Here is a 72,089-nt window from a genome sequence, read left to right on the forward strand (position 1 = left end):
ACTTACATCCAAATACATGAAGATGTTTGAGACTGGGCTTCTTTTCTTCTAGCATTTGATAAGGAGTAACACCATGTATGTTTATCAGTGTGATATTCTGAGTATAACACGATGTGTTTACTGCTTCAGCCCGGAAGTAAGTGGGTATTTTTGCTTTTTCCAGCAGAGTCCTGCCAGCTTCAATCAAGGTTCTATTCTTCCTCTCAACAACACCATTTTGTTGAGGTGTACCAGGAGCTGAGAATTGTTGTTGTATGCCTTTGTACTTGCAGACTTCCTCTATTTTTGATTTCTTGAACTCAGTGCCATTATCACTTCTTAGAATTTTCACTTTGTGGGTGGATCCATTTTCAATTTGCCTTATGTGATCCAGAAGTATTTCTGGAGTTTCATCCTCCCTGTGTAGAAAATAAACTCAAATATATCTAGTGAAATCATTAAAAATTACAAGTGTGCACCTTTTCTTGTTGATGGACATTATGTTCACTGGTCCAAAGAGATCCAAGTGTAGCATGTGATATGGCTCAGTAATAGAGAATTATGTTTTACTTTTGAAAGATACTCTTCTTTGTTTGGACTTTTGGCAAGCATCACAAAGACCATCATATGAGTATAGCATATTTGGTAATCCTCTTACTAGCTCCTTCTTGGAAAGTTCATTGATTGATTTGAAGTTAAGATGTGAGAGCTTCTTGTGCCAGTTTCAGCTCTCATCTACTGATGCCTTTGAGATAAGGCAAGTAGCTTCTTTCTCAAGACTTTCATACAACCTTGCTTCATATATGTTTCCATTTCTGTATCCTATCAAGACAATATTATTTGACTTATTATGAACAACTTCACAGTGTGAGTCATAGAATACCATATGATAACCTTTGTCAGTGATTTGATTGATGCTGAGAAGATTGTACTTCAATCCTTCCACCAGAGCTATATTCTCTATTGCTACTTTTCCAATTTTCAAGTTGCCATATCCCAGAGTGAGCCCTACATTTTTATCTCCATAAGATACATCTGGGCCAGCCTTCTTCTCAAATTCTGACAGCAGGGATTTATTTGCAGTCATGTGTCCTGAACATCCATTATCCAAGACAAGAGTAGTTTTCTTATTACCCTGCAGTCAGAGGAATAATTAATTAGAAGGATTTTTAAGGACCCACACTTGGTGGGCCCTCTTTTTGGACAACTTAAGCCTTTGTGAGTCAGGAATACTTTTGACAGTTTTTCCTTTATCAGGATTTATCTTGTCAGAAGCATATTTAGTAGAACTAGAAGAATTGAGCACACAAGCAACTTTATTAAATTTAGGCAAAGATTCATATTAGTTGTGATATAGCTTATGATAGGAACTACAAGTATAAATCGAATGCCAACTACTACCACAATGAAAACAAGAATTTTGTGGTTTATAAAATACTGATCTACCCTTAACATCAGACTCAGGAATAGAAGTTTTCATTTTCTTACTCCTCCTGCAATCAATAGCAAGATGATTAGTATTACCACAGTTAAAAATAGTTTTTCTAGGAGCATTTGGAACAAACTTGTAATTAGAATCCTTAGAAATACCTTGTTTACCATTCTTATTCCTTTTAGGACCTTTTACTTGAGGTTTGTCAGTAACCTCAGATAATTTCATTTTTAATTGTCTTTTAGACAAAAGTCCTAAGTTCTTTTCTTTCTAAACGGTCTTAATGGTTTCCTTGTTTTCTTTTCTTTGAGGTTTATCACTTACTAATTTTTCTTGGGATGCTGATGATGAACCCTTTTCATAGATGGATTTGGGTTCATCAGCTACTGAAGAGATAAACTTAACAGGAGTCTTAAGGGTAGTCTTATTCTCAGCGTCAACATCCTTAATTTCATCTACATAACCATGAAATTCTTTCCAGTTTTTCTTAGAGATCATCTCATGAATCTTTTTTCCTGAAACAGTCCAGGCATTAAGAGTTTTCCTCTCATTTTCTAATTTATTTTCTAACATACTGTACTTAGCTTCTAGTACCTTTGCTGTATGTTTAGCTTTCTCACATTCTTTCTGAATTTCAATCTGATTTACTAAGTCAGACTCCAACTGATCATTCCTAAACTTTAAAATTTCATTTTCAGTTAACAATCTATTGTTCTCTAGAATCTTATTTTTAAAATTTCCATGGAGAGACTTAGAAATAGATTTCAGTTCAGATATATCTTTAGTATCAAAAGAGAAGAAGGAAGTTGATACCTTAGAATCAGAGGAAGCAGGATCATCAAAGCTAGCCATCAGTGCAGAGCATGTATCTTCATTTTCAGAATCAGAGGAGTCCATCCAATTCTTGCTTGATGTAATCAGGGCTTTGTTCTTCACTTTGTCATGCTTTGTCTTCTTGCACTCTGTAGAAAAGTGACCAGGTTCATCACAGTTGTAGCACTTGATTTTTGACCTGTCTACTTTTCCAGCTTTAGAGTCCTTTCCATCTCTTCTTCCAATTCACTTCTTTTCCCCTCCAGTGAACTTCTTCCCGAAGTTTCTATTCTTCTGAGACTTCCTGAATTGCATCCTCTTGAAGCCCTTAACCAGCAATGCATCCATTTGCATGACCTCAGAATCTGTCATGTTCTCATCAGTTTCAGAATCAGTATCATCATCAGGATTTAATGATGAATCATCAGTATCTGATTCTGGCAGATAGTTCTTTTTCCTTGCAACTTCAACAGACCTTTCTTTTGAAGCTTTAGCATTCACTTTCAAAGAAATTGATTTTCCTTTGCTACTTTTCCTCTCCTTCCTTTGCTGGACTTCCAAGTCATGAGTTCTCAGCATGCCATAGACTTCATCCAGAGTGATTATTTCCAAATCATACTGATGTCGGATGATTGAAGTCTGAGTCTCACATTCTTCATTCAAGGCTATCATAAATTTAGTGTTTGAATCCTCTCGATCATACACCTTTCCCACCAAAGACAAATTGTTGAGCAGGGTGAGAAATCTGTCATAGATGTTGGTGAGACTATCATCAGGCTTGGCCTCAAAGTGTTCATATTCTTAAATCAGAACAGCCCTTTTGTTCTTCTTGATGGCCATGGTTCCTTGACATTCAGTTTCAAGAGCACCCCAGATCTCCTTGGAAGTCTTGTACTCTATTAACCTGTTTGACATCACATAATCAAGACTGTTATGCAAAATGTTTCTTACCTTTGCATCTTTCAGCACGGCTACTTTCTCTTCTGGTGTCCACTCACTCTTCTCCTTCAATTGATAGTTTTCAGCAACAGTAGGAGTTGCAGGCACCAGTTTTGTTGGCATGTAGGGTTCATCATCAATTATATCGAGATAGTCTGGATTTGTAGCCTCCAGGTGCATGAGCATCTTCACCTTCCATGTAGGATATTCAGTCTTTTTCAGAATGGGGATTTTAATACTTCCATACTTGTTCAGAGATATGTTTTAGATCGCTTCTGATTATAAATTTATCAGTGAGCTCTAATACCAATTGTTGCCCAGTAAAGATACAATTATTTAAGGGGGGTTGGATACAATTGTATAAATGTTTCGAACAAGTATAAAAATATAATAGTTATTTATATTTATGATAAAAACTGTTACAAACTCTCTCAAGAAATACTGATGTTCTTGAGAGCTACTAGGTTGTACAATGCTCGAGTTGATCACTATGTGATGACCTAAACTATGTTTATATAATACACAGCTGCTAAAAATCAGTCTAGGATATGCATTATCAATTATTAATAGAAAATGATACATATCTCTAGCTGAATATACAAAGTCCTATCACTCAGAACGAACAGATATCCATCCCTCAAAATAAGAAACAGACTTAATCTTCAAAATAGACTGTCTTCAAATACTGATGTTTCTGCAGATACTGATGGGCATCAAATCCTGATGGCACATCAAATCCTGAAGACATCCAAAACAGCCAGATCCTGAGCTTCTCCTGATCATTGAGAATCATCACGTAACAGCATTGAGAAGCTCTCACCCTTGAACATCAACTCAAGGAACTCTTTTGTGAAAAGAGGTTAGTGAGAGGACTGCCTCAGCTGGAATTCAGAAGATGATAAAAGTGAGGCATGTCGAAAAGAGAAGTCAAAGACAACATCACATCAAAGTGAAGATATACCTTAGTGATGATTGATGACTACTCTTTAAACAAAGTTATTGTTCGTGTGTTCCCAAGACAAGACATCACATATGGTGATTGATCACATCAAAGAAGATCAAGCTGGAAGCAACTATAAAAGAAATGATCTTGTGATCAGATAATGGGACTGAATTCAAGAAGCAGTTCTGATTAATATCTGTAACATCAAGAATATTTTGAGACACATTTAGTACTGGGAACTCCGTGTCAGAATGGAGTAGTACAAAGGGAAGAACCGAAACTTGATTCAAGCAACAAGGACAATGTCAAGCTAATCAAGACTTTCTAAATACCAAAGGGTTGAAGCAGTCAATACAGTTTGCAACAAGTAAGATCAGGCCTTGATCGGGATGTATACATGAAGACCACTAATGAGTTAATGGCCAACAGAAGCAAACACTGGATTACCTGAAAGTGTTTAGAGAGAATGTTCAACGGAAGCAAACATGGAATGTTTTCAGTTGTTTGAAGATCTTGGCATTTGCAGCTAAGATTAGTTATGATATTTTCCATGGCTACTCAGTGGAGTATACAACCTATAGGGCATTTGTGGTTGATCAACAGAAGGTGATTGAAAGTCTAAGTGCACATTTCAACAACTCCATGTTCCAAGCTGTTACAGGTGAAATTAATGGTATTGATGATTCATATCTAAGCAGTGGATTGGAAATGTAAAAAATAACTCATTATTTCAATAAATCCAGATAGCAAGGGTAAGGATTTTCAAGAAATCCCAGCATCGGCTTAGGAGGAGCAAAAGAAGGATCAACTAGTCAGACACAACACCTCATTGGAAATCAGAGGACACTAAAGAACATATCTGCTGAGACAAAGGGTTTGATGTCAATGTTATTCCCAGAGTCTAGTTCTTAAGTGATCTAGATGGTGGAGTAATGATTAGCAGGGCTACTGAGTGTAGATGATTATTTCTCTAATTTTCTATCTGAAGAAGAAACTGAGAAAGTTACAAAATTTCTGATAGATGCGGATTGATTGGGAGATTGTAAAGCAAGATGAACTCAATCATTCAGCAAGCAGATTGAGGGAAGCTGGTATCCAAACCAAATGATAATTTTGTAATTGGTACAAGGATAACCAGAAGTCAAACTGAATGACAATGGCATTGTCACGAGGGACAAGGCCAAATTGGATGCTAGGGTATTATCAGGAAGCAATATCTAACAGAAAGCACCAGTAACGAGACTTGAGGATATTATGACATATCAGGCCCCTGTTGCATATTCTACCTGTAATTGGACTCTAGTAAATGTGTACAAGTGCACTCCTGGTTGGTGAGTCAAAGGAAGTAGTCAATGCACAACAGTTCATGGACTTTGCAGTTGCAGATTTATTAGACTATGCATATCTCTTCTTCACAAGCTCACTTCAGGTTGGTATGAACTAGTATACTACTCAAGAAACCGTCAAGAACATGGTATGTCACTCTAACTGAAGCTACAGTTTAATATGAACTAGTAGACTCGTCATATTAATAACTCTCTTATCACTAGGCACAAACATAGTGTTATATATGTGTAGTGATATAATATTCTCAAGATGCCAAAGTGCAAGGTTCCAAGTGGATCCTAGAGAATCCAATCTTATAGCTATTAACAAGATTATTAGATATCTTAAGGGACTATTAACTCTTGGAGTAAAGTACCCTAAAGATATTATGCTTAACATGTTTGGCTATATAGATATATATTACATAGGTTGTAAGAAAGACAGGAGAAGCATCTCTGAAGCTGTCAACTTAGGTGACAGGAGGGGAATCTCAGGAAGCTGTCAACTTCGTGGAAGAAGATTGATTTCTTTTACGATGAGAAACAACTTCAAATCCAACAACTCTGTGGAACACTCTATAACAAGGCACCTTCACACCAGGTATCATTACTTTAGAAAGCATGTCTTTTAGTCAAGGATTCGCTTGTAGAAACATTTATTAAATCACTTGTTAAAGTTAATTTTTCAAGACTGGTTTGTAAGTGTAGGATATCATTCATTGCTTATTAGCTGGAAAACCCATCTATAAGGAATTCTTAATATAAGTTCACAGGTATTAAATCTTCTATATTTAAAGAACTTGTGAATTTATCAGTAATCCAGTACCTCGTACTTAGTGCTACTATCTTGATTATCATGATTACAATGTCATATACATTTGTGGTAGTTAAGTATTATAGCATTAAGTTTGAATATTATTTTAATTGATTTAAATTATTATTGTAGACAATTACATTCCATATAAGTCTCATTATTTGAATTATATTAAAATAACATGCAGCATAGTTATTTGTATCTTGTACGAATAATTGTGATACTTTTAGTATTAGTGATATTATTTAGAATTTTTGTTCTAAGTAATCAATGCTTATTTCTAAAATCACTAATATTGAAAGTTAAAGTATTTTCTAAGTTATGTGTATCAATATTTTATATGCTTAGAAAGTATTTCTAAAATTACTAATTATCCAGAGAGTGATTTCCATGTGTATAACTCATATATTCTATTGGTGATTATTCAAGAATAATTATAAATATTTAAGTGCTAGTATCTAACTCATAGATATTTAGTATTTATTTTGGGTAGTTTGGATTATGGAAATTGAAGCAATTCATTGATTTTATTTGCTCCATAATCCAAACTAACTTAAAGTAAATAAGGAGCATGATTGATTATAACTAAATCTATCAACAGTTGATATCTAGTATATTGATTGTAACTTATGTGTTATAGAACAATTATGAGATTTTGGTTCTCATTAATTTAGCAATGCTTATATCTCAAGAATTTATTGTAATCATAATCATGATTGTAGCATGATTAGTTGTATACTAATTCTTGACTTATATCAGTTAATGATACTTAGTTAAGAGTTTAACTATGAACTAATTGTGAAGTATTAGTATTTGTGGCATTACTTAGAACTCCTCTAAGTTATCATTGCTTATTCTCAGTCACTTATACTAATATAAAAAGTGTAAAATATCTCTTAAAGTACAACTATGGTCAATGAGGATTCTGCTTTATTGGAAGTAACCATATGTTGTCCACTTAGAATAATTTTTATACTTATTTGCAAATTCCTTAACACTTTGATAATATATGTCATACTCAATAGATCAATGTATATGGAACTTATAATATCTTTCTAAGATTGCAAACAAGACAAGGTTGGTTAATGTTGCTTTATTTATCAAACCAATATTGTCTGAGATATTATAGTTGTTAGGAGTTAACAATTACATAGAATATGAAATTGAATGCTAATGTCTACTTGATAGATAATTGGTATTTAATTCATTGATATCTTATTATAATATGTTTGAATTATGATGTTAGACAATTCCATGTCAAATCAGTTTCATGATTTAAATTATATTAAAGTAGGGTGCAATATAATTATTAGTATCTAAATACTTAACAAGTATCAGACAATGATATATTATTAATATTTTGTTGCAGATAATTATAAGATTTTAAGTTCTAGTGAATTTATATGCTTTGCTATATCTGACAGATTCACTATAATTTAAAATTAGCAGCATATTCATTCTTATTAATATTATTTATCAACAAACAATGTTGTTGGTAATAATTTTATAAAGATAGATTATGGACAGTTTGATATGAATGAGAGACTTTACCCTAAGTGATCAATGCTTTTACAAAACCTCATTCATGTTAAAAGACAAATCTTTCTTTCTCTTATTAATAATGCTAGGTCATGAGTCTGTGTCTTTTTCATATTAAAAGACATGATTATTTATATTTTTATGCATAAAAGCAGACTTGTGCACTCAAACAGTTTTAAGAGAAAAATCAAACTTCTTTGTACTTTAGTGATTGCTTATTTCATTAAAATCTTTTTGAAATCACTATTGTACATCATTTCTCTCAAAAGATTAAATATAAAATTTGTATTTATTATAGATCTTAAGTGCATTTTATCTCTATATTTCCATATGCTCTGTGATGCAGGTTCAGCCTCCAATGGCATTCTTTCATTTGATAGTCATGAGGTTGAAAACCCACAACTTCTATCCCAGACTGTAAAGACAAACACATAAACAGATTCAACCAACACTCTCTTACCACTAAAATGAAGTATGAATGAGCGTGAGGGAGAAAGTGCCTTAGTGCACCATATAAGGAAGGTTCTGAAGTCAACCCAGCAGCTCGGTCTCCTACAAAGATGAGTAGTATTTAAACTGAGATAACTGCTAGCCCCCATACATCTTCTCAAAAAGATGTAATGGCAGAAAAGGCATTAAAAAGTTACTAGATTCATCCTCTCAACAGGGTGCGTCTATTGAAATTCGCATATCGGCTAGGGTATCCGATGTAGTGTCACCATCTCAAACATAAATAGTTTTTGATGCACAAGGATAGGTTACACACACAAAGGATGAGTTGACGGAAACAAGAGTTTCGACCATTTTACGGTCAGATTCGATTATTCAAGGTTCTTTAATGGACTAATTGTCTTTACAGATGTTAGGAGAGGATACTGATCCAATAGCCATATGTCAGTGGTCAGTGTCTACCTCCCCAGGCTTAAATGCCCTGGATGCATCCGCGGATAGTGGATTTGACATAGGTGCAGATCGGCAACTTGTTGACAATGATTTAGATTTACCTGATGAGTCACAAGGAAATGTCTTCACAGACGTTAGAAGGAAACTTTGATTTTTATGCTAAATTCTTTGGATCATTGTTTACCTTCCCAGAGTTCAAATCTGGAACCCTAAAAGGGAAACTAGCAACTTGTAGATTATGACTCAGATTCATCTGGCGAGTCTAACGAGGATGGGGATTTGCGAACTCCCATTGCGCCACCGGTGACCTCCTTAAGGATGGCTAAGGTGATTTTCTTTGCAGGTACAGCTGGATTTTGGAGCTATGAGAGGAGTGATACACTTGTGAGAATGAGTGTAAACACGAGTGGAGAGAAAAGTAAAAAACATGTGAGGTACACGAAATAGAATCACACACTCACAGTGAGGAAGAAAGAGAAACACCATATCCCATTCCATATCCCTAAATACTGGTTCTTGATACTTCGTGTCTCGAATCTGTTTATGATTGGAACCTAAATCTTAAGGGCCCAACATTTACATATTGGATTAGAATACTTCGAGACCTAACAAATTAGGAGCTAACAATTGGTAACAATTGGTGATCTCACAGTTGGGAGATATAATGAATTGGAAAGATCGGTGAACATGATGATCAACAATGAAGTCATTCTTGCAGCATTTAAAGGGACATGGTTTGATCAGACTATGACTTGTTATTTCTTTTCCAACCAAGAAAAATATGAGAACTCCTTCAGATAATAACATACATTCCTTCTCTAAAGGGGAGATAAAAGCTTATATAATAGTTTGGAGGATTCCTCAACTAAGGGGGAGAAATAGCAGGGAGGAGGAAAAAGGTAAAGCACATGTACATTACACCACACTAGTGTTGTTTGTAACTACCGTTCCTATTGTACGGGAGAGGTGGTAAACATAAGATGATTTCCTAGTAATCAGAAGAAGTGGTTTGGTTCATCACTATTCTTCATAAAGGGAGAAGTTGTTTTCCAAAAGGGGAGTACCATTGGTTTTTATCTGTGGACCTATTATACGGGAGAGGTGGTAAATGAAGGTGATCTCCTTTAAGCAGTTGATTCTCATAGGGGGAGAAGCAAGAGAGATATGCGCTTCTCAACAGAAAATATGGTTGTACAAAAGAAGCTGATGATGATTACTTCAAGACTGAGAAGTATTATCTGGAAGAGATTTGAAGAACCAAGGAAATGAAGGTGAAACTACTTGAAGAGCAGTTCAGTGCTAGAGGAACAAGCATCTTTCATTTCAGTTACTCAAGAAATCTGGAAATGCAGTATTTGATCCAGAAAATCAGTAGCATTATTTACAAGTCATGTTACTTTACTTTTTCAAGTTGTTAGTTAAGTTATCCTCTTTATTTAATTTTTTTGTTAGGTTTAACAATCAAATAGGGGGAGATTGTTGGTAAGACTGTGTAGCTGTATGAACAGTTATGTGATAACTCAACACGAGAACAACACTAGAACAAGACGGGTTAATAATACTACGTCTACACAAGAAATCGGAAGAAATGAAGACAAGGCAAATACAAAGAATCAGAAGATTAGAAGAAGGCTTAAAGTCTGTTTACAGGTCACTTAAAGAAGTTCATTAATATGATCATCCCTCAGTGAAGAATAAAGGTTAAAGACTTTCAGGATTTCAAAAATGTTGAAGATTCAGTGTATAAGTGTTACAAGAAGATTTATGTGTATTGGCATTGGTTGAAGATAGACAGTGTATGAAGTATAGGAATCTGAAGAATTGAAGATAGGGTATAGATAGAGGTTAAGGAAGACAACTGCAGTCTTGAATTTATACTCACTGACAGGAGTTCATTTATATGTTCAAGCGTCGGTGAAGAACAGTGAATGAAGTATTCAAGATTGTAGTAGCAATGAAGACGTTGTCTAAAGCAACAGAAAGGATTCCAGTGAAAGTACAGTTTTTTATTGACAGTCAGTGTCCGAAGCAATAAAGTTGTTGCAAGCTTAACAATTTAATCAAGGCTATAATACGAAGACCTGAATCGGGGTTAGTTGTCTGTGAACTAGGCCAGTTGCACTACGCGTCAACAGCTCGTGAAAGGAATCTGGGTATTATTTTTAGAAGAATTGTTAAGTTGAGGAACGTACTTGGATTGAACGTTTATCTGTTAAAGTATGATAAGAGGTGCGCAGGTATACAGCTAAGCGGCTCGAGGGATTGGCGAAGCTCAAAGTTTAATTGTTAAATTAAATAAATTTATTTAATGGACTTTAATATAATTTATTTAATAAACTTAAAATAATTTATTTTATAAACTTTAAATAAGTTTATTTTATAAATCTAAATTAGTTTATTTATATAAGTTAAATTTAAGTTTATTTTGTAAATTAATTTAGTTACAATTTAAACTTAAATAAAAAGAAAAAGGAAAACAAAAAAAAAGAAAAAGAAAAGAAAAGAAAAATAAATGAAAAAGAAAAAGAAAATATAAAAAGAAAACCAAATGAAAGAAAAACAAAAAGAAAACAAAAAAAGGAAAAAGGAAAAAGAAAAAAGAAAAAAGAAACCAAAAGAAAAATGAAATAAACAAAAAGCAACCATCATGGTCGCAAGTTAGATTAGTAAAAGAAAATGAGTACAAGTTCTGTACTTGTATAAGTCGCAAGTTGGTGATTACTTAGTCGCAAGTTGGTGGAATAAAAGGAAACCCCTCCTGAGTCGCAGGTTAAGCTTTTGTTTTAAGTTTTTGTAAATAAAAACTATGTGTCCATCTCCCTGTGGTCGCCAGTTACAAACTCTCTCCTCAACCACACATTTATTGGATATAAGTCTACACAACAGAAGCAGAAAAATTCACTTGTGATGTTCATCTTCTTCTCCAAAAAGAGAGCTGGTGAAAAACAAGCAGCAAAGAAAATACAGAGAAGCTCAGGAAAATTATATGCCCGTTTAACTTCTCACCGGAGTAACGTTATAATACCCGATTTACCTCGTGTATATTCATAGAGGCATTATAATCGTTACCCGGTAATTAAATCCTAGTACAAACAAAAGCTAGAACATTGTATAGGATTTAATTTGTTGATCTTTGTAGAAGTTAGGAACTTTGTTGTTCTTAGATTGTAGCCGGTTAATTTATTTACCGGAGTGTAGTAACACCCCTCGCGGATTTATATACGCATATATATATATATATATATATATATATATATATATATATATATTTCCCCGAATATCTTGTGTTCCTTGTTTTATTGTTCCAAACACTATTCCTCTCAAAAACACGGAACCACTAACCGAGCACTAAATTTTATATCCGTAAAAGATTCGAAAGAATTTTTTAATTTAGTGATTATCGTATTCAACCCCTCCTTCTACGATATTTTGAGACCTAACATATTTTTATTTGAATAATTATATATAATCTTATATCATATACATACTAATAATTGTTGTCTTATATTTATGATTTTAATCGAAGAGCACTTAATAAAAATATTGTATCAATATTGAACAAATACGTAATATATATTTTGTTTTTCGTATATGTGTATACATGATCATTAAATATTTTAAATTTAATTTTTTTTCTTATAATTGTATACATGATCATTCAATTTTATTAAACATTTATTATATATAATATCGTAAATTTTAATATAACATTTATTTTAAAAAGTATGAGACCGTAACATAATTATTTTATATGTAAAATATCGATTAGTATTTTTATTTTAGTAGTAACTTAATTTTTTTTTAAATATGTAGGTAACTTAATTAGCAGATATAAAAAAATATTATTAAAAAGGTTATATCATAACTCTAACGCGACAGTTGCATATTAAGTGTATGGTTACTAATACCAAAGATATATTGGCAATAATGTTATTGGAGTGTGCAGTTTCAATTCCAATTAACAGTATTTTTTAAACATACAGTTAAATTCAGGTTCAATTCCAATTAACAGTATTTTTTAAACATACGGTTAAATTTCACTGGTAATTAAAAGTCTCACCAATATTATGTCCATATTTTTTATTATATATAGAAGAGATTACATACTCAACTAAGTCATGTGAGTAAATAAATGATTTTTCATATTATTACATTAGAGCTATTTTTGTAATTGCAGAAATTGATTAAATATTTATCGTTTTGTCATTAAAAATATGTTATATACTAATATAACTCCCCTAATTATGTAATTAAGTACATTTTTGTCTTTAAATTATATTGTATAAATATATGATAATTATATATAAATAAAAAATAAAATAATCACACATGATAATTATATATAAAATTTTAGTTAAATAAATTTCTATTAATGTCCTGGTTAATTTTTTTAATTACTACCTGATTAATACACTAACATGTGTGATTAAGTCTGATTTCCGATTTTAAGACACCAATAACGAACATGTAATGCATGTACAAATATGGAAAATGCTAAAAATCCCAAATTTTTACACCGAAAAATTCCGCAAATCTGATGTGTCATATGAATATTTGGCAACTTTCCTAATAATAATATAAGACATAACGTACATTTATATGGCCCACTAATCAAAATCAGCCATGTGTCAGTCATATTATTTGATAAATTATTTTGGAAAGATATTTGGATACTTAACACTACTTTACAAATATTATCTTTGTATATCATTTCCAATCTATATACATCATATATTTTCAAAACCGAAATCGCATGTGTGTGATTTTGTGAAGCATGATTAAATTGTTTGGGACATAAATTGGCTACAATATATACACGCCACGTGTCAACGTTACGTTACTAGGTAGTGCATGCATGTACTGATCTATGGTATAATTATAGGAACCCTGACAATATAAATTAACTTTTGGTTCTAGTGGGAAACAATGTAATTGATTAGCGGAAATGCTCGCATCTTCAATCAATTGGTTAAGAACACAACTAGTCGGACAAAAGAGTTTATACAGATTGTTTCTTCTTCCCAGCGTAGATTTTACAGTATTGGTTAAATTGATTAGCCAAGATTTTAAATTATTTAATAACAAAATTATTCGGACATAAGGAGACTATAGATTTTATTTTTTGTCAACCCAGTGTTCTTATCAGTCTAAAAGTAATCTTCCTCAGAGTTTATAATAATAATTCACCGTCATGATTTCGTTTTTAAATTTGAGCGTTTGCTTGAATTGAAACTGTGACCTCAAATAAGTAAAATTAAAATTTAAAATCCGGATTTCAATCCAGTGAATTTTGCAGGATTTTAAAGTATTTTTGCAGAATTTTAAAGTACCTTCCTAAATTTACAATGGTGAAAGACATAGAAATACATTTCTATCGAGTTGAATAAATTTTCACAGCTCAACTAGATTGACAAGTAGGAGTCGAGGAATACATCTATCATCATCACCGTCGGGCACCACTAATCACGATCAATCAACTCTAGCACCACGGAAGGATCGAGACGAGAGCAATATGATAAATTTGATTGATTTAGAGTGTGTGCATGTACAATATATGAGCGTGTAACTATGATAGGTGGATAATTCGAGTAGAGAGAGGGAAAGAACAAGTTTCTTGTGCAACATAATGAGGTGATGGACATGAAGAAGAGGCTAGGGTTTATCAGGTAATGTAACAGACAGAAGGATTATTAGACGCAAACAAATTGTGAATAAAATGGAGGCAAAGCTTTTCCCTTCACTCACTTTGCACTTGTTATCTGTCTGGCATAATGCCCTGTTCTCCAATTTTCAAGTTTTTTGTTCTTCAATTTTCTAAAATTTTCTCACTTTTCTATTTCTAAGAAAATTATTGAAAAATGAGAAAACATGTTCCAAATTAACTTAAGTAAAAAAGTAGAAAATATATAAAACTTTTTAATTTGAAATATATAATTTTTTATGTAATCAATGAATAATTATAAATAATGTTATTGTCAACAAAATTATATTTTGAAAACTTGTTTTTAAATTATTTAATTATATTTATATAGTTTTCAATATTTGTATTATATATCAACTTTTATGTATTATTATATTAACAATTTATTTGTGATTACTTTATTAATATAAAACTTTTAAATCTCATGTGAGTTTGTTTTGTCTTTATTTTAAAACAAGTGTATTAATATTAATAATATTAATTGTATTACTATTAATAATATTCATGTATTTCCATAACAAAAGCAATATAATAATATATTATGCATATCTTATATAAAAAGGTAATAAAAATGTAGTGAATTTGTGTATATTAGGGTTAGAACGTGGATATTAGATTATAAAGTGGGTGTTTTCTGTTTTCTTAGATTAGAAAACTGAGTTTTTCCATTCCTAGTTATAATTTAGAAAACTGTGTTTTCTATTTTTCTAGTTTTCATTTTAGAAAATATGTAAGTTGAATACATTTTCAAATTTTTATATTTTCTAAGAAAAGTTTTCTAGAAAACTAATGAAGTAAACAGCCCATTAATTTCTCAAAAATTAGAGCTATCAACCTCATAGAAGATCGATTTCTGGCCACTTATAAGCCCGTAACAAGTTTATTTAATGTTTATTTATCGATCCAACTTATAAATTAAATTTATAGTTGATAAGTTAAATGTTATTAACAACGTATTTTTTTCTAAAACTTATTTTAATTTTTTGCTTTTTCATTACCTTTTGTTTCAAAATATATATTTTCATGTATTAATCTAATATAAAATTCACGAATTAAGATAATTATATTTAAAAACTATTTATTTTAATTTATTTAAATAAAAAATATCCCGATTTATAAATAAAATTATTCAAACACTTATTTATATATTTATATACTTATCGTGTAAGTTCGACTATTCATTTCAAGTTATAAATAAATTACTTATTTTAAAAAAAATTCATAACTCAAATCAAACAAGTTAGGATGGGTTACAATTATATGTGTCCATTAGTGCAAATTTTCATCAAGTTTGAACTTAATCTAGGTTGTATTAATGTATAATAAATTTTGAACGCATGAATGATTGTAGGTCTTTCCGCACTTTTTTGTGTTTGTGTGTTTGTGACGCACTTTTTTGTGTTTGTGGTTGTTTCAAAATTATGGGACACATATTTGACTTCCTAATAAATACGGAGAGAGTGATAGATATTTTTGTGTTTGGGTTAATCATAACCTAATACTATTTTTTAATTTTATCTAACCCTAAGATTAAAATAATTATTTATTTATAAAATGAATTATGATTTATCATAATTGATAGAGAAAATAATCCTCTCATGCAACGAATGTATAATAAACCTTAGTGAGAATTCAAATTTATTTATTGAATTTATTTCTTTTTCAAATTTGAAAATACAGCATATTCGTGAGCAGATACATATATACATCAAGTTAAATATGAAGCTATACTAGTACTTTTTAACAAGTTTTTAAAAATTAATCATAGTGAAAAAATAGGTTAAAATAACTATATATATAATTAAATTTAAAATTAATTTTCTTTCACAAACTTTAAGTGTTAATATTTTGTAAAGGTTATATATAATTAATTTCATTAAAATCATTTTGATTATTTTTTAAGAAAAATATAAAACCGTTCAAAATAATAATGGAAACAAATTTGACTCTAAATTTTATGTTTAAATACTCTGATGATTAATTTTAGAATTTTTTAAAATTCTATAATAAAATATAAAAAATTATCTAAAACTCAATATATATTACAAGGTTCTTTCTTAATAATGATATATATGTTTCAAAAAATAAATTAAAATAATGATATATAAAATCGGGGACGTAAACCATAATGATTTTTGTGCAACCCCTAAACATTAGATACATATATCACGTGTACATATACGGACGCAGTGCTTCTATATCCTTTAGAGTAAATTAGATATTGTAAGGTTACCAGATCCATGCATATAGTGTCAATGCATAAAGTGTAATCAGTTAAAAAAATTAACATTATTAGTGTTTAAAATGTTCACAATAAATTATAATTTATTATTAAAATTAAAAAGTTAAATTTTAAGAAATTTAAGAAACTAAAATTATAATCAATTAATTTGTATGCATAAATTTATTTTAAGAAAATCATTGGTTGGGTCTTGTGAAATGCAGGTGTATTTGATCTAGAGAAAATTATTTTTTAAATAAAGTAACTTACACGTGCAAATTTATTAATTCTTTTGAATTAATTTTATTTTATACTGCAATTATTTTTGTTTATAATTACCAAAAAATAAAAATATTTGTAATTTAGAAAAAGCTAACTCTTAAATTTTTAAGTTATGTAAATGAAAATAATTTAATGATAAACTATAATTTATTTAAAATTTTATTCTGAAAGAAAAATATATTCTAGTATACAAAATGTTGGATATGAACTTGAGGTATACAAAGTATATAATTGATATACTCCTGGTCAGAAAGATGCAACTTACTCAAATTATTTATCACATGTGAGTTAAACTAGCTCTCAACCACATTTTGCTAGTGTGAGCTGTAACCTCTAATCAAGAGCCACGTACATATGCTAAATTCGTAGTGAGCTAATTTCTGACCAAAGTGACCAAGTCATATCAGTCACCAAGTGCAAGGATAAGTGACTTTGCCTCCCACTAAATAGTTCGGTGTAGAGTTGTTCACAAATCGAGCCGAACGAGTTTTGATCGAATCGAGTCGAGCTTTCATTTTTTTCTGACGAGCCGAGCCGAGCTTTCTTAACGAACAAAAACCCAGGTTCGAGCTCGAGCTCGTTAACGAACGAGCCGAACACGAGCTTTTATCGAACAAAATCGAGTCGAGTCGAACCGAGCCCAAACACGAGCCGAACACGAGCTTTCTCCATTAGAACGAGCCGAGCCGAGCCGAACTAAATTAAAAAAATCTGGTCAAAACACTGGTTGACTGTTAAAATAACGAACCAAATACTTTTATTTTTTTCTAAAAATTTTGTCATATCACTAAAATATATTGATTTTAACATCTATACGGTTGGATCATTCATAAATATTTTTAAAAAAATCGAAACATTAATAAGATACTAAACACTAGTTACAAGTACAGGTTGACTGTTAAAATAACAAATCAAATTCATTTATTTTTTTCTAATTTTTTGTCATATCACTAAAATATATAGATTTTAACATCTATACGGTTGGATCATCTTTAAATATTTTTAAAAATATCAAAAAATGAATACGAGACTAAACACTAGTTACATGTATATGTCAAAACACCGGTTGACTGTTAAAATAACAAATCAAATATATTTATTTTTTCTAAAAACAATTTCATATCACTGAAATATATATATATATTAACATCCGTATTGTTGAATCATTCATAAATATTTTTAAAAAAATTGAAACATTAATATGAGACTAAACACTAGTTACAAGTACTGTTCAAATAATTGGTTGATTGTCAAAATAACAAACAAAATAAATTTATTTTTTTCTAAAATTTTTATCATGACACTAAAATATATAGATATTAACATCTGTACGGTTGAATAATCTATAAATATTTTAAAAAAAATCAAAACATTAATACGAGACTAAACACTAGTTACAAGTACATGTCAAAACACCGGTTGAATGTTAAAATAACAAACCAAATACATTTATTTTTTTCTAAAAATTTTGTCATGTCACTAAAATATATAGATCCTAACATCCGTACGGTTGGATCATTCATAAATATTTTTTAAAAAATTGAAACATTAATACGAGACTAAACACTAGTTACAAGTAGTGTTCAAACAATTGGTTGATTGTCAAAATAACAAACAAAATAAATTTATTTTTTTTTCTAAAATTTTTATCATGTCACTAAAATATATAGATATTAACATCCGTACGGTTGGATCATTCATAAAGATTTAATAAAAAATTGAAACATTAATATGAGACTAAACACTAGTTACAAGTAGTGTTCAAACAATTGGTTGAATGTCAAAATAACAAACAAAATAAATTTATTTTTTTCTAAAATTTTTATTATGTCACTAAAATATATAGATATTAACATCCGTACGGTTGGATCATTCATAAATATTTAAAAAATCGAAACACCAATCAGGAAATAAATACTAGTTACAAGTAATAGTTAAATCACTTATTAATTATTAAAATATCAAATTAAAAAATTTATTTCAATATCTAATTTTTTTCAAAATATAGTTTGACATTCGTATAATTCAATAATTGAAAAAATATTTATAAAAAATCTGAATAAAATTCATAATAATTAAATATATAAAAAATAATTTTTTTTAATTTTTTTGAGCCGATCCTAGCCGAGCTCGAGCCGAACCGAGCCGAGCTCGAGCCGAACCGAGCCGAGCTCGAGCTGAACATGCCAAAAGCTCGGCTCGAGCTCGTTTTGTTAACGAACACATTTTTGTGTTCGAGCTCGAACTCGAACCCTTAACGAGCCGAGCCGAACCGAACCGAGACTTTAACGAGCCGAGCTCGAGCTTGTTCGCGAACAGCTTGGTTCGCGAACGGCTCTAGTTCTGTGGACCATTTAAAATGTCTTCTCATATTTATTAGGTGCGTCTGATGCAGAATAAATTTCTCTTTGTGAAATTCGCAAAAAAAAGTGTAAATTTGATACACAACATACATATGGTAGCCTATAACAAAACAAGAGGAGAAGATACTTGACAAAGGATGATAACAAACAAGAATAACATCCAAAGCTCCTCCAACCATCAAATATCATTCTTGTGGGTAAGTTAGCAAGTTCCTTCTAACCCTCCTGGCCACAATTTATATATATCTACCGAAAATGAGAATAATAAATGTGTGGGTACATGTATAAGCTTAGTGATGTCTGAAAAAGATTGGTTATGGAGTGTAATGCTCCGTTTAAAGACGAAGATTTGAAAGAGATGGGAATGAAATGGACGATCATGAGCGAAGATTAGTTGCCAACACAACTGATGCAAGAATGTCAAAGAAAATCGAGATGATGGAAATTAGTACGACATTATGAATTTGACAACGTACATCAAAAAAACTATTTTCCAAAAGATTTAGTACAAATTTCTCCAAAAAGTTTTTCCACCGGTACGTAGATCTTCAAAAATTGATTAGTACTCTTAGATTTTACTACTCTCTTAATACTACGTCTGGCATTACTCTTCCGATAATTGTCACCTTTTTAGATGATTCTACTAAACGTACTTCACATGGTCTTGCTGGAAGAAGAGAGTTTATGAAGTCGAACTTGAGGCGAGCTCGAAAAACTTCGTCCGAAAAATATGTTTAAATTTGGGTTTGATAACGAGTTCTAACCAAGTCGAGTTCGAGCCGCTTTGTTTAAATTACAACCATCCTCTTATATCCTTTTCATATACATATTGGTAGTCATTAATTAACCAATACATAAATTAACAAAATAAGTTGACACCACGTCACCTCACACACTGTCATTTAGCATATCTTATTGACATTCTTACAAATTCAAAATAAAACAAACAAGATTGTCATGTCACGATACAGTTAATTCTCCGTTGACACCCCTGAGAGCCTTCTGAGACATTACTTCGCTGCAAATTTCATAAAAATTGAGTCACGGAAAATATAACATGTTCCCGAAGATGGTGAGATCCTACTTTAGATATGGGCTAACAAAGTCAGGCCTGCTCATCATTTTGTATGTATGTGACTGTAATGGTACGTTGGTCCTAGATTTTGTCACTTCCCACGTTCTCAATAATGCCAACTAAATTTCCCTTGTCTCATTTCATTAACATGGAAATCATGGACCTGAGAGACAGAGTAAAATATGTTGAGTTGTAGTACATGTTTGAGTAGACTCCAGCTATGAGAGAGTGAGAGGCAAAATATATGAAATGGGATTGGCCAGATTCTTGCAAATATACATACATACATACATGACCCACTCTTATATGAAAGCTTAAAAGCATCTACTCAGTGGGCTCTGCAAAGCAGGCCAGTGAGGCCACAACCCCAAGTAACCAAATAGAAATGCCCCTTCCATTAGGGGTCACCCAACTAGTACTATATTAGCCTTCCAAGCATGTGCCCTCTGTCTCAATTCAATCTATCTAGCAGATTCAATGATCAAGAGTCAGAAATAAGCAAATTGTATTAGTAAAAGTACGGCTATTAGTTACTAATTTGAAACTTCAAATAGGATCTCAAGATTAAGGGATTCGGTGTCAGTTCATTGCTAGTTTTTATCCCCGATTTGTTTCCTTGATCATTGCACTGTGTGGTGTATTATTATATATGTTATTTACAGAAGTATGTTGTTTTCGGAAGTGGTCACCAAATCAAAATAGCGAAAACAATGCAATTAAAATTGTACATAGTGTTGTATAAACGGTAACAATAACAAGCACATCTATGAGTTAACCATGTTTTCACTAGTGTTATCAAACACAGCTCCAAATGCAAACCAGCAACTACTTTGTAAGTTGTAACATACCTACTTGTTCATCACAGTTATGTATAATCTTACACAACTAGTTTCTTCTTCGAATAAAGTTGTAGGTTTTAAATCTTTCTTAATTTTCCAAAATGTGTGATCTGAAACAAGTCTGCGTTTTAGTTAGACACTAAAAGCACCACTCCAGAATTTCTGTTAGTACCAAACTTGGGCAACAAATTCCTATCAAGTTAAGATAGATTCTCTGAAGGTATCATATTACAAAACTCTAAAGCAAACCCAAAATCCAAATAGAAGATATTGTATATGTAGCTGGAAGTGTGACCATTAATTAAACAACTAGGTATACATTCTTCCATTAACTGCACCGGAGGTCTGAACTTGGCCATAAGTTGTACACACACCCACAAGGTTTCTAAAACTAGTGTAACTTTCAATGGAGGACCACCAAAGATCCGGACCACTGCATCCCCACATCGCCCTGACCATCCCTTTACCATCAAGACAACACACACACAGGGTCACGCTAGTCTACAAACTTCTTAATTCAATTTACAATAACAATTATTAAAAAAAAATAAACCTGAAATTTTGGTAGTAATAAATAAAAAAAAAAATACTGAATTTTCAAATATGATTTACTTAAAACACTTTTACTGTTTACTTGGCTTGCACAAACATGATTCTTTTTGAATGTGAGCCTATATATATGGTATGTATGTGTGCATGTGTGTATGTAAACAGGTAAGGATAATTCAATAACAGACACATTATAGTCTCTATACTTCAGTCTTTAATTAGTTATCTATGATCTGTGCCTTCCTCATGTTTGACTCAAACACTAGTCGTGGCACATTTCGGGCTGCTAATTAACAGTGAGTTGCACCAACTCACGAGAATATTATGTATTCCTTTGATGAAAGGAAATTAAGATTACAAACTAGTTGGATACTGTGGCTGCTCTTTAAATAACTTATTTGTTTGGATGGTGTAGATAACTTAGCAATATAATATATTAAAAATCATATAATTAATCATAACCATAATCACAATCGTAATAATAATGATAACAATAACAGTAACAATAACAATAACAACAGTGATATAACATCTATCCTGTCATTCTTCATCTATGCATATGCTTGACATATATTTAAAGAAAATGCCGAGGTCCAGCAGAAAGACACACGAATGTAAAAGCAAAAAGCTGAACTATGATCAATATGTAATAGCACATTATACATAAGATCAGTAGTAGTAAACATTTTGTTACATGTTTCTTGGCTGCCTATTGCAATATTAATTTTATAATATATAGCTTCCGACTTGTAGAAGTTGGATTACTTAATCATCTGAAAAACAAACTGTATAAGACTTTCGTGATTGTTTTATTAAAGTCAATCAAACCACACATGAAAAATGAAGATTAGTACTTTAAGACCACTTTATTAGATTTCTTTTCTTTGTGGTTGCAGCACAAATGTTTAATACATATTGCTGAGTATCCTTGTTGTATTAAACCCCCTTTTGAAGTGTAGGACTTCCCCTCTCATGCCTGTCTCTATCTTATTGTATGATTTCTGAATTATAATTTGAAACCATATGTAAAATATAATGCGACACCATGCAGAACGACTGGGCGCTCAGTGCTCATAGGAGATCCAATATGTAGGACATAAATCTAAAGTGTAGGAAATCTTAGCTACGGAGATTATTAGATGAACCAACCAACTGCAAAACCTTCCCGTGTGTGGAAGTTTGTGAGAGAGATTAGGGGTTAAACCCCACATAATATTTTCACATGTAATGCTCGTGCTATATAATTAAATTTCTACCTTGATAATATGGATTTTTTCATTGATATTTTTACATGCATATATGCCTCCACAATCTATACAGACCAGTGCATTATTACATACTTCAGTATCAGTATATAAGCATTTATGTATACTTTTGCATCGCAAATTGTATCTATTATGTATTTAGTTAATGTTGTATATTTATATAGTGAATCATGCAGGCTTGCAGTAGAGCCTATTCAATATAGTACGTGTGCACATTATTATTCCACCTCATTTCCAAAATATGTTATTCTTCACATTGTAAAAATACCTGTCCCCACCATGCACTATAGACTTGTATGGATAAACTCTTGAAGATGCCAATGGGTCATATTCTGGGTCTACCCTCACATTCTTACAAAGCGAAATAGAACATTGTTCAGGCAGGTTGCAAATCTTTTCCACCTGTAATCATTTATGTCACAGAACTTCAATTTAGCAAATGACATATCATTTTTACTGAGACATTATACAAGTAGACTCTATAGTAGGGGAAACGGGTAACAGTCATATTAGGATCATCTACCACATCAGTTAAGCAATCAGAAAATAGTCGGTCATATCAAATCTGCTTATGATGAAAGGATGAGGTAAGAATCGCATGCCCTGGAGAGGAGGGGAAGAACAGAATGGAGGGAGGGACCTTAAGATATAAGACAGGAATCCATTTCATACATATGGTTAAGAATTAAGTACAATAAACCATCAATCTCATTAGTAAAGATAGATATTTTAAACAGGTAGTTTTTTATACTTAAGAGAAACCTCTAAATAATGCTAACTTTCGGCAAACTCTTATTGGTCCACGTGGCACGAAACAGAACTCTGACAAGCCTCCTAATCTTAATACAACAGTTGCCTGGTCTAATATTAGATTTTTGAAATGATAACACCAAATAATTTTACTCAAAATCTGTTACACAACTCCACAAGTAAGGATGATGGAGCTACCACCATCAGCACCCAAAGAAGAACCATATTTCATTCTCACTCTTGGAGCTTGCCTTTGCATATTAGCACTAAAGATAGCTAGTTCCCTGTATTTTGCCACATCGACTACCAGTTCATCTTACATTGTCCAGTCTAGTTTTTGTTTAGTCCATATATACCTTACTAAAGAATCCTGTTTCAAAACTTTCCACTCTCTTTTCAAACCTTAATGATGGACTAGTGGCATAAACTTTCCAGAAATGTCCAAAGCATATTTTAAAGATAAAATCATAAGAAAGGAAAAGTACGGGAATGAGCCATCTATACTTGTGACATACTCCGGATTTCTCCTATATAAATCAGGTTCTCTGAGATACTTGCCTTACCACTCATAAAATAGTAGTAACAAACTAGTTCAGCACAAAATGTCATTTTCCAGCACCAAAACCTTTTTACAAAAGTTCTGTCTTGACGAGTTCCAAAGGGATATAGGTTCTCATGGAGGTGTCTTCTCTAAGGATCTTCTCCCATCTCTTGGATCCAGTATCAACCAAGCAACCAGACTTCCAAAGTATATAATTTCCCCATTCAGTCCTCTTTACAGGTGATAACCATGATCCTGTCTTTCAGCAAGGTAATGTATAACACATATATTCCATGTTACTCATCTTATCTTCTTCGTTTCAGGGCCTGGGAGATGTTTTTAGTTATCCTAGTCATATATTCAGCTTGGCTCTGCCCATTTGAATTTGCATTTCTGACTTACAAGCAGAACCCACTTTTTATTTTTGACAACATTGTCAATGCTTTCTTTGCTATTGATATCATTCTCACCTTCTTTGTGGCATATGTTGATAGCCAGTCTTATCTTCTAGTCTATGAACCCAAGAAAATATCCATCAGGTAGATGTGCAGCATTTGATTATACCGTCAAATCTTGCTAAGATGCCTTAATTTTAAGGTGACCACTAACTCTTAATAATACTGACCTGTATACAGGTACATATCTACCTGGTTTATCTTTGATGTCTGCTCAACTGCCCCATTACAGCCTCTAAGTCTCCTGCTAACAGATCATAGAAGTGTTCTGAGCTTCAAAGTTCTGAACATGCTCAGACTATGGCGTCTAAGGCGAGTCAGTTGCCTGTTTGCGAGGTCAATTATTTTATTTAAACTATGTTGGTTTCCTACATAACGTTTTATAAATTTTATTGGCCAAACCAAAATTTATACCAAACAGGTTTGCTTTCCTTCAGACTTGAAAAGGACATCAGATTCAACTATTTCTGGATTCGATGCACAAAGCTCATCTCAGTAAGCACTAAAAGATTCAACTAATTCCTTTGAAGGGATAGACCTGGGTCACAAAAGATGTTAAATATGCATGATTTAATTTCTTTAATTTCTGAATGGCAGGTGACTTTATTTGCAGTTCACTGTGCTGGATGCTTTAACTACTTGATTGCCGATAGATACCCCAATCCAGAAAGAACATGGATTGGTTCGGTCAACCAAAAGTTCAAGGAAGAAAACCTATGGGAACGATATGTTATCTCCATTTATTGGTCGATAGTAACACTAACTACAACAGGCTATGGTGACTTGCATGCTGAGAACACAAGAGAGATGCTGTTTGATATCTTCTACATGCTATTCAATCTGGGATTGACATCGTACCTCATTGGGAACATGACAAATCTTGTTGTTCACTGGACCAGCTGCACTAGAGATTTTGTATGCCCTTATACACCTCTATCTTCTCTTTGCAAAGAATAATTTCTTAATCTGCATAAAAAATTAATTTGCTTTATTTACCAAGTAGATAAAAGATATAAGAACAAGTGAAGTCCCAAAACAATGAAAAGTTTCTATTAAATATATATCGATGCCGATATACACTACAATACTTTCAAAAACCAGAGTCATTTCTTAACAAATGATATTATAACTGGGGACAAATCAACATTTTTATATCAACTTTAGTTCCCTAGAAATTGTAGACAGAAATTTGAACCCTGTTGCCATAGCAGTAAACACACACATCACTGTTTTGGAATGTCCCTGTCATTTTTTAATAGGTCAAATACCTTTTTTTGTCAGGTATGGGGCAAGTACTTTAAGACTGTAGATAAAATTTTAAAAATCTACCAGCATGTAGAATTCTAAGAGTTACACATACAAAGTTCTTTTTCTTGTTCAAACAAATTAATTTGTGCAATACTTGTGCTTGGTGCTGCAGAGGGATACCATCAGAGCTGCTTCAGAATTTGCAAAACGGAACCAATTACCAGCTACTATTAAGAATCAAATTTTGTCACACATCTGTCTCAAATTCAGAACAGAGGGATTAAAACAGCAAGAGACCATGAATAGTCTGCCAAAAGCAATACGCTTAAGCATCGCACATCATCTCTTTTTTCCAATTATTCAGAATGCCCCGCTTTTTCAAGGAGTTTCTGCTGACTACTTATTTCAACTGGTATTACTTTTCTGTCTAACCTATTCCTTTTTTTCGTAGTACCCAATAAAATGAGGTTCTTTCAATGCATAATTGGTATATTGCTACAGCGAGGTTCTAACACGAGGTACTCTTTGACTAAAAGGCTACTGAAATAGAAGCCGAGTATTTCCCACCAAAGGAAGCTGTGATTCTACAAAATGAGGCTCCAACAGATTTGTACATTATAGTATCAGGAGCAGTGGTTAGTGAGCTTCTTACACATCATGCTTAGTATCTTTAAATCATTTAATCTGTTGCTGACATGGTGAAATTGTCATGGCAGGAATTGATTAGAAAAAGTAACGGTCATGATCAAGTACGTAATCTCCGATAAGTACATTTAATATTTATAGAGAATTTAGCAATTGATCGTAATATATATTCCCAACATACCTGCAGGTCCTCCGCAAGGCAATTCCGGGGGATGTGTTCGGAGAACTAGGGGTTTTGTGCCACAGGCCACAACCATTCACCGCCCGAACTACTGAAATTTCGCAAATACTTAGACTGAGTGGACCTGCTGTAATGGGCATTATACAGGCAAATGCTCAAGTAGGGCAAATAATTATGAACAATTTTTATCAGGTAAGAACTAAATATAAAACTTTACAAGGATGGCTATGTAGCTATGCTCTTTTCTGATCATATTGATTTTTCCATTTCGGAACAATAGGAAATGGGAGGAATTGAAAGAAGTGGTTATAAACAGCACAATCGTCTGAGATCAGACTTCAGTCAGGGGCTAGATGGTCAATCAGAAGGAGAAAATCACTCTTATGACACAAAAGATGTTTCTAATGAAGACCCAATGCCTCAAGATTCAAAGAATTCAGAAATTGAACAGAAGGAACAAACAGGATGTTCGAGCACTTTCCGTACATACAGGATGGATGTGAAGTCAACAGAAGATGACCAGACAGCTCTACATGTTGCTTTTTGCAAGGGGAAGCTTGGCAGTACAAGGACGTTTTTGGAAGGTAAATTTAGTAAGAATAAGCCAGATGCCAAAGAGTGGACACCAGCTCTAGCAGAACAGGAAGGAAGCAAATCTATTGACGACCTTGTACAAAATTATGAAATTAAAAGCTTAACAGATGAACACAAGGTAGATGTTCTTACAGATACATCAGAAATTACCCAGGGTGACAGATTTAAACCAACATCAAATGGGCCAATCAGTTATCTCAAACCATATGTTAAAAATTCTATATCATTTGGCTCAACTAGTTCGAGCCATGCCACTGATGCTGAAGTTGTTAAATTTAATAGGAGAGTCACCATTCACATGAAGTTTCTAAAGAAGGATGCACTACCAAAGAAGCCTGGGAAGTTAATAATCCTACCTGATTCCATAGAAGAGCTATTTCAAATTGCAGGTAAGCTTTTCTTCGAGCATTAATACAATAAACCTGAAACTGCAGATAGAAATCCATTAGTTTGATTTAATATCTTGCACCCTTTCAACTGCAGGCCAGAAGTTTGGAGGGTATAATATAAGAAAAGTTGTAAATTCAGAGAATGCAGAGATAGATGATTTAGGTATCATCCGTGATGGAGACCATTTGTTTCTCATACCAGAGATTTATGAAAGAGTTTAATATTATACTAATTAAAGCATGTATAAAAATGCAAAGAGATCTTCAGTCGTTCAAGCAACATTACAATAGAATCTTGTAAAAAAATGTTTGCCGCCATATTACATCTATATATCAAATCAGGCTCCGAGGAGACAGGCATCATACTGCCAAGTGGAAAAGAAAATATAATCAGACTATACAAAGTTGCTCCAAAGCACTCCCAACAGATGATATCAATATTTGATGCCAGACTCAGCAGAATAAACAAAACACATATGCAACACTGCAATCAAACTTGTCACAAAATGTATCATTTCCTCGTAGAGTCTTCTAATTGGATAAAGGATGAGCTTCAGCATTAAAACAAACTCATCTTATGTAATAATTTCATATTTCCAAACAAAAAGCATAAATTCTTGGGTTTTTCATGCAAAAATAAGGATATTGTGAACATACAATATCCTTTTTGACTAATATCTAACTATCTAATTATATTATTACAGACAACTATTTATCAACTTTATACATATCAACTTATAACATAATAAAAGGTCAATTCACAGTGTACACATAATCAATATACGAGATAATGCGAAACTCGAAGACTAGAAAGAATACATATTCGATTTAAGAAGCTCAAAATATGAAACTAGCCACATTTCTATACATATCTACAATGACAATGAGAAATACAAGTAAATGAACACACACTGATATATATGTATATAGACTAGTCAATGTGCCCACTACATTAAGGCATTATAAAAATGGTAAAATTTAATATAAAATTATTATAATAATTGAATAACTTGAGAGAGTGTTCAATTCAATATAATAATTAAAAAACTTTGCAAAATGCTTCATATAACTCTTATGTAATTGAAATGACTATAATTAGACCTGGCAAATTATTCAAGTTATGTAGTTTATATCGTATATTTTTGTATTTCGTGTACTTTAATTTTGTATCATTTCGTGTCATATTTTTGTATATATATATAAGAATATATATTTTTTAAAATATATATAATATTAAAATAATATTTTTTAAATTTATGTTTGAATAAAAATATATAATTAAAACTCTAATTTACAAAAAGAAAATTTTAAATTTATTATTTTAAGTATGTTATCATTGAACTAAGAAGTTTGTGCACAAAAATCAAAGGACATATAAGAAAATAGAGGGAATATTAATAATACCTAAAAGTGCTATTTAAATTATTTAAAGTTTTTAAATGTTGAATATTTTATTTAATTAGTGCAGTTAAAAGAAATTGTAATGGGATTCTAAATCTTAGTTGTATAATTTGTCAATAAAGACTGTTATTGAAAAAGTAAATTGCGTCGGTATGTACTCATTTGAAAAATTTTAAAATAAGTAATTTATGATTTAAAATAAATAAGTGACTTATAAGTAATAGGTAAATGAATATTTATAAGTTAAATAAGTTTGGATAATTTTACATTGTTTTTGCTTAAATTAATTAAAGTTAATTTTTTAATACAACTATCTTAATTCGTGAATTTTAAATTTAAAAAATATTTAAAAAAATAAATATTAAAAGTAAAAAAATAAAAAAGCGAAAAGTCAAAAGAATTTGAAAAGAAGTACGTCATTTTTAACATTCAACTTATTAGTTTATAAGTTATAATTTTGATTTTTAACATTCAACTTATTAGTTTATAAATTATAATTTTGATTAACTTACTATAGATAAACACTTGTCTATACTATTTACGGACTTATAAGTGACCAAGTAACTTATTTTGCATTAGCCAAACATGTCATATATATGCTTGTGTATATATGATCAATTATGTATTATTATTCAACTTTTTATAGAAATGAAATGAAAAATAATTAAGAGCATCACAGATTCTTAAAATTAATGAGAATGTATTATCTTACTCTCAAGACTTCTTTCAATTTTTATAACTCAGTGATATCTCGACTTCTAAACGTATGTAATGTTAATTCTTAGTGATCTATTTTTGGCTTAGTCCCATTACCATATTTGCAATATTACATACCAAAGTCAGCAGCGGAGAAATTAGAAACTCTCTAATTTACTTGAGAGGTATTTTCGGAAGGCCAGATCCAACACTCGAGTTCTTTTTAATAATACTTCTCATCATCGCCTTTGGCGATACCTTTACTTCGACTTAAACATCTTTTAATATATTCATTCCGTATAATAGAAACAGTTATTATAAATAATTAAAAGTTTTGTAGTGACTTTCGATATCAAGATTTTGTGAGATCAAAACACCCGTGAAATTTTAGTTTTTACTCTTCATCCATTATTTCATTTGATCAGTTGATTCATTAAAAATACTAATTTATTTTGAATTGTTAAAAAATAAAATATCAATATCCTTGAATTAATTTAATTAAAATTTTAAATAGATTGAGAATACTATTTATGCTCACACTGTGCATTAAATTAGCGTCAAAGCACATACACTTTTATGTTATATAATAATATGAAATATCCATCATTTCATCCTACTCAATTAAAATGGGATGCATCTCATTCTCCTGCAAAACATTTTTTTTCATGATCAGCCTCAAAAGAACCCCATATTCATTACAAACAACAAAGAAAACAGGTTAACACATCCATTACATACTCATTACAAACAACAAAGAAAACAGGTTAACACATCCATTACAACCGCATCTTCCTGCTCCAACCCTATACCATACATATAATGAATACGAGCTCATTGTCAGTATCCCGTAATTTAAGAAACTATCTATCATCGGGGATCAAGGCAGTAATCTTCTTCCATTTTTGATGAGCTTAACTGAGACACTTTCTTATAGAAGAATTGAACTGATTAGCCTATATACCATTGTGCACATGAACATAATTCTTTTAAAATAGCGCATAGAAGATGCTCAGAGATAAAAGAAACTTTACCAAATATAAACTCTCATTTTTAACGACAATCGATGTTCCATAGAAAGACCCAGTAAATAGCTTCTTTTATTTATTGTCAAAATAGTACTTCCTATATGACTTATCACCCATCTTTGTGTCTGATGGTGTAACTTCAGCTTGTTGCCGGATTTCATCCCATTGTCCTGTAAAATGACTTTAATTCATTTTAGTAACCTCAACGTGTTTAAAAGGTACTTGCAAAATTGAGCACACAAATAATGAACATAGTTTGAGAAGTCAATCATGTACAGATTGTTCTATTGAAAAATACATTACAAAACTAAAGGCAACAATCCAAAAAAATTAAAATATACATTAGGTAGCTTTGATTTATTAAAAAAATTAGTATACAATTAAGGGTAGACATTTTAAGCCGGGCATTGACAGTACTTCATGATTTAAACTCAATCATCAGAGGCAACCTTTGAGTTAATAATTGTAAACTATTTTCTACGATTTATTATAACTATTTAGATTTGGATAAAATGAACCGGGTTTAGGAATATAATACAATTCAGAAGTATACTACTCATCAAAGCATTATAGACATGTATTAGGTAAAATGAAAGTATAACTTGAGGAAACATTGCAATAACTTGATAAAAGAAAAACTTTGCTTCATTTCATTCTCTTCGTACCTGTGTTTCATTCTCCTTAATTAATTTCTTATATGTATACTTTGATTTTATCAACTACAAACATAATATTATAATACAAAGTAAAAAAATCGAAATGAAAATAAAATCACTCATAAGATTGTTTATTCACTACAAACATCAACAAATAATCTTTAATGTAGAGAAAATTAAGCAGCATAATTGATGTCCTAAGATCTAAAGTTACATACAACCTCTCAGAATGCTAAGTTCCAAGAAACCATCTATAGGGATTATGAACTAAAAAAGGTTTAAGTGTTCTTTTATATACTAAACTTAGTCACTAAATGACGCACAAACATGAGTAAGACTAAAATAAGAAGAGCAGACTACCTTTCAAAATACTGAACCAAGCGTTCTGCATTTGGAATAAATTTCACTAATTGAAGTTTTCATTCAAAGCCATATGCAACAATGAAAAAAATTCAATAATTATTAGTTATTTTTCAAATATAGTTCCTTGCAATACATGAGAGTGAGAGTCCTCTATTTTGGTAAAGATTGACAACCTTTCAATTTATTTCATAGTTGGCAATAAAAATGAGAAAGTTTAAAGCTGAAAAATGACAATAAACTCTCTTGGAACTTCTATCACATGTTTACGAATTAATAAGAATAACCAATTATTGTATCGAACATTCATTTATAAACTAAATTTAATCAAGATTGGGTTACTTAAAATAAAATAAAAATAACATACCTTAAAAATGATAAATTAAAAGACCGCCTTCGAAAGCAATATCAATCATGTTCTCAAGCTCCTAACATTAATCAAATCAAATTTATTACATATCCTGTATCATAAGAAAACATGTATTAGATGACCAAAAAACAAAAATGGTGGCAAGAATGCTAACATGAAATACCAAGTTTGATAATATAGTGGAAAACAATTTTCCTAGATAATTTTAACTCCAAACAGGGAATTAAACAAATAAAATTAAGTTGAACATCACATCTGGCAGCCTGGAAGGAGACCCACTCATGACTCGACTTCAGGAAAACTAATGTTTGGCTGTCAGGCATCGTTATCTTTGCAATCAAGGAAATATCACAGTTGGACTACTCATATACGAAACTAATGTTACTAATGCTAGCCGCTAGCCTTGTATTTTTTGGTCCTTAGCATGGCAAAGCTTTCATTGAGATAGCAACTATTATTGCTTAAATAATTTGTGGGGATAATATAGCACCTTGTAAAAAAATAAAAAATTCACTGCAGAGGCCTAAAATAAAAGTAATGGCATATTAAGATTCAAACTTTGAAGAGGCCTTACTTTTATGGGATGAGATCAAGTAGGTAAAGCGGATTCCAAAAGTCTAATTCAACACAAAGTTGATGCTTATGTATTTTTTTCCCAAGTCTTGCATTTCAAATTTCGATAATCTGGGCAAATAACAAAAATCAGGGATTCGAAGAAAAATCTGAAGAACAACTTCATTTATCATCTTATGGTTGGACTATATGCAATTCACTCCTGATAGGGATAAATAAATCCTGATTGTATAAATTGCATTAATTGTACAAGGTATGGGCTTCTAGGCCCAATAAGAAGATGTATGACATTCAGACCAGAAAGGTTAACATGTCGATCAGGCCTGATGGACCAGATCAGGCCTGATGGAACAAAGAAGGCCCAAAAACCCTGATTATTTATTAATTTCATAATTAATAAACAAGGGAGAAAAACAGCTATTAAGATAAATCCTAGTGAGGATATAAATCCTTGTAGATTGGCCTCCAAGGAACCTCATGGGATAAGGAATCAGTTTCCTACTCCCTAGGACTCCTAAGTCTATCCTAATTCAGAGACTTGACCACCAAGTCTCCTATACCAAGTCCAATTCAAGGACTCCCACATCTATATAAGGGGCCTCCCTACAGATCAGAACTACGTTTTTTGACTTGATCCTTAGCAATCAGCAAGGTACGTAGGCATCTTGTTAAGGCAAATTGAGTCACGAAACACAAGAGCAGTCAAAATTGAGCCTTGAAGCTCACGTTCCTTATTATTAGATACAGCAATTATATATATTACTTTTAATCCATAACATTTGGCGCCGTCTGTGGGAAAGCACAACAACAACCATGGCAAGAACACGGAGAACAACTAGTGCTCTGGAGGAAGGAACACCATCGGGAACAACCCAGATGATTTTGTCCACCGTGGAGATACCTCCCCATTCGACTTATGCATCTACTCAGGTGGAAACCCAGATAGGGGCAACTCAACCTCAGCCACAAGGGACGACTCCCCCGACTATTCAAGGTACGAATCCTCAAGTTCAACAAGTACATATACCTGTGAATTCTCGACCCGTCGGATATGAATATTCAACTGTTGTTACTACTAACCCCCCTTATGGGATGCCCCTTCCCCCCGAGGTTGGAGGAAGTGGATATGCTGGACGAAGTGAAGCACGAGGGCAATCGCCCCCTATATAAGAGGTTTGGCTCCTATCCCCGAGGATCGGGAATTTTCTGGTCCTTACACTGAGAGAGACTCCGAATCTTCGGATGATGAAGTGGCCCCAAGAAGGAGGCGTCCTGGCAAAGAGCCAATGGCCGATGAAAGGCAACGCCCTCAAAGCACCCGAGGGGCGAATCCCCAAGAAGTGCAGGAAAGGATCAGGGCTCATGAGGCTGAGATCCAAAGGCTGAGGCGTGACTTGGAGGCTCACCAGGCCACCAGACCCCAGATACCTCCTAGGGGGAGAAATCCTCCTCCTGTCATAGACCTGGATGGTCCGGTACGAAGAAGGGCTGTCGTCCCAAGAACTGATCCAAGCAATCTCCTTCCCCTTGGAGATCCTGATGATCCAACTCCACCTTTCACAGAAGAGATAATGAATGCCCATATCTCAAGGAAATTCAAGATGCCCACTATCAAAGCCTATGATGGCACGGGAGACCCCGCTAATCATGTTAGGACATTCTCTAATGCACTACTGCTGCAACCCGTGAATGATGCTATAAAGTGTCGGGCCTTCCCTCAAACTCTGTCGGGTATGGCTCAAAGATGGTACAGTCGTTTGCCCACAAACTCTATTGGATCGTTCAGAGAGTTAAGTTAGGCTTTTATTAAGCAGTTCATCAGTGGGAGAGTCCATGAGAAAAGTTCAGCATCTCTTATGAGTATTGTGCAGGGAGCTAAGGAATCTTTGAGAGATTACCTGAATCGTTTTACAAAGGAGGCTTTAAAAGTCCCAGACCTTGATGATAAGGTAGCCATGATAGCATTGCAACAAGGAACTAGGGATGAGTTTTTCAAGATGTCCTTGGCCAAACGTCCCCCTGAAAGCATGTTGCAGCTCCAAGAGAGGGCAGGGAAGTATATCAAGGTTGAAGAAAGCATGAGGAAGACCGTAGTAAGTAATGAGCCCACTGGAGGCAAGAAGCGAAAAACTGATCTGGAGTATATCGCTAAGGACAAGTATCTTAGAACCGAACAAAACCCTGATTCAACCCCCAAGAAGGGAGGACCTGGGCAAAAGTTCACCGAATACGCTAAGCTGAATGCTCCTAGAAGCCAAATCTTGATGGAAATCGAGAAGGATCGAGATATTCGTTGGCCTAAGCCCTTGAAGGCTGATCCCGCCAAGCTAGATAAGAGCAAGTATTGCAGATTCCACAAAGATGTTGGCCATGACACCGATGAGTGTAGGCAATTGAAAGACGAAATTGAGTTTTTGATTCGAAAAGGAAGATTGAACAAGTATACTGGAGAAGGAGGGGACAGGAATAATAATGGAAGGAAGAACTTTGAAGATCGCAGGAGGGGCCAAGACGATCAGGGGCGGAATACCCAACCTAGAGGGCCGGTTATAAATGCAATTTTTGGAGGGCCGCGACCTCGAGGGCCTATGATAAACACGATCTTTGGAGGTCCAACTGCTGCTGGATTGTCCAAGAATTCCAGAAAGGCATATACTAGAAAGGTTATGCATATTGTTGGAGAAGCCCCGAAGAGGGCCAAGACAGAAGTAACATTGGCTTTTGATTGATGCCACTGCTGGGCATGAGATATTGAGTTTCATGGATGGATTTAGCGGATATAATCAGATTAAGATGCACAAGGATGACATTCCAAAGATATCATTTATCACTGATTTTGGTGTTTATTGTTATCTTGTTATGGCATTTGGTCTTAAGAATGCAGGAGCCACCTATCAAAGGTTGGTAAATAAAATTTTTAAGGACCTTATCGGAATGACTATGGAAGTCTATGTTGATGACATGTTAGTCAAGAGTCTAGTAAAGACTGATCATATAACCCATTTGAGGGAAGTTTTTGAGGTCCTGAGGTACCACAAGATGATGTTGAATCCTACGAAGTGTACTTTCAGAGTAGGATCTGGAAAATTCTTGGGATTGATGGTCTCAAAGAGAGGAATTGAGGCTAACCCCGATAAAATAAAGGCAATCCTGGACATGGAACCACCAAAAACTGTCAAGGATGTTCAGAAGCTCACAGGAAGGGTCGCTGCGCTAGGACGATTCATCTCCAAGTCAGGAGACAAGTGCTTGTCATTCTTCAAGTCACTAAAAAACGTCAAAGACTTTGTATGGAATGAGGAAAACCAGAAGGCATTCGAAGAGTTAAAGAAGTATATGGCTTAGGCCCCGTTGTTGGCAAAACCATCTTTGAATGAAGTTTTATTCTTGTAATTGGCTGTTTCAGAGAGCGCCTTGAGTGCAGTGTTGGTTAAGGAGGAGCTAAAAGTCCAGAAACCCGTGTATTATGTCAGCAAAATTCTGCATGGTGCTGAATTGAATTATTCAACTATTGAGAAATTTGCTCTAGCCTTGGTAATGGCTTCGAGAAAACTGCGTCCTTACTTTCAGGCTCATCAGATTGAGGTGCTAACGAATCAGCCACTGAGAAATATCATTCACAGTCCCAAAGCAAGTGGGAGATTGATTAAGTGGGCAATAGAGTTGGGAGAGTTCGATCTCAAGTATAAGCCATGTACGGCCATTAAAGCCCAGGCACTAGCTGACTTCGTGGTGGAATGTACCATACCCAACCAAGAAGTCGGGGGGCAGGAAGATACCGTACCTCAAGACAAGGGAGTCGATAATAGGGATAAAGAGAAGGATGATAAGGAGAAAGAATACTGGGTTCTCTATTTTGATGGAGCATCAAAAACAAATTCCAGTGGAGCAGGGTTGGTTTTGCAAAGCCCTGATGGGTTCTTAATCGAGTATGCTATGAAGCTAGACTTCCCAACCACAAATAATGAGGCAGAATATGAAGCCCTGATAGCTGGCCTTGGTCTAGCTGGGACATTTAGAGTCAAAAACTTAAAGGTCCGTGGAGACTCGAAGCTGATCATATCCCAGGTAAAGGGAGAATTTGAGGCAAGGGATGATACGATGGCTAAGTATGTCCGCCTAGTAAGGGTTGTGATGACCCAATTTAATGAATGTCATGTTGAACACATTCCAAGGGAAGAAAATGCTAAGGCAAATGCGCTATCAAAGTTTGCTTCATCTGAGATAGAAGAAAGTTCAGGAAGTGTGTACTTCCGTGTTTTGAAGACACGAAGCATAGATGTTAAGCTTGTGGCTCCCATAGGCCTGGGGACGTCATGGATTGATCCCATCAAGGCTCACATTCAAACCGGTTGGCTGCCAAGTGATGCAACTGAAGCACGGAAGTTAACTGTTCGAGCACTAAGGTACTCTTTGATAGATGGGATTCTTTACAAAAGATCTTTCGTGGTTCCTTACTTGAGGTGTCTCAGGCCCGATAAGGCACGTTTGGCTCTTGAAGAAGTGCATGAAGGTATTTGTGGACAACACTTGGGGGGCAGGGCCTTGGCCAACTCGTCTAGGCTTTTATTGGCCAGAAATGATGGTTGATGCCAAAGAATATGTGAAGAAGTGTGACCGCTGTCAGAAGGATGCACCTGTTGTTAGACAACCTCCCGAGATGCTGACATCTATCAACTCGCCCATTCCCTTTGCTATATGGGGGATGGATATCCTGGGGCCTTTCCCTATGGCCACGGCACAAAGGAAGTTTCTGATTGTACTCATTGATTATTTCACCAAGTGGATTGAAGCCAAACCCTTGGCCAAAATCACAACTAAGCAGGTTGCACAATTCCTGTGGGAAAACATTATGTGCCGATATGGAATTCCCCGTATCCTAGTCACTGACAATTCAACAACGAGGAATTCAAGAAGTATTGTGAAGAAAATGAAATTGAGTTACGGTTCACCTCTGTGGTTCACCCACAAGCCAATGGGCAAGCGGAAGTAGCAAATCGAATAATCCTGGATGGACTAAAGAAGAGGATCGAGAAGTCAAGAAATAATTGAGTGAATGAGATACTTCCCATATTATGGGCCTATAGGACTACTTGTAGAGTCACGACAGGAGCGACTCCCTTCATGTTGGCATATGGGGCAGAAGCAGTAGTTCCAGTGGAGATATCACATTCCTCTCCAAGGATTCAGGCTTTCAATGCAGAAGAAAATGAAGAAGGGCAGAGGTTAGCCCTGGATCTAATTGATGAAGTGCGAGATAAGGCACATGCAAAGATAGTAGAATATCAGAAAAAGGCTTCATTCTACTACAACCTAAGGGTTAAAGAAAGGTTTTCAAACAAGGTGATCTAGTCTTGAGGAAGATAAAAGAATCTGGTGTAGGACAAAAAGGGAAGCTTGCCCCAAATTGGGAAGGGCCGTACAGAGTCAAGAGTGTTCAAGGTAGAGGAACCTACAAGCTAGAGACTATGGATGGTTTTGAAGTCCCGAGAACTTGGCATGCACAAAACCTGAAGGTTTACTATGTGTAGGGCAGCTGGATACGATTCTCACTCGTCAGGATGGCGAGTAGGTTGAAAAGCACCTTGAAGCTTTGCTTGCTTAGGATTGATATGTTTTAGTTTTATTACGAAGTTTATTAAGACTTGTGTAAGGGACGAATCCCAGACAATTTTATGAAATTAATGAGTTCTTCAAAGTATGTTTGTGGCCTAACAAATAAAAACCAAATGCATGGATGCAAGCATAAAAGGTGATAAACAAAATAGATCGGATAAATATTACAAGAAGTTCGATAAATAAAGTCTCGAAAATAAGACAAGCCACGCAGGGCTGAAAAAGCTCTAAGGAGCTGAGGTACCCTCGGCATCCATATCATCGTCCTCTCCGCTCTCGCTGGATGTCTCTGTCATCTCGGAGGAGAAGGAAGAGCTATCGTCCTCAGCAGGTCTGGAAGAAGACTAGGGAGGAGGAAGGAGTGGATCCTGAGGAACATGATCCGAGACAACTACTCGGGTACGAAACCTCTGTAGCAAAGCCTCGTCATCAGGGCAGACATAGTCCGCCGGGTTAATATCAGGACAAGCCTCGTTCACGGTCCCAAGGGCCGTGTCCCAACCAGTCCTAAAAAACCCGGGAAAGACTGAATCATCCCTAATCCTCATGGATTGGGCAAACTCCTCTGAGTTGTCTATAGCTTTATCCTTTTCCGCCCGAAGTACCACCAGCTCGGCGTTAGACTCTCCGAGTTCCTCCTCCTTGCGCTTGAGCTTCTTCTCCAGGGTAGCATACTTCTTCTGTTGCCTCCTAAGGGCATTATCGGCCTTATCAGAAGCCCGCTTCCATGACTCGGCTTGCCTCACAGCGCCTTGAAAATAGGCGTTAGACTGAAACAAAGCAATCAACAAAGTATAAGGCAAGAAAATGCTACAAGAACGAAAGATAAGTTCAAAAGAGAGAAGGCATACTGAAGCCAGAGACTGAACTCCCATGAGCTTAATCCTCTCAAGGTCAGGGGTGGCCACCACATCAGTAAGTGGTGTTAATAATGCATGAAATGAAATAAAGTTGAGAAGGGAAGAAAAATACACTGTTAAGAAACAGAGGATAGTCCCACGTGAATGAGGGAGAACTCCTCTAAGAGAGTCCAGCTGATAGTAGTGCCATCGTCCTGAGTAAGCCCATTATAAATAATAGTTTCCTCGGGAGTTAAGTGAATGGATTTGAGGCTACCATCGCTAACCTTCCCGAAGGAAGATCGGAAGAGTGTGCCCCAGTCGCCATTCTCCCAACGTAACCCAACGAAACTATTCCTCCAATTTTGATTGTTATCAGGAATAGAGGCGCTGTTAAAGATATGTTTACTTTTGGGCCTTTGCTTAACATAGACCCAACCACAAATGCTAGAAGAGCTATTATAGCACTGAAAGACCTTCCTAAAAACAGCTACAGAAAGAGGAAAGCCCTCCCTAAGGCAGCAGACCATAAAACATAAAATGTTCCTCCAAGCGTTTGGAGGAAGCTGACACGGGTTGCTTTGTAAATCAGCTAAAAGATGAGGAATAAAAGGGTGGAAAGGAAACCTAAGTCCAGCATTAAGGGCATCAGTGTAAATAAAGAGAGTGTCGGGTCTCCAGTGGCAAGTACGGTCACCACCAGAGACTGGAACTAATCTAAGAGGGGGAAGGACGTTATAACGTGCATTTAGTTTATCGAAATCTATGTTGTGCCAAGTATTACAATGATTAAAAGAATCGAGATGTGCAGTGGAGGGATATTCATCCCCCCTAGTGTTAATCATATCGATTAAAGACATATACGAAGAACGAATCTCGATATCCTTACCTCGTTTTGAAGCCGAGGCTATTTTGGCCGCCCTCTCGGAATTCTTATCAGCCATTAGCAAGCTGGAAAAAGCCTGAAGGAGAGGTTGGAAAGCTAAAGGAGGGGATTTGAGAGAGGAGAAGGTTAGAAAGTTTGAGGAAGGAGTAGAGAGGTGAAATGAGAGGTGTGAGAAAATCACACTCTCATCCCACCTTTATATAGCCAAGGAAGGGGGCAATGGGCCTTAAAAAGCCCATTTAGGCCCAAAAAATAAGAAGGTTCTGGAATTATCCAGGGAATTCTAGTAAAAATCAAAAGAAAAACTTGATTTTTTCAAGATTCTGGAAGAATCCAGAAAGATATTAGAAGAGTTTGGAATTTGGACTCAGAAATGAGGCCCAATTCTAGAAAAACCTTGAAAAAATCAAGCCCAGTTAAGGGCCCAAGTGATTAAAAAGCCCAGTTAAAAACAAAAGTTAGCCCAATAAGGGAGGGGCCCAATTAGCTAAAAACCCATTGAAGGGTTGGTCCCAGAAAATTCAGCCCAAATTAAGGGCCCAGGTCAAAATAAATATTCTGAACTCTTGACCCCATTCGATCAGGACTTGCACCAAGATCCTAGCCGAATGTATTGAGGTCGAATTTCCTTCAACCAAGGCTGAAAAAAGGGGCTAATTCGGTCAAGAAAAGAATTTTGACCAAAATTCTTGGTCGAAAATACCGGAATAGTTTTAACCCTGCTTCTTGACCCAGCTCGACCAGAAATCATAAGAATTCCTGATTGAAATGCTTGAGGTCGAATAAAATTCGATCAAGGCTCAAAAACAGACTTAATTCGATCAGGATTTAGATCCATTCGACCAAGAAACACAAAGAATTCCTGATCGAAAACATCAAGATCGAAATCCTGTCGACCTGAACAACCAAAGATGGTTAATTCGGTCAAAAAACAAGAATCCTGACCGAAAGGGAAGAAAATCCTATTAAAAAAAAGTTGGGGGGAGGAAAACCTAGCCGAAATTCGACCAGGATTCCTGATCGAATGTACCCTGCTCGAAATCCAGTCGACCAAGGCATACTGAAGGTTAATTCGACCAGGATCCTGGTCGAATGGATTCCTGGTCGAAATCTGTATTAAAAAAAAAGAAAAAAGGAAAAAGAAAGAAAAATTCTTGGAAAATTACAGAAAAATAAGGAAATTCCTTAAAATATTTTCTGAAAAATGCTAATATTTTCAGAAATAAGGAATAAATCCAGAAAATTAAGGATAAATCCCAGAAAATTAGGGGAAAATCAAGAAAATTAAGGATAAATCCCAGAAAATTAGGGGAAAATCCAGAAAATTAAGGATAATCCCATAAAATTAGGGAAAAATCCAGAAAATTAAGGATAAATCCCAGAAAATTAGGGAAGAATCCAGAAAATTAAGGATAAATCCCAGAAAATTAGGGGAAAATCCAGAAATTAAGGATAAATCCCAGAAAATTAGGGAAAAATCCAGAAATTAAGGGAAAATCCCGAAATTAGGGAAAAATTCCTGGAAATTAAGATAATTCCTGAACAAAAGGAACAATCGTTGTAAACGTGTAGGTCGCTCCACACTTTACGCAAAAACGAAACCCTGTAAGGGAATGAATAGACTTAACTTCTGTGAAACCTAATCAATGTTTCCCAAAAGTTGGGGGGCAAATGATAGGGATAAATAAATCCTGATTGTATAAATTGCATTAATTGTACAAGGTATGGGCTCCTAGGCCCAATAAGAAGATGTATGACATTCAGACCAGAAAGGTTAACATGTCGATCAGGCCTGATGGACCAGATCAGGCCTGATGGAACAAAGAAGGCCCAAAAACCCTGATTATTTATTAATTTCATAATTAATAAACAAGGGAGAAAAACAGCTATTAAGATAAATCCTAGTGAGGATATAAATCCTTGTAGATTGGCCTCCAAGGAACCTCATGGGATAAGGAATCAGTTTCCTACTCCCTAGGACTCCTAAGTCTATCCTAATTCAGAGACTTGACCACCAAGTCTCCTATACCAAGTCCAATTCAAGGACTCCCACATCTATATAAGGGGCCTCACCCTACAGATCAGAACTACATTTTTTGACTTGATCCTTAGCAATCAGCAAGGTTAGCAATCAGCAAGGTACGTAGGCATCTTGTTAAGGCAAATTGAGTCACGAAACACAAGAGCAGTCAAAATTGAGCCTTGAAGCTCACGTTCCTTATTATTAGATACAGCAATTATATATATTACTTTTAATCCATAACAACTCCAAACATAACTTAAGTACAATAAATGTATTCTGATAAATGAAATTGTTAGAAAAAATTAAATCAAAACATAATACAGATAAAGAAAATACCTAAACAATGACAAATTTATCAATCCTTTTATTTTTTGGACAAACCATCAAGCACTCCATCGACGAAACGTAAACTGTATTAAAATATATTAAGAAATCATTAGTAAAGTAATATCAGTTTAAAATTTCAAGAAATTCTAATTGATATATATATACTTTCAGAACAATCACTATTTAATGGCAGAATCACCTACAATAGGTAAGAAACAAACTCGGTAGAAGCATTATATCAGACATTCTATGACTACCAATAAACATGTAGAGTGTAGAGTTTAGATCTATATCAAGTTCCATTAAAATTAAGGCTAGATGAGCATGAGCAATATATATATCTACCCAGCACGGGTTATTAATTCGATAAAAATCTTCAAACGACTAACTGCATCAACTAATTTACAAAGGATTTGGCATATTCCTATAAATTGACACCCTATGAGAATAGCATCTTATTGGTGTGAGTCATATGAGTTGTAAATACAAATTAGAAATGATTAACCCTTAAAAGTGATTACAAACTCTCCCAAGATTTTTATTAAAAGGTTGAAATGCAAAAATGTAATATCATCCTGAAAAACAGACATTGAAATCACAAATAACAAATTTAAATTGCATTATCGTACCTAACTTTGTAAGACAAAAATCCTACATACAACAAAATTAAAAAGTAGTCCTCCACGTATAAATCAATTCATAATTAACTACAAATAACATAGTGGGAAAAAATTAACTATCAAAGAATGACTATGAGTAAGAATCAACTATCAAAGAATCCATTTCTAACTAAATTCATCAGGAATGGGCACAAAAATATGAGTAAGAATAAAGTAACAATACCCGACAATCGTCAAAAAATTTGAATCAGCATCCAGCCTCCGGAAATGTTATTACTGATTAAAGTTTATCTTCTCCTCCATCTGCATTAACGAAGACAAAATTTCAATAAATACATTAAATAATGAAATAATTTCACAAACAAATAAATGCACTGGGACATTATATCAAACAATTAATAACAAAGATAAATAATAACATATAGAAGAGAGAAGAAAACGTAAATTAAAGATGGGAGACGGGTGTATGGAAGTAGAGAGTCCAGAGAAGAATAAATTGAAAATAAAATAGTAAAAAGATGATGAAAGTAGTAGAGAGAGAGAAGATGATGAATGGATAAGAGATTTAAATTTGAAATGTATTGGACTTTGGCCTAAAAAGAGAGAAAGAAGGAATATAAATTTGAAATTCAAAGAAAAGTGACTGCACAAAAAGATCTTAAAATATGTGTAAACCTTGTGCGGGAAGCTGCGATGTATATCTGTCTGCACGTGAGTCCCTGATATCAATGGCATTTAGTGTAAATATGTTACAAGTACATGGTATTGGTTGTAAATTACATACACTTTTGAGGATTCTGATAGAATATTTATAGATTTATAGATTTACAGAAGTGGTTAATAGAAAAAGATACGAACCTTGAAAATTGATCATTGATCAGTAAAATAGCAGCCTAGGGTACATGTGTTGTAAGCTTGTAGTGGAGTATATCTGTATGAATCATTTAGAATTGAATTGACAGAATTATTAAGTGGATAAATTATTTACACCGGCGTATAGGTTTGGTTTTTTTTTTCTTTGTTGACAAAGGAAGAGTCTGAAAAACCAACTTAGAACCAACCAGCAGGAGAATCAATCCTCGGCAGAGAAGATTATTGATCAGGGGCATAAAACACCAAACATCTTCAAAGAAGCACGCTTTATTTGTTTGCAGACAATAATTTATTTTTGAAAAGGCAAACCAGCTCTCCTGAGGTAGATTGATGTAATCCATTCCCATGGCCTAACACACTTAATTTACCCTTTTCTGCCATTTTTAATACAGAAGAAAGCAAATATAATGGACATATTATTTTTAAAATTATATAATTTTTTATATATATTAATTTACAATTTTTAAAATGCATAATTTCTTTATCTAAAAATTTTTATATGATGCGATTTAATAATAATTATATATATACATATTATATAATATAATAAGGATGTTATTTGATTTTTGTATTTAAACGTATTTAAATTTGAAAAAATAATATTACATTAAAATATATAGTATTTTTTTCATTTTTATTTGTGTTTATGAAATATAATTATTTTTTAATTTAAATGATATTTTTTTTATCCTGGTTCAATAGTATACAAATCGAATTTAGTTTTATTTGAAATTTTTTTATCCCGAGACTCATTATATCAATCAAATCCAATTAAGTATATTTAGGTTGATTTTAATTTTGTTTAAAACCTGATAAATATATACTTTTGTTTAAATCAGATAAATAGAACATATTATTTTATTAACTAACTACCAAATTTTTAATATTTCAGCGTGCAATGCACAAATGTTTCATTTTCTATTAAACAACTATTTTTTTTAATTTGAGATAGTTTAAAAAATCAAATAAAGTTCAAGCAAACAAAAAAAATATCGGGTTTTGTTTGATTTTATTTCGGCTCTATCTTGAGTTCTATAAATCAGATTTTGACGATATTATAGCCCCACACAAAACTTACGAAATAATGTTTAATTCAGTGGCGGTTTAGAAATTTTGTACAAAAAAAATTATTCAGAATTTGAAGACACAAATTAATTATGAATTTTGCATTACTATTCTATTCAGTTTATGATACCTACTTATTTTTTGTTTAAATCATTGAAATGGTAGGAAATTCTATCCAGTTTAGAAAATCTACTTATCATTGGTTATAGAATATTCATTTAATTTAGATTCAACAACTATGATCACATTATTTAAAGATCTAACGATCCATATTAAGTTGGCAGTACAGGGACCATAATTACCAAAATTAGGATAAAATTCCCCTGATGCATATAAGGATATAATTTATATAAAAAAAAAATAAACATTCTTATTCTTATTAATATCTATTGTTAACAGAGTAATTTGATCGTGAAAACAAATTCAGGTCGGGTTATTATAATTATTGTGATAGTTGACGACTGTGAACAGCGTAGACGTTTAAAATTTGGTCTTCAGGTATGGCTTAGATTACTGTAATCAAGAGTGAATATCTATTTCTCTTTATTTTGGAAAGGTTGCTTTGTTTCATACAATATTTCTATGTACCCAATTTATAAGAGATCAAGCTAAATGAGCGTACTTCTTGGAAAATAAGTATCAAAATGGGTTTCGTTTCTCCTCTCTAGTTTCTTATTGGATCTGGGCCACCACCTTGCATAGTGTCGTCACGGGCCTTTCGAGTCGAGCTACCTTTTCGGAATGTGGCAGCCAAGTCACTAACCCGATAATATCGAGATTAATGCCGAACTAGAACCACAAAAGAAGGTAAATAAGTATTGGCTAGACCAGAGATATACCAAGGAACGACACCCTTCAACTCCTGACAGGGCAAGCCTGTTGGCCAGGATGGGGCCTAATCAAACTTTATAATAATGAGTCTAGATTTAAGTAAGTTTGTGTAGTGTTAGGTAATGAATACAACACAGAGGGGGGTGGATGTGTTTTGGATATTTTTAAGGCTTTTCGAATATTTGTTACTTGGTTGACAAAGCAGATTAAAAATGTAGTAATATTATGTTAGCTGAAATAAACAGTGCACACAAAATTTCAAAACTCACTTAATTTTTTATTACAATCAAACTAGTGTTTTGCTACAAATCCTGGGTTATTTGTAAGTAAAGAACTCAGTTTCTTCCTTGAGAGAGTCACAAGAAAAACTAGATCTGTTTGATACTTCTAAAACAAAGGACCAGTGTTTACTTTCTAGATTAGTAAATACAGATTTACACAGCATGCAATAAGATGTACTAAACCCTACTTTAAGTTATCTCTAAAGCTTTCCATTTCTGGCTTAGTGTATCTTTGCAAATCATGTAGGTCTGTGACTTTGCTTTGTCAGTTAATTTTGGACTTTGATCTTGCACTCTTCAAACTACTTTTGTAGACTTTTTAATCTAAGTGATTAGATCATTTTTTGATTGATAATCTTGAATTTTTAACTTGTCTGCATTCTATACTTGAAAAGCATGTCGAGATCTCCAGTTTGTTGTATAGAGAACTAACATCTCGATAAGTATAATGGCTTATCGAGATCTTTAAGTTCTCGATAAGTGTCTTGACTTGTCAAGGTCTCTGAGTTCTCTATAAGTGAATTTGACTTGTCGAGATCTCTAAAATTATGCATATAGAAATGACTTTTCGATATCTCTGAGATCTCTATAAGCATTTTGACTTGTCTATATCTCTGAGATCTCTAGTGAAAAAATTGACTTTTCGATAGCTCCAATCTTCATATCTTTATTTTAACTAGTCAATATCTCTGGGTTCTCTATATGCAAAATGACTTTTCGATATCTCCTATCTTCATATCTTCATTTGATTTGTCGATATCTCTGGGACTTCTCTATAAGCCAATTTAGACTTCTCGATAAGTCATTCTAGAGTTCTCGAATGACTTCTCTATATGACTTGATATGTGACTTGTAGATATCTTGACGTAGAACATTTTTTCTAAAACAGATTTATTCAACTCTAAACTTCTTCACAATTTCTCTGAGGCATGATCTCCTTGATCTTCTTCCAGAGTTTATTCTTAGGCTTGAGACTGTTTACAGATTAATACTCTAGTCTAATCTTTGACATTTATACAGACTCAAGTAATACAGTACAAAATACCGATTTAGATTATCATACAGCTAATTCTTAGGATTGTAATTTGACTTAGTCTTTTTATGTTAAATATATTTGATAATGTCATGGGTAATATGATTTGTGTTTAGTTTTCAGATCTTACTTAACAGGACAAATCAGTACTTAACTGGAAATCAGCACTTATACTGAAGACAAAACTTAAGATATCAGAACTTAAGTTATCAGAACTTAAGTGATCAGAAGATATTTATCAGGAGATAATATCAGGACTTAAGATGACTTTCAGATAAGGCAGGCGGCTGATTGAAAGGAAAGAAGATCGAGACTAAGACAGAAAGAATTGTGCATGAAGAAGGAATTCTATGAAGAATAGAATACTTGGAATAAAAGATAACTAGTTGATATATTTTAGGAAGCAGAATTATATTCCATTACAAATAGAATTTATCTTGTAACTGTGTAGTATATAAACACAGGCATAGAGTTTACACTATAAGTGTTACGATTATCGAAGTTATTATTCTTGGTAACTCTAGCAGCTCTCGTGATAATTTGTTTATCACTGAGAGAGGACAGTTCCATATTGTAACAAAGTTTATTGTGTTGAATAAAATCTGTTTTCTGTTACTTGAGTTCTTATATTCGATTTGATTGTGATAAACACTGTATTCAACCCCCTTCTACAGTGTGTGTGACCTAACAAGTTGTATCAGAGCAATCTGTTAACACACAAACAGTTTAAGATTAAAAAATAATCATGTCTGAAGAAGAAACTCCAACCAAGCCCACCAAAACTGAAGAACCTCCAAAAACCATAACCCATAGTCGATACCATGTTGAAACCTTCTGAGTATTCCATATGGAAAGTGAAGATGGCTATGTTTCTGGAAGCTACAGATCCAGAATATCTCGACAGGATTTATGAAGGACCACATATGCCAACCAAATTTTCTGTGGAAGTTGCAGGTCAGCCAGTAAAGTCTGTACCAAAGGAGAAAAGTGATTACACTGTTGAAGATATCTCATCGATTGCAAAGGATGCAAATAAGACACTTGCTACATAGTGTCATTGATAATGTCATGTCAAACAGGGTAATTCAATGCAAGACTGCAAAAGATATATGGGATGCTTTGGAAACAAGGTGTCAGGAAACTGATTCAATCAAGAAGAACAGGAAGACGATACTCACTCAATAGTATGAGCACTTTGACTCAAAGCCTGATGAGTCATTAACTGATTTATATGACAGATTTGTCAAACTCTTGAACGATTTGTCACTAGTTGACAAAGAGTATGATATTGAAGATTCAAATCTTAAATTTCTGTTAGCTCTTCCTGAAAGATGGGATTTGAAGGCCACAATAATAAGAGACAACTATAATCTTGATGAAACAACTCTTGATGAAATTTATGGAATGCTCAAGACTCATGAACTTGAGATGGAACAAAAAAGCAAGAGGAATGGAAGAAAGTCAAGGACAATTGCTTTTGTGGATGAGGAGGAAATTCCCAAAGAAGCTGCCTCAAAGAAAGGCAAGGGCAAGGCTCTCATCACAAAGTCTGATACTGAGTCATCAAGTTCTAATAGTGATGATGACTCAGAAACTGAAAGTATATCTGAGATAGACCCTGATGAAGAGATGATAAAGCTGTGTGCTCTTATGGTGAAATGAATCACAAAGATTGCATACAGGAAATTCAAAAGAGGAAAGAAGTTTTCCAGGAAAGGTGCAAGTTCTGAAAAGAAAGTTTTCATAAAATCTGAAGGCTAAGGAGGAAAGTATGACAGAGGAGATTACTCAAATGTTAAATGCTACAACTGTGGTGAGAAAGGCCATATATCTCCAGATTGCAGAAAAGGGAAAAGTGACAAAGGCAAGGCTCTTGTCACAAAGAAGAAAAGATGGTCAGATGCTTCAGATTCTGAGGATGAGGAAAAATATGCCTTGATGGCAAATGCTGATAGCAGTTCTGATACTGCTAACTTAAAGGTACCTCAAACTACTTATGCCTTTCATACTGATGATATTACTGAGTTGAGAAGATATCTTAAGACCATGTTCATTAGTTATAAAGATCAAACTTTAACATGTGAAATATTAACTTCTGAAAATCTTGCTTATAAAAAGAGGAATGATTATTTAGAAAAAGAATTAGTCATGTTCCATCAAACTCAGAAAGATAGAGATGATGCTTTTTATGTTAGGGATGAAGTGTTAAAAATGAATGAATCTCTAAAAACTGAGTTAGAAAAGGATAGAGAGATTATCAGGACTTGGACTAACTCTAGTAAAATAACTCAGGATATTCTTAGTAGTGGCAACTGGAAAGAGGGCTTAGGTTATGGAGATGATAAGAACAGTAAGGGAACTATAGAAACTGAGCCTATAGTTGTTAAACAAAAACCAAAGGTAAATCCTGTTAAGTTTGTAACTGCAAAGTCTGATATTGAGAAATCAGAAGTTAAGGAGAAAGTAACTTCTGACAAACCTAAACAGGATAAGCCAACTGAAGTTAACATAGGCTTAATGACTAAGAAGCAGCTTAAGCATAAGCTGAAAGATGTTAAGAATGTAAACAAGGTAAAGCCACCTAGGAAAAATAGGAATGGAAAGGAAAGTATGAACAAAAGTAACAATTATAAGCCTGTTCCTAATACTCCTAGAAAAACATGTCATAATTGTTGAAGTTCTAACCATCTGGCTTCTTTTTGCAGGAAGAATAAGAACATAAACTCCTTACCTTCAAAATTAGGAGTTAAGAGTCAGTCTGTTAGATATAAGCCACAAAATCCTTGTTTTCATTGTGGTAGTTTATGGCATTCCATTTATACTTGTAAGGAATATCATAGTTTGTACTATGATTATTATCAAATAAAACCTTCTGTAAAGAAAGTTAGCATTATTCCTTCTAGTATAAGTTCTGATGCAAAGTCTGATATTGCAAATTCTGATAAGAAAACTGTTAACATAAACTCTGATGCTAATTCCGCTGCAAATATTAACAAACTTAAAAAGGCCAAAGGATCCAAGCAAGTCTGGGTCCTTAAAACTAATCATTAGTGGTCTTTGTGATTGCAGGGCAACAGGAATAATATCCTAGTTCTGAACAGTGAATGTTCAGGACATATGACTGGAAATAAAGCCCTGCTATCAGACTTTGTGGAGAAAACTGGCCCGGGTGTTTCTTATGGAGATGGCAATATTGAAAAAACTTTGGGATATGGCAATATCAATCTTGGGAATGTCATCATAGAAAAAGTAGCTCTGGTCTCAGGACTTAAATACAATCTGCTGAGTGTGAGTCAAATCTGTGACAGAGGTTATCATGTGGATTTCTTTGAAGAACACTGTGAAGTTGTAAGCAAATCTGCAGGCAAAGTTGTCTTAAAAAGATACAGGCATGGTAACATTTATGAAGCCAAGCTTTCAACAAGTACTGATGGTTCTGCAATCTGTCTGTTAAGTAGAGCATCAATTGAAGAAAGCTGGGATTGGCACAAGAAACTCTCTCATTTAAATTTTAACAATATAAATGAACTAGTCAAGAAAGATCTTGTGAGAGGACTACCAAAATCAGTATTTGCTCCTGATGACCTTTGTAATTCATGTCAGAATGCAAAACAAAGAAAATCTTCATTCAAGAACAAGACTGATTATCAATTCTTGAGCCTTATCACCTACTACATGTTGATCTATTTGGTCCAGTTAATGTCATGTCTATTGCAAAGAAGAAATATGCTATGGTCATAGTGGATGAGTTCACCAGATACACATGGGTGTATTTCTTGCACAGAAAAAGTGAAACTGTATCTATCTTGATTGATCATGTCAAGCAACTGGATAAATTGGTCAAAGATTCTGTGAAGATCATAAGAAGTGATAATGGCATTGAGTTCAAGAATTTGATCATGGAAGAGTTCTGCAAAGACCATGGAATAAAGCAGGAATTTTCTGCTCCTGGAACTCCACAGCAAAATGGAGTTGTTGAAAGAAAGAATAGAATTCTTATTGAAGCTACACGAACTATGCTTGATGAAGCAAAGTTGCCAACCTACTTTTGGGCTGAAGCTATGCAGACTTCTTGTTTTACTCAGAATGCAACACTCATTAACAAGCATGGAAAGACACCATATGAGATGGTGAAGAAAAAGAAGCCAAATCTGAAGTATTTTCATGTATTTGGATGCAAGTGTTTTGTTCTTAAGACTCATCCCGAACAGCTATCCAAATTTGATCTAAAAGCTGATGAAGGAATTTTTGTTGGATATCCACTTTCTACAAAAAGCCTTCAGAGTCTATAATTTAAGAACAAGGGTTGTCATGTAATCTATCAATGTCTCTTTTGATGATAAGAAGATTATTGGACTTGAAGATTTCAATGATCATGTTCAGCTGAGATTCGAAAATGAAGTTTTAAATTCTGATTCTCTAAATCCTGATACTGCAAACACTGATGGATTAAACTCTGATGTTATTGAAACTGTGGTGACTACGCCTAAGGAAAATGCACCTATGCAGGGGGAGCATACTGAAGATCTAACCACATCTCAAGAAGCATCAGAACCTACAACAGGCTCTTCAAGTTCTGATGGGCCAATTTCTGATAATTCTGGAAACTCATGTTCTGATATTTCTGGAAACTCAAATAATGAAGGATCCAACTCAGAGAGCATAATTTCAGGGGGAGCATCAGAAAATGTTGATGGAGATAGCATGGATCATGGGGGAGCATCCAGTTCTAGAGAAAACCTTCCATCTGCAATGAAGTGGACTAAAGCACATACACCTGACTTAATTATTGGAAATCCTGATGCAGGTGTCAGAACTAGAACAGCTACATCAAATGAATGTCTCTATCATTCTTTTCTTTCTCAGACTGAACCAAAGAAAGTGGAAGAAGCTCTTTAAGATGCTGATTGGGTGCAGGCAATGCAAGAAGAGTTAAATGAATTTAAAAGAAATAAAGTCTGGACCCTAGTTCCAAGACCAAAGAACAAGTCTGTTGTTGGTACAAAGTGGGTGTTCAGAAATAAAACTGACAGTGATGGCATAATTACAAGGAACAAAGCAAGGCTGGTTGCAAAATGATACTCTCAACATGAGGGAATTGATTATGATGAAACATTTGCACCAGTTGCTAGATTAGAAGCCATAAGAATATTTTTGGCTTATGCTACTCACAAGAAGTTTAAAGCTTTCAAATGGATGTGAAAAGTGCTTTTCTCAATGGAAAATTAGAAGAAGAGGTATATGTTGAGCAACCTCCAGGCTTTGTAGATCCCAAATTTCCCAATCATGTCTACAAGCTTGATAAAACACTTTATGGCCTTAAGCAAGCTCCAAGAGTATGGTATGAGACTTTAGCTCAGTTTCTTCTGGAAAATGGATTTAACAGAGGGACTATTGACAAAACATTGTTCTACCTCAATCATGGAAAGGACTTACTTTTGGTGCAAATATATGTTGATGATATCATTTTTGGTTCTACAAATGACAGACTTTGTAAGAAGTTTTCCAAGCTGATGCAGTCAAGATATCAAATGAGTTTGATGGGAGAACTTAACTATTTTCTGGGTCTTCAAGTCAAGCAGAATGAAGAAGGAACTTTTATTTGTCAATCTAAGTATACCAGAAATTTGTTGAAGAAATTTGGAATGCAAGATTGTTCAAGTGCATCCACTCCTATGGCCACTGCAACAAAGTTGGATAAGGACACTGGTAAATCAGTAGATATTACTGATTACAGAGGTATGATTGGCTCTCTACTCTATCTAACTGCAAGTAGACCTGATATCATGTATGCTACTTGTCTTTGTGCAAGATTTCAAGCAGATCCAAGAGAACCTCACTTAACAGCTGTGAATAGAATTTTCAAGTACCTTAAGGGTATAGCTGATCTGGGATTGTGGTATCCTAGAGAATCAGACTTTAGGCTAATAGGTTACTCAGATGTAGATTTTGCAGGATGCAAAATTGACAGGAAAAGCACAAGTGGAAGCTGCCAATTTCTTGGAGGCAGATTGGTTTCTTGGTTTAGCAAGAAATATAAGTCAATTTCCACATCAATTGCAAAAGCAGAATACATTACCGCAGGAAGTTATTGTGTACAGATTCTTTGGATGAAGAATCAGTTACTGGATTATGGGTTAAAATTTTCTTAAATCCATATATACTATGATAATCAAAGTGCTATTGCTATGATAGGTAATCCAGTTCAACACCCAATGACAAAGCACATCAGTATAAGGTACCACTTCATAAGGGAACATATGGATGAAGGTACTGTGGAATTACATTTTGTTCCCACAGATCAACAACTAGCAGATATCTTCACAAAACCACTGTGTGAAGCTACTTTTACAAGATTGGTAAATGAACTTGGAATGGTTTCAGGTTCTTTCTCTAAATCTGCCTAGTTTATGTTCTGATAAATCAGACTTTATGAGCAGTATTTACAGATATTACTATCTTTGTGTATTATGTGCATAAATTGAACATTGCTTAAGTGCTGATTGTTGTCTGATGTGAATTTCTAAACTCTAATAGTGATATGAATGTTTCTATGACTATTCAATCCAATGAGGATAAATGTGCTAGATGATGACCTAGTAGTCTTTAATATACTAAAGATCCCATGTTTGAAGTAATTATTTATGTGGAAATCTATTAACACAAGCAAATTCTGATATTGAGCTTAGTTAAGTTTACTTTGTGTGTCTTATTACTAAATCAAAAACTAGAATAGTGCTTTTTATCTGTTAAGTTCTGATGTTAGTAAATCTGGTGGATGTACTAAGTGCTGATAAGCCTCCCTTATCAAAAGAAAAAGAAAAGAAATAAAAATTAGGTACTCCTTTGAGATCTAGAGTAAAAATGTGGAAGGGAAGACCCAAGTGCATTGCTGGTATTAAGTAATATGCATTAGAAAAGCAAAATAAAATTTTTTTGGTGACTTTTCACACTCTATGATTACTGGAGAAATACTCTGATAACAGCATAAATTCTGATAAGCAGTCGTGACTCACTTACACTGAGAAGCCACTGTAAAATAGAATTTCAAAAGATGCATAAAATGAGCACAAAACAGTTGAGGTGGACTATAACGACTCTTATATTTTTATATTGTTTTAATGTGTAATTATTAAGTAATTATATAATAAAATATGTCTGTGGGTTCTGTCAGCTGGATATTAAATTGTTATTACTTATATGTGATTATTGGTGTTCGAGGATGATTTGTGTAATTAGTTGGGAAGCTGTGTTGTTTTGTTTTTATATTTAAAGGTGAATCTATTCAAGAATTATTTCCATAAATACCTGGATTATCCCTAAAATTATTTTTATGGCTTCATAATTTTATTAATTATTTTTTGGAGTTTTTAAAACTGAGAAATCAACATTTCATCAATTATTTAGCCATACATGATTTTCTGATTGTAATTATTTGCTAAATCCGTATTTAATTCCAGAATTCTTCAAAAATTATGAAACTCAATTTATTTAAGTTTGAAATATTCCGAGAATTTTAATATTATTTTGGGAATTTTTGAGATTAATTTTACCCGCGCGTCGATTCGTTTAATTGATGAAAGCGAGTATAAAGTGCATTTTAGAAATTGTTTTAAATTTTCGAAAATTATGTTTTTATAAACTTCGGGATATTTCTAACATTTTAAGACTATTTTCATGATTTTCTGAAATTGTTTTAAGTGCAACTCGTTTCGTTAATTATGAATTGCGGGTTTGAGATACGTTTCAAAAATGCTTTAAAAATCATGAAATTTGTATTTTATTAGTTTCAGGATATTTATACGATTTTAAGATTACTTTGGGAATTGTTTAAATTTTATTTATACGCACCTTAGTTCATTAAAATTTTAAGTTTCGTATTGTTGCGGGATTTACATATTAAATAATAATAAAATTGGGGACATATAATCTTAATTGACCACATCTATTTCCTTCCACTTTCTCATCAATCTCTTTCGGCACTCCTCTCTCTCAATTCCCCGGTATCTCTCCCTCATCTCTCCGTTTTCTCTTGCTATTCTCTCTCACTCCCGTTTTTCTTTTCTTTCCCCTCTCCCCTGTTCCCTTTCTTCCCGGTACCTACGCCGCCGCCTGCGCTATTTTCCCCTCGCCGTCGGTTTCTTTCCGGTGAGGGCTGTGTGTATGCGTGTATTGGAATTGTGTATTTCGTGTGTGTGTGTGCCGTTACAGAGGTATATGTGTGCGTTTGTGCTGCTTATATCTCCGGTTGCCGCCTGAGTTTTTCCGGCATGGCAGCCGGTTGTCCCCTGTGCGCGTGGCTGCGTGCCACTATGCGCGTGTCTACGATGTTGCCCTGTTGTTGCTTGAATTCGCTACCATTATGTTGGTTAGTGATACATGGGGTTATTAATATGTTATGTGTCACAGTATTGTGAACTGTGGAGTGGAGTGGTGGAAGATGGTTAGTATACTTGTTGGTGGTTTGGTTGATGTTGATGGGTTGATATGATTATTGGTGTTGGCTTGAGTCCGACTGGTAGTCAGTAATATAGAGGAAATGCTGCCCAAATTTTTGGAAAATACCCTACTTTTAAAGATACAACGTATATTATGGTGTATTATTGGCAATTCGATTGATATTCCAATTGGTAGATAAAATCAAGGGTTGGTTAATTTTATCAGTGAATGGTTAGTTAGATAGAAGTTGGTTTCAGCTAGGTTAACTTAGATTCTGATGTGATTTTCAAATCTGAAAATAAAGAAGGTTCAATGTTTCAAATGCGGTCATAAGGGTCAGGCTGCGTTGGAGTGTAATCCAGAAAATCCAGGAGTTATTCGCTACCATTGTAAGAAGGTTGGGCATATTTCAAGGAGCTGTGGAACGGTTACTCAAGGTATTACATCCCAAGGGCCAATATCCAGCACGGTTAGAGGCAGAACTTTCAGAGTGACCAAAAGATCGAGTGTTTAGAATTCGGACGTAGTGCAGCTGACCTGACACCCTTTGAGCTAGAGGAGCTTGACATGATTTTAGTAACGAATTGGTTGACCTGTCATAAGACAAAAGTTAATTCGGGAAAGGTTAATAGTAAAGCGTATGGAAGCCAGTAGTAGGGTGAGTTGCTAAAGGAATGAGCAAGATAAGAAGCTCTTCCAATTGTGCGAAGAAAAGAGTTAATAAGTTAAGGAGATAAAGTAGATCCACCTTGTGTAAAGATACGAGGAAGAAAATACTTAAGTTGAAGGGAGTTGAGTAATATATAATTGCCTTGGAATTTCTTTGAAGACCAGTAGGGCGAAATAATTAGTTCGATAATGTAAAAGATATTAATCAGGAAAATGAGCATACCGAATATAGTCCCTTGGTTTACACCAGAGGTGTTGCTAAAAAGAAAGATGAAATGATAAGAATGTGTAATGATTATCGGGAGTTTAATAAAATGGCGAACAAGAATCAGTAACCCTGTCAATAATTGATTAATTATGTAACCTAATTCAAGGAGTGTGTTATTTCTCGGGGATTGATTTAAGATCCAGCCTGAGAACGTATCGAAGACTGCATTTAAAGTGAAATATGGGCATCACAATTTTTGACAATGTTATTTGGATTATCAAATATATCAGTTAGTAAACAGGGTGTATAAGGAGTGCTTGAATAAGTATGATGGTATTTATTGATAACATCCTCAGCTATCCGAGGACCAAGGATGTCCATGTGAAACGCCCAAGGATTTCCCTACGAAGATTAGAAGGAAAACAACCATATATTAAGTTTCAAATATGAATTTTGGCTGAGAGTAACAAATGATTCTGATTATTCCATTAACGAACATTTAAGCAAGGTCGGTGTAGTAACAGATGCCCTGTATAGAAGGAAAGGATTGGATGTGATTAAAATCGCTAAGGAGTAATAAAGGAATAGGGAAAAGATGGAATGTGAAGTGCAAATATCTGAAGGTGAGAAGAAGTGAAGATATGAGATTACTTTCCAGTCTTAACTAATGGCGAGAAGCAAGAGGTGTTTGAATATTTGGAAACTATATTGGAAGTGAGCACCGCATATCATTCGTAAACGAAGGGTTAAAGTGAAAGGACGATTCAGGCAATATAAGATATGTTGAGAGTATATAGTTTGAATCTAAAAGGAAACTGTGGTAATCACCTACCATTGATTGAGTCTCCTATGTTAATAATTATTATGCTAGTAAGGGAATGCTACCTTGCAAAGCCCTGTGTAAGCATAAGTGTGAGTTTCCCTCTATGAAGAGAAAGTGGGAGTAGAAATGTTTTTAGGTCCTGATTCAATTCGGCGCACCGAGGACGTAGTGGTGTTGATTCGGAAAAGAATTGAAGCAGCTTGGGATGGACAAAGAAAGAAGACGAATTTACATCAAAAATGTATGGATATAAAAGTAGGATCGTGGGTATTGACAACATTTCACTTTGAAAGAAATTGGTTAGGTTTAGTTAGAAGGGGCAAGTTGAGCCCTAAATATATGTACCATGTTGGTGGTATTGAGGAAGATAGATGAAGTACTCATGAGTTAGCATTGCCATTACAATTGCAGCAATTTATAGCGTGTCCTGCCTGTCATTGTTAAAGCGATATGTTCTTGATTCGAACTAAGCCGTGGGGTAGGGGCCCATGGGCTCTCATCCAAATTGTTATGCGTGGAATGATCGACCTAGAACCTAGGTCATTATAAGCGAGACCTTAGAAATGAATTTATATCTATAGTGAGTATGCTTTGATAAATCCTCGAGTAGAAAAGTCTACTTGGGAATTTGAGTCAGATATGCTTGACAAATATCCTCACTTGTTTGGTTAAAATTCAGATTCTGAGGACAGAATCTTTTTAAGGGGGGAAGATTATAACGACTCATATATTTTTATACTTTTTTAATGTGTAATTATTAAGTAATTATATAATAAAATATGTCTGTGGGTTCTGTCAGTTGGATATTAAATTGTTATTACTTATATGTGATTATTGGTGTTCGAAGATGATTTGTGTAATTAGTTGGGAAGCTGTGTTATTTTGTTTTTGTATTTAAAGGTGATTCTATTCAAGAATTATTTCCATAAATACCTGGATTATACCTAAAATCATTTTTTTGGCTTCATAATTTTATTAATTATTTTTAGGAGTTTTTAAAACTGAGAAATCAACATTTCATCAATTATTTAGCAATATATGATTTTCTGATTGTAATTATTTGTTAAATCCGTATTTAATTCCAGAATTATTCAAAACTTATGAAACTCATATTTATTTAAGTTTGAAATATTTCGAGAATTTTAAAATTATTTTGGGAATTTTTGAGATTAATTTTACCCGCGCGTCGATTCGTTTAATTGATGAAAGCGGGTATAAAGTGCATTTTAGAAATTGTTTTAAATTTTCGAAAATTATGTTTTTATAAACTTCGGGATATTTCTAACATTTTAAGACTATTTTCATGATTTTCTGAAATTGTTTTAAGTGCAACTCGTTTCGTTAATTATGAATTGCGGGTTTGAGATACGTTTCAAAAATGCTTTAAAAATCATGGAATTTGTATTTTATTAGTTTCGGGATATTTATAAGATTTTAAGATTACTTTGGGAATAGTTTAAATTTTATTTATACGCACCTTAGTTCGTTAAAATTTCAAGTTTCGTATTGTTGCGGGATTTACATATTAAATAATAATAAAATTGGGGACATATAATCTTAATTGACCACATCTATTTCCTTCCACTCTTTAATCAATCTCTTTCGGCACTCCTCTCTCTCAATTCCCCGTTATCTCTCCCTCATCTCTCCGTTTTCTCTTGCTATTCTCTCTCACTCCCGTTTTTCTTTTATTTCCCCTCTCCCCTGTTCCCTCTCTTCCCGGTACCTGCGCCGCCGCCTGTGCTCTTTTCCCCTAGCCGTCGGTTTCTTTCCGGTGAGGGCTGTGTGTATGCATGTATTGGAGTTGTGTATTTCGTGTGTGTGTGTGCCATTATAGAGGTATATGTGTGCGTTTGTGCTGCTTATATCTCCGGTTGCTGCCTGAGTTTTTCCGGCATGGCAGCCGGCTGTCCCCTGTGCATGTGGCTGCGTGCCACTACGCGCGTGTCTGCGATGTTGCCCTGTTGTTGCTTGAATTCTTATTTGGGTTCGAAAATAAAAATCTGAATGAGTTTCTGTGATTCTCGAATTGTGATAGATAATTAATTGTAAATATTATCGGTTGAATTTGTATTGAAAACCCGAAATAATCGAGCACCAACAAATTTAACCGCCGCCCGCGATGAATTTCGACGAGCGGGTGGTGGACTATGATGACTCGATCCGAGTCCTACGATTTAAAAATACAAAATATGATATAAAACATAAAAACACGACTAATAATTAATAATTGTATTTAATTGATAATTGAGAATTTTGGGACTGATATTGATGGCTGAAATCGGTGGTTGGGTTTTGGATTGCGATTGATTGTAGTTGTGTTTATTTGGACGTCGGGATGTTCGAAGGGTTAGCCGATAATCAAAGGAGGTGCTGCCCAATTTCCGGAAAATTTAATTACGGAAATACGAGGCCGTACCCAATGGCTATCGGAATGTCGATCGATTATATGTAACTATTTTGTACGAAATCTGATTATGTGTTATGATGAAATACTTTAAGAAAATCGATAACCCTAATTTCATAAAAGGATAGATATACCAATTTTCTGAAAACGAACACCGAACCGACTTTTGAAGACGTGAACCCTAATTGATACGTGTATTATTATATGAAGTATGTTACGAGTCGGGTTTTATTAACGTTCGAGTAGATTGTTAGCGAGGATATGTCAAGCATAATCGAAGGTCTAAGTTAGGGTGTTTCGACCTTGTAGGTGCTAGTCGGAAAGCCCAAGAGTTGGCGTTGGATAGCCTAGTGGACAGTCGACGAGCTCAGTAAGGTTCCAATCGAAGGACCTGAGTGTTAAAGTCGAAGCCACGGTAATCTAGTGGTTAGGCGATAAAGCCTGAGCGTTCGTGTCGGCTCAAGGTCAATCAATATTATTTGTAAAGCTCTGCAAGGCAAGTACCCCTGAACAAATCTTTTATAGTTCAGTATATATGAATAATTGTTGATTTAAATTACGTACTGGAACAGAACGATTTAAGTTACGTATCCCCTGGGTTTCAAATTGTCTTGTTAACTTGGTTTTGCGGGAAAAGTAACTTCTGAAAATGCCTATCTCTAAAATTTTGAATAAAATGAAAATGTTTTGGAAAATGTGTTGTGTTATAATTGTTTTGACAAGAGATAGGTAAGTGATTTGGAAAACTGGATAAAAATGATCAGATAATTGGATGAGTGTGCGCAGAAGGTCCGTAACGGCCTGGAAGTTAGCATAAGAGGCGAAGTGGTTGCGCACCCTATTATAACCAACAGCCCAGCGTGACAGAGACCTAGCTAGTCTCTGAGTTCCGGAACAAGTTTCATAGGATAGCCTGATCAGCTGTCTCACCAGGGATCATCCAATACTTTTATATCTGAGCAAGTGATTTGAGGTTCCCGGAGAGGGACAAATTTTATAGGTCATGTGATGGGATAAGTTTTATAGGTCCTGTGATGGGATAAGTTTTATAGGTCCTGTGATGGGACAAGTTTTATAGATTCTGTGATGGGATAAGTTTTATGGTTCCCGTAACGGAACAAATGATTTTGGGTCCCCGTAACGGGATAAATGGTTTTATGGGTCCGGCGATGGGACGGAAGAGTTTAAAATGAAAGAAGCATGCTAAAATTGAAATTGATATTTATGCACATCACACAACTAATGATTTGGTTTTACAGAGCATGCTAGTTTTGGTATCCAGTTCAGACATGTTTCACTTGGTTCTTAGCAAGTTATGATTTCTGTTCCTATAATGTTTTTTTCATTATAAACTGTTTTTAGTTATTATTCATATAGTGGTACTGCTGAGCAATTGATCGATCACCCTTGCAAAATATTTTATATATGAATTGCAGATACCTTGGAGATTCTTCAGTGGTAGTCGGGGCAGAGTTCCAGTTCCTTCCGTGCCAGGCTCCTCTGAGGTAGTTGTGTTGGACCCAAGCGGGTCTGTTGAGTTGCTGAATAAGGATAGTATTGTTTGGATTGTCTTTAGTAAGTTGGTTTTGTGATAGTCGTAACCTAAGTCATACTTAAACCTGGAAAAGGTCTTGGTGAAGGAGTCGAGATTATGTATAATTAATAATTTGGGTTATATTGTTTATTAGTGATGTTTTTGGTGACGTCAACTCCTGACCCCTGGGTTAAGGCCGTCATATGGACTCATGCATGCACTCATTCTAAAGTAGACTTCAGAACAATGACAGATTTTAAGTAAAGTTCTTAGTTATGCCTTATTTCTAAGATGTACTGAAGTGAATCAGACTTTACACTTTGTCTGATATTTAGCTTAATGCACACACTTACACTCCATATGAATGATGAAAATTACTGTGGTGATCAATGTTATTTTAGATGAACAGTCTATGTGTCAGATTGCATAAATTCTGAGGACAAGTTCTGATGGAAGTTCTGATGATTAAGTTCTGGTGAAACCATATCACTATTTGTGTGAAGAATTACAGGAATACACATTCACTTTTCGAGTTAAGGAGCCATATTCTGATGACTTTTAAATCCTGATAATAATCAAGTTCTGATGCTGACGTGACAGTATTTATTTACTTGGTTTATTTCTGGTCATTACTTGAACGATAATATTTTTTACAGAATATTGGTTAATGTGAGATAAAACAGTCATAATCATTGTGGGTTAGTAGTTAACGTGTATGTCCTGAAAAACTGCATGTGCATGGTAATTATTGCTCATTTTACGTGCCCATTAACTCTCATTCTAACCATTTACTGACTGTTCACATGGTGCCAGGTGTAAAGTGTATCCCATGCTTCAAAAATATGACTGTTGAGTGGAGAGAGTATATATATGAGAGATAAAAGATTTTCTAATCTTTTACTTACTTTTCTATTCTAAATCTCTTTTACTTTCTCTCTCTCTCTCTCTCTCTCTCTCTCTCTCTCCTTTATTTTATGAAGCTGTTTATCTCTGAGGACTTTTTACAAACACTTTGCAAACATTCTCTTATTCACTTAATGTCTTACAGAAATGGCACCAAAAGACATAATTTTTGATGGAGCTAAGTTTGTTCCTAATAACTTCTCCGCCATTCTTAGCAAGTCAGAAGCCCCATCAGAACTTCACTTCATTCAGGACTTTCTTGCTAGTTCTGATATTGGGTACGCTCTGACCGAACCTGAGGCAGTCTCTAGTACTTAAGTACTGGAGTTCTGGAGCAGCGGAGTATATGACGATGGTGGTGCTCAAGGGTCCCCAAGTATTATTTTTTCATCAAGGGAGGATGAGCATGTCGTGACATTGGCTACGGTTCGACAAGCACTGCAGCTGCCTGAGAACTGTGTTTATTCTACTGTTGAAGAGCCAGTTCTTCAAAACATGATGGCCAGTCTGGGGTATGAGAGGACATTGGCAAAGCTGGGTCAGTTGAAGAGATCTTACATAAGGAGGGAATGGAGTTTCTTCTTTGACTGCATAACCAAGGCTTTTGCAAATAAATATTCTAATTTCATTGCAATCCCCATATTCAGCCAACAAATCGGGCATGCTCTCATAAATCAAACTGATTTTGATTATACAAGTAATGTCTTAGGTTTTATTGGGGATAGAATGACAGAAGATAAAAATACTGTTTATTTTGCTAGATTCTATCAGCTTATCTATAGTTTTTGTTGTGATGATAAGCCCCAATCAGCTAGTGAATTAATTCCATCATTTAGACTAGCTAAAAGAGCTTTTAATGACTTATTATCTACTGATAATAAGAAGGTTGTGTTAAGACCCCTCCTAGTTCCTTTATCTGTCAAACAAGCCTTGATAACCTATGATCCAGTTAAATACACTGAACTATATCCTGATGTTCAACCATCCGAACCTCATCCATCAGCACTTACCACCTCTACACAAACACCTCAAACTTCTCAACCTCAACCTTCAGATCCTACAGTGCAACCTTCATCTTCCAAATCCAAGAGGACTAAGAAAGTACCTGAGTCTCAACAGAAGAGAAGGAGAATTATTCTGCGAGATGAATCTGATACTGAGGAACAGGTTCCAATATCAGAACTTGTTGTTATAAAAGCTGAGAAAGTTTCTTCTCAGAAAGATACTGTAACTGGGAGTTCTAGGCCCCTCAAAAGGCTTAGAAAGATAAAATATGATGATAAAGCTCCTACAGTGTCTCCACTTTTGAAGAAAGTAAAGAAAATGAGAGCTCACAGGGACATAGTTGAGTCAGATTCAGATGTAGTGGAAGCAGCTAAGAAAGGGGATCAGGAATCTCTGATCTCAACAGAACCTATTGTTATTGAATCACTTCCTTCTGCATAACATGAAACTGCTCAAGACAAAATTTCTACACCTCCTATGTCACCTATTGTTGATCCAGTACATACTGAAGAACCGGGTACAAGTGCTGAAATTGATATTCTAACTTGATTTTGCCTGAGGTTTTGTACTTGGAAGCTCCACAAATTCAACTCACTCCACCAACAACATCAATTTTGGATATTGATCGGAACCTGGCTGCAGATCAGAATTTAGAGGATGATGTTGAAGTCTCTTTAGCCTCACATACTGCTATTTTATCAGAGGATGCTGATACTGCAGGATCTACAAGTTCTGATGCTGCCAGTGAAGAAACTACTGATGAAGCTGCTACCAATTTACATGTTGATGCAGCTGGTCCATCAGGACATGTACCTCAACAAACAATTACTAAAGCTGATTTAGTTAAGAAGTTTGTTATAGGGGAAGCACCGGTACCTTGGAGTGAAACTCCTAGAGGAAAGGAGTGGACTAAGGAATGGAACTCAGTTAGTTTTGTTCCTTCTGAAAAGATTCTTGCTGAGCATCTTGCAAAAGCTGATGAAATGCTGATAAATGATGATTTCAAGGCACAGCTGAGAGTTACTGCATTGAGTACAAGGCACCTTCAAGGTCAACACTCAATAACTCATGACAAGGTGAACAAAATTCAAGAAACTTTGATCCAACAAGATATGAATGTGAAACTTGAAAATAACAGATTTTTCAAGCTAGCCTTTGACAGAATTGCCTACATTGAGAAAACTCAGGAGAAGCAAGAAACTCAAATTGAAGAAATTTTGAAGAATCAAGTTTCTCACCAAAATCAACTCAATGAGATCCAATCCTCAGTGGAATTGCTTGTCTCTCTTCTATTACCTGCTGATGCCAAAAAGGGGGAGAAAGTGATTAAGTCAAAAAGCAAATCTATTCAGACACTGAAAGGAAAGGATGATGGAAATGATGACCAGGGAAACTCTGATAAGGGTAGAGGTCAAGGTCAAGGCAAAGGATTTTCATCAAGTAAAGCTAAAATTACAAGTCAAGGAACAAGTTCTGATACTGGGAGAAGAATAAGTTCTGATACTGGTAAAAGGATAAGTTCTGGTGAACATCTGGAACTTGATGAAGAAATTTCAAAACAGTTATTTCTTAAAGAAAATCCAGGAATGGACTTTGAGAGTCTAAAGGAAGAAGAAGCTAGACTCAAAGCAGAAGTTGTCAAGACAAAATCTAAAACTTCTGTTGTTGAAAAGAAATTTCCAAAGCCTAAGGGTATTGTGATAAAAGAAAGAACAAATTATGAGGCAATCAAAGCCAAATCACAAATGGAAATTGATCCAAGGTCCAAAGGCAAAGAAAAAGTTGATGAACCTGTAAAGGTTTATATGCCAGTCATGGATGAAGAAATAATTGATGATGAAGAAGATGCTAATCTTATTCTGATGCATAAGAAGATTTTTCAAACAACCTCTGACATGGCTCATGTTGTTCAGAGTCAAGATTTAGTAAGTTCTGATATGACAGTGAAGCAAGCAACCTCTGACATAGCTCAAGTTGGCTTGATATCAGAAGATAAGGAAAAGGAAACCTCTGACATTGCTCATGTTAAACCTCCAAAGATACTCCTACCAGGATTCACCAAAGCTAAACAGACTCAACCTTTGACGACTGTAACTAGTGGTTTTGAAGCAAGAGTTGTTACATGGAAGGAAACAAGAGATAAATCTGGGTTGGGTAGTTCTGATGAAAGAAGAGTACATAACACTACCAGTGATCCAACTTCCTTAAGTGAACCAGGTATTGGAGCAACTCCTGAAAGATTGAATCGACTTGAATCTGTACAAATGGTTTACCATACCTTCTTGAAAAAGCATATCTTGTTATATTTTATGACAGATGGAAGGGTATACCAAATTAGGAAGAATGCTATACCACTGAAGTATTTTGAGGAACTGGAATATGTTCTATTTCTACTTCAAGTGAAAGACAGATTAACAGATAGTGTTATAGGGTATTTAAAGTCTCAAATTCAAAGACAGAAGAAGCTTTATTCTGTAAAGTCTGACATCACATATTTTCCCAAGTACAGAGATCACAAAGGTGATATTGTCGATATGAAGCCTAACTCTGCTAGGATTATAACTACTTTTCTGGGTTATAAGGTTATGGAATTCAATCTAGAGTCTGACAAGGCATATCTGATAAGACTAGATCAGGAGATAAGAAAAGTTAAGATAAATGATCTCAGAGCAGCTATTTTTCAAATTGGAGAAGATACAGCTGAATTGATAAATGCTAAAAGGAGGATGGTCAATGAACTTGAATATGCAGAGAGATGTTTGTTGAAGAACTATCTCAGGACAACTCCTGATATCAAAGAGATCAAAAATTGAAAGTGAAGCCAAGTCAAAGATCTACAACTACTTAAATTCTGAAGTTTATACAGACTGAAGCTGTTATCAGAAGTTAAAGATGGTAAAGCTGAAAGGACTGTAAGTTGTAGTTATCTAGTCAAATTCTTATGCATTTGTACTTACTATTTTTGACATCATCAAATATCTGTTGAACTTGTATATTATGCTAATTTACAAGTTGGGGGAGATTGTTAGATATATTTGATAATGTCATGTGTAATATGATTTGTGTTTAGTTTTCAAATCTTACTTAACTGGACAAATCAGTACTTAACTGGAAACCAGCACTTATACTGAAGACAGAACTTAAGATATCAGAAATTAAGTTATTAGAACTTAAGTGATCAGAAGATATTTATCAGGAGATAATATCAGGACTTAAGATGACTTTCAGATAAGGCAGGCGGCTGATTGAAAGGAAAGAAGATCGAGACTAAGACAGAAAGAATTGTGCATGAAGAAGGAATTCTATGAAGAATAGAATACTTGGAAGAAAAGATAACTAGTTGATATATTTTAGGAAGCAGAATTATATTCCATATCAATTATAATTTATCTTGTAACTGCGTAGTGTATAAACATAGGCATAGAGTTTACACTATAAGTGTTACAATTATCGAAGTTATTATTCTTGGTAACTCTAGCAGCTCTAGTGATAATTTGTTCATCACTGAGAGAGGACAGTTCCATATTATAACAGAGTTTATTGTATTGAATAAAATCTGTTTTCTGTTACTTGAGTTCTTATATTCGATTTGATTGTGCTAAACACTGTATTCAACCCCCTTCTACAGTGCGTGTGACCTAATATTTTATGATAGAGGCATATCTTGCACAACAATCTCCCCCAATTTGTGAGAAGATTGCTTATCATAAAATTCATGCCTGGTAACAAGACTAAACCCCGGTTACAATGAATACATATAGATTGATGGATTAATAAATATAACTTTTATACATGGATAAATTACATGAGTTCAATGAGTATATTCATCATACAATTTTCTCATAGCATGTTTCTTGTCTAATGAGGTCCTTTAAATTTACAAGTACTTGCAATTCCTTTATGATTGGTGTCCCTCTTAGAGGTTCCACAAGCTTGAGCCAATCATCTAATAAATAACTATTCAAGTAATACTCTGAATCTTGGGAATCTTCCAATTCTTATGTTTAGAAAATGTCCATCCTTGGATATTCTGCTCATCCCCTTTGTCTTGAGTTCCTCAGATCTTTGCTCAAACATTTCTATCTTTTCAACATATTTTCTTTCCCTCTCCTCTCTTTCAGCATTTTCTTTTGCCCTAATTTCTTCCCTTACTATCAACCATACACCTAATACATCTCTCCATGTCATTGTACTTGTATCCTTATCCTTCAGTAATCTAATCACCCTTTTAATTTATGTGGTTGAAAATGTGTCCATTAAATTCCTGCCGAGTAAAGTGTAGGAACTATCCTGGTAATAGATTCTGATTTCCCTCAATGATACAACCCAAACTTTGACTATTTTTTCATATAATTATTGAAAGTGGTCATCATCTGTGTTGCACCAATTTAGAGGTAGAAAATCATTTTGATTAAAACAGTTCCAGATAGCCCTCTCAGTAACTTGCAGTTTCTTTGGCTTTCTTCCAACAGACTTGTAATGAGTTTTGATTGGTGGCTTGAAAGAAGGTAGGTTTGAAATTTTCTTTAGAGTGGTTTGGCCGGAAGTGATTGGTATTTTTAGTATGGTGTTTGCATTATGCTTGTACAAAATTTTAGGCTTAGAGGTTAAAGGTGGTAACGTGTTTGAGTTTGTTGGCTTAGAGGTATGAGTTTGTTGGATTTGGATTGGTAGGGCATTTTTCTTGGTTCCTGAATCATCCTCCTTCTTCTTTCTTCTTCTTCCATCACCCTTCTTCTCATCATTTCCCTTCTTCTTAGCATCTCTTTTCTTATCATCTTCTTTGCTACCAGTTACCTTAGAGGATTGACTTGGATTTGAGCCAAAAGGTTTTTGATCATCTTTCTCCTGCTCATCATCATCCAATTCATCCTTATTGAATTGTTTTTTGGGCAACCTAGCTTCAGGATCTCTCAGATATCTCCTCAAAATCTTAATCATCTCTTCATCTTCACTAGTCTTGTTCTTTTTAGTCTTCAACTCAGTTTCCAAGGTCACTATGAGCTTCTTATGTGCCATGACATAATTCTAGGAACAAGAAAGTTCTTGAGTTGTTTGGTGGATGGACAAATGTATGCCACTCCTTTGCTTGGCTGGAGATATGCTTCTAGAAAAGCAGCTTCTTGAGCTTTTTAAAGTTCCTTAAGTAAGAGAGTGTCTTCATTAATGACTCTGTTGACTTTTTCAATAAATATATCTGATTCAGATGCCCTTCTTGACATGAATAATTAAGGGACAGCTGCATACATCTATCCACGCCTGAGTCGTTGATGTTGATCACAATTCTCTTTTCTTGAAAGTTACCCTTGGTTATCAAAATCACCCTTATGAAATTTACAGTCTTGTTCAAAGCCCTCTTGTAGGTAATGAAGTTGCTGTTGAGAGGAGCCCTGAGAGCCTTAAGTAAATCATCAAATTCCTTGCTCAAACTAGGTCCCTAAGCTGCTTTTATAAGCCTCTTCATTCCAACATCAACTTCAACTTCTTTGGCTTTGCCTTTTTGAACAGCATGAACAGATGCTTGGGCAGATGATGATGATCTTAATTAGACCTAGCAATACTGGTATACGACACGTGAACACGGTATGAAACGACACGAATAATTAGTGTTTGGGTTCAAAAATTTGGTACACGGACACGAAAGTATACAAGCACGAAAAAACACGAATATAATTAGTGTCGGGTTTGGGTTTTCAATATAGGTACACGACACAGAACGAAAGCACGGAATAAATAAATAGTTAAAATTTTAAAAATATATAATATACATATATATATATACTAATACCAAATGTGAATTTTCCCTATTCTAAATAACATATATATAATTGTAAATACTAAAATATATATTATTGTTCCTTAACTATGTGAGTGAGCACTTTACTATTTAATTATCTATTGTACTTTTTACAATTAATATTTTAACTCATTTTTTTAAAATAAATATATAATATTAAAAAAATGTTTAATCCATGCATGCCACCGGTTTTCAGCTAGTTATCTTAATTTCTTATATGTTCGGAAAATAGATACTATAAATTTGCTAGACCCAAAATTAAAATTTAACTACCAATGACTCATCTCTGATCAGCACTTTTGAGATTGCAACCCATATGTTAGTCCCTAACAATGTAACAAGAATTACAGAAGGGGGTTGAATGAAATTCTTGAAACTTTTTCTGAATTATAAAATGTTCTAACTAAATATGTATATATATATATATATATATATATATATGACAGTGTTTTGATTTGCAAAGTGCGGAATAACAAGTTAAATATGAATCAAAACACAAAGTGATAAAAACACAAGTCTTTAAAACTTTCTGGTGGATTAGCATGTATCCACCAGATATATATATATATATATATATATATATATATATATATATATAGAGAGAGAGAGAGAGAGATAGAGAGAGAGAGAGAACTCTATGAAGCTTGAGTAGCTCACAGCTGCTTACAAATAAGAACAACTAAACTTCCAGAGAAATGCTAAAGATACAGCTTACAAATGTTTCTCTGAGTAAATACTTGCTTAGTCTTCTTGTTGTTCTAATTGCTACTCTTGGTTTATATATCACCAAGATTACACAGTAATAAGACAAGATAATAAAAACAAAACCTATCAAGTCTAATACTATGCTACTTCATTGCTCTATTCCAGCATCTTTGAATATCTTCATAATAGCATGGAAATGACAATGCTTCTTTGTTCTCAAAAACCAAGTTGAATAGGCTTTCACATTCCTTTTGCATATACTCGACGCATGTGACTGTGTTGTCACTGCCAACAGATGTTTGAATTGATTATCCGTCGGGTACATGATCATTCATAGGGTTGCCTTGTTGATCATCCGTCGAGTAGCATTATTGTTTATCCGTCGGGTAGCTATTTGACACTTGACTTCATTTCATTTATGCAGAATTACAAGACATCATCTATGTACAATTAATTAACCTATTCTGCATATCTAATTAAAGTCATCCGTTGGGACTATATTGAGTCATCCGTCGGGACTATATTCCTTATCCGTCGAGTGCTACATTTTTCACTAAATTAAATCTACTAAGGAGTTTTGTTAATGAAATCATCAAGTTCACAACATATTCACAACAATCTCCACCAATTTATGTCTACTAGAATTGTAGCCATAAATTAAGAGAAACTTGATGATAACAAAACTCCCTAAAAAATACAAATTTAAATGGAAGTAGATAAAACTGTAAAGTGCTTCAACTAAAAAAATGTAGAAAGATTTGCTCACAGTCATTTTTCAAGGTGCTCCTCTAGCCTGAGCAGATTAATCTATTTCCTTGAAGATCTGGATCTCTTTCCAAGCATTCTGTTGTTTTTTTCTATCTGATTTTGGAGCTGTCTGTGGAATTCCAGTTCATCAGATTCTGAGAGATTTAGCATTTCTTGTATTTCCAAAAGAGTCTCATTGCTAGAGATGCTCAATTGGTCTTCTAATCTGAAGAATCTTCTAACTCCTTTATCGTCCATGAATTCCATCAGCCAGTAGGGCCTTAGATGCACTCTACTCCCTGTGTAAGGAATAGTTAGAGTCTTTGGGAGTGTATCTTTGGCTCTAATACTCCTCTGTTCTTCAATCTTCTTTAGAACAAGTCTTCTAGCTGTCAAATTGAATCCAAAGTTCTTCTTGAAGGATGAATAAACCTTTATCAGCACATATTAGCTTTCTTGAAGGATCCTGTGAAGTGGCCACTGTATCTCTTTTCCTCCCTTGTACTTGAATACTAACCTTTCAGGTAGATTCCTGTAAGCATCAATCCCTCTAACTTCTTCCAGTTCATCTAGATAGAGGTTTAAATATGAGAATTCCTTGATGTCACAGATGTACATGATGTCTCCCTTATTGACTTTGGTTTGAGCTTTGGTTAGGGACTTGGATCTGAGAGTTGAGGGCTTCACTTTCTTGACTGCTCTGGTCTTTGTCTTCTTTGGCTTCATTAAGTGAGGTAGATTGAGTTCAGGTATTGGCAGACTATCCCAGTCTATTGGTTCATCCTTTGGAATGATAGGTTCACCATGGAAATTCTTGGATGTATCTATTTTGCATTCTTTATGTGCCACAGAGGGCATGGATGTTTGAGTTGTTGTAGAGATAGACTTTTTGGGAAAGTACCCTTCAATCTCCGCATCACTGAAATCCAATTTTCTCTTGATTCTTTGCTTGTACCTTGGCTTCTTTGTCTGTGGAGGTTCATTCTGCATTACTTGATCTTGAGATTCAACAACTTCATATGGTTGGGCAGAAATTTGTTGTGTGGGTTTCACCGCTTGCAACTTGGCCAAGATAGCAGCTTGCTCCTTCTTTTGTTTGACCTTTTTAGCATCTAGAGCAACTTGTTTCTTTTCTTGCTTCAATCTTGCCTTTTCTTCTCTCTTTGCTTCAGCAAATTGAGGGTGTCCAGCCACCACACAAATTTCCTTACCATTCCTGAAAACTTTAGCAATTCTTTTTTTCAATGCTGAATTAGCTGGATCCTTGTAGAATGCTATAGACCTGGCCAACAACTTCTTTTCATCAGGCTTTGGTATCTCATACACTGTGTCCAAAAGGTTCTTTAGTGAAGATTTTAGATAGTTCACCTTTGGCTTCAAAATTAGCTTAGCCTTTGGAGATTTGATGCATGATGGTTGTCCTCTTTCCAGATTATTCATGCTCATTTCATTCACAGAGATTTTCCTGACTTGAGAGTGATGAATAGCTGATTTTTCTGGCTTCTTTACTAACCCAAATCTCTTTTGAATATCCTCATCAATTTTCTCCCAGTTGATTGGTCTCAACTGCTTCTTCTCAGCTATTCTTAATG

The 72,089-nt window shown here is 34.3% G+C and overlaps 1 protein-coding gene and 2 long non-coding RNA genes across 9 annotated transcripts; 1 reads left to right on the forward strand and 2 right to left on the reverse strand.

Moving 5' to 3' along the window:
- Positions 1 to 20,036: 20,036 nt before the first annotated feature.
- Positions 20,037 to 25,714, reverse strand: LOC141675000 (uncharacterized). Its single transcript, XR_012555849.1, has 3 exons — positions 25,587 to 25,714; positions 23,251 to 23,384; positions 20,037 to 20,492 (listed from the first exon to the last, which is right to left on the reverse strand). It is a non-coding gene; the product is annotated as an uncharacterized LOC141675000 (long non-coding RNA).
- LOC141674999 (potassium channel KAT3-like) lies at positions 23,914 to 28,399 on the forward strand. 2 transcript variants are annotated; one of them, XM_074481705.1, is made up of 12 exons: positions 23,914 to 24,513; positions 24,597 to 24,812; positions 24,909 to 25,064; positions 25,166 to 25,223; positions 25,326 to 25,643; positions 26,149 to 26,388; positions 26,513 to 26,611; positions 26,693 to 26,725; positions 26,809 to 26,994; positions 27,083 to 27,514; positions 27,679 to 27,785; positions 27,880 to 28,015. In XM_074481705.1, the coding sequence occupies exons 1-11, from the start codon at positions 24,335 to 24,337 to the stop codon at positions 27,754 to 27,756; spliced, it is 1,995 nt and encodes a 664-aa protein (XP_074337806.1). In that variant the 5' UTR covers positions 23,914 to 24,334; the 3' UTR covers positions 27,757 to 27,785; positions 27,880 to 28,015. The 2 variants fall into 2 exon arrangements, with proteins under 2 accessions (XP_074337806.1, XP_074337805.1); XM_074481704.1 differs by having other exon boundaries at positions 27,083 to 27,785; positions 27,880 to 28,399.
- Positions 28,400 to 30,666: 2,267 nt separating this feature from the next.
- LOC141670604 (uncharacterized) lies at positions 30,667 to 44,316 on the reverse strand. 6 transcript variants are annotated; one of them, XR_012554648.1, is made up of 8 exons: positions 44,228 to 44,311; positions 44,036 to 44,108; positions 43,853 to 43,896; positions 43,401 to 43,480; positions 42,567 to 42,640; positions 32,868 to 32,977; positions 32,291 to 32,384; positions 30,667 to 31,077 (listed from the first exon to the last, which is right to left on the reverse strand). It is a non-coding gene; the product is annotated as an uncharacterized LOC141670604 (long non-coding RNA). The 6 variants fall into 6 exon arrangements; XR_012554652.1 differs by having other exon boundaries at positions 30,667 to 31,088; positions 44,036 to 44,316; XR_012554647.1 differs by having other exon boundaries at positions 44,036 to 44,314.
- Between the last annotated feature and the right edge of the window lie 27,773 nt (positions 44,317 to 72,089).

Source organism: Apium graveolens, chromosome 7 (assembly GCF_009905375.1).
Source record: "Apium graveolens cultivar Ventura chromosome 7, ASM990537v1, whole genome shotgun sequence".
Taxonomy (NCBI): domain Eukaryota; kingdom Viridiplantae; phylum Streptophyta; class Magnoliopsida; order Apiales; family Apiaceae; genus Apium; species Apium graveolens.

What these genes read in the sequence shown, in the direction of transcription:
- LOC141674999 (XM_074481704.1), top strand. Translation starts at nt 24,335, where the DNA reads ATGTCATTTTCCAGCACCAAAACCTTTTTACAAAAGTTCTGTCTTGAC. An exon ending in TTATAGTATCAGGAGCAGTG is followed by an intron (nt 26,612 to 26,692) that starts GTTAGTGAGCTT and finishes TTGTCATGGCAG; the next exon opens with GAATTGATTAGAAAAAGTAA. An exon ending in TTATGAACAATTTTTATCAG is followed by an intron (nt 26,995 to 27,082) that starts GTAAGAACTAAA and finishes TCGGAACAATAG; the next exon opens with GAAATGGGAGGAATTGAAAG.